Source organism: Polypterus senegalus, chromosome 13 (assembly GCF_016835505.1).
Source record: "Polypterus senegalus isolate Bchr_013 chromosome 13, ASM1683550v1, whole genome shotgun sequence".
In the NCBI taxonomy this organism is placed as follows: domain Eukaryota; kingdom Metazoa; phylum Chordata; class Cladistia; order Polypteriformes; family Polypteridae; genus Polypterus; species Polypterus senegalus.
In genome coordinates this window covers 109,517,611-109,589,699 of record NC_053166.1, presented here as the reverse complement: position 1 = coordinate 109,589,699, position 72,089 = coordinate 109,517,611, and the positions used below count along the sequence as shown (strand labels likewise).

The following is a 72,089-nucleotide window of genomic DNA, read 5'->3' as shown; positions in this document are numbered from 1 at the left end:
TTAAGGCTCTACCTTCAATTTTACTATATCACATTGAACCTTAGCATACAACCATAATAGCCTTTATAGCTAAACTGATGTATGATTATCAGCTGGACCTGAATGAGTTACAATTCCATACAAATTACACAAATGGAATGTTAGTTACATAAACAAAAAAATAAGTAAGTTAATACAAAAGACCTATTAAAGACTGAGCAGAAGCAGAACAAAGCCGTACAACAAAAATAACTGGACTACGTATGGATAACACCACCACAAATCTTTAACTGTTTGTTGACCCTGAGCTCTATGCTAAAAGTACAAACAATATATCATAAAATTCATATTTGCTCTCCATCAGTGCTGCTGTGAAACCAGGCAAAATATTTCACTTCTGTCAAGTCAAGCCTCTTATCGTCTCCCCATGTCTTGAGCGCTGGATCCTCAACTTAATGAAAAAGACCATGCTCACACTTTCCTCCCTTAAAAACGGCCCCAGTTAAATTTCTATATTTCAGTATTTAGCTGCGACGGGGATGTTAACACTGTGACCTTTCTAATAATATTTAGTAGTACCAGTTGACAATTTTTAAAAAATTCTGAAACTTATATAAAGTTATTTATAACTATAAAATTGAAAATGATGTAATATTATTGATAATTCTTAATAGCATTACATCATTCTCATTCTTATAGTAATAACAAACTAATGTAGTCAATTTCAGAACTTTACAATAGTCTGTTTAACTCTAATAGTGGGGATGATATACTGTAATAGAGAAGTGGCTGAGTCATTGTTTTGAGGCATGCATGTATATTTGGATAGACAAGTAAGATGCTGTCTGTTGAGTTTATCTTATGTAACACCATTACATTGTTTTTATGTGCATCAAAATCTTTTAATTTCTTTTGAGTAATTATTTCAGTATTTCCATACTTGACTGGGGTCTCATTAATTAGTCTACTTCCAGAGCTAATGTTGTATGTAGACTATATTTAGCTGGCATTTTCACCCATATGTGTGATCTCCCACTCTTTTATAGCCAGAGAAGTTTTACATTCTACATCCCAAGGGCCAGTGGTCATTGTTAAAGACAGGACCAAGGGTGAGCAATGTCGGTGCAGCAGTGGCTACATGTTTTCATTCCAATCCAACTGCTTAATTAGAATCCAATCATTGCCAGTCTTGCACCTTATTTAATTTAATGGCTTGTTAGTCTGCAATGTAAGGTTCTTATATAGATTTTTTCCTCTCCAAGGATATCATCCAAATGATTTGAAGCCTAAAACAGATAATTGTCAGACAGTCAGAACTGATAGTTTGTCACATTTTCTATTACAGGTACATGTTTTATTAAATCAAACAGTGCATGATGAACATACACAAAACTGATGGCTGCTTTGTCATTTACATTTTATTGCTATTAAGGAGCCATTGAAACAATGAATGCAGCTCTTTTAAGATTGAAATAAGCAATCGAGGGTGGGGAACCTAAACAAGCAAGACCAATTAAATGAAGCATCAAAATGTCACTTAAGCAATAAGTGTTTCAACAGCAATAATTGTTTTCTCATTAAGAAACTGGGTTGGAACAAACATCTTCAGCCACTGCGGCTCTCCAGGACCAACATTGCCATGTATTTACTGAATTTTTAGTTTGATTCTTACACTTTATTTTATTTCATTTTAACAGATTTTTCTTGATGTAGTGCTAGCACAGATCTATGTTACATACAGTACAGTTGCTCCACTGTGTCAAATGGCTTCAACTGTACCTCAAAGGTTATGTATTTTATGTGTAGAGGTCGGTAAACTATTTTACATGTTGATGTAATTATTCTGAAGTTTCTTCCATTTGCTTTATTGGTAATAACTGGACAAAAGAAAATTAATCTAAAGCAAGCATAAAATCCTTTGTTATGTTATGTTAATCTGTAAAATATCTACTCTCTATATATAAAATCCTCACCCTAAAATTGGAATGATTTTGTGCAACGATTTTATGTGACATTTTTATGCCACATTTTTTGTCAGCTTTAAATTGGGCTTATTTTAAAACCTACATATATATGTTTGGTATCATTCTTTTCAGAATGTTTCGAACTTTAATGTGATGTTGTTAGATTTTCATATTTATATTCTGTTTTTAAATTATAAACTAAAATATCAAGAACTCATGTCCCATGAGATGAGACTTTGTGCCAAGAGATTTAACCATGCTCAGGGCCGGAAATAAAAGCCAAAGAGTAGATGACAAACACAGCTATTGAACAGGCTTTTAAATGTCTGAAGCGCAGCGCAAGGTGCAGATCACGTGGCACAACAGCAGCAGCAAGCCAGCAGCTGATTGAACAAAGAGGAGGTAAAAAAAAAAAACTATTTGTTTCCCATTGTATCACCGTTTAAGAGGGGGTTTCGGAGGAGTCACTGCGTCTCCTTGGGGTGCGTTCAGCCCCTCTCTTCATTAATGCGAGTGGCAGAGACGTGAAGTGGCTGGCACATAGTGCAGGCCAGGGGGGTTGGCGAGTGAAGCGAGCAGTGGGTAAACCCCCTAGTATTATATATTTATACAGTCATTATTGTCATATGAACAAGTGCAGTGAAATTCTTACTAGCATTTGCTAATCAACATGTGATACTTCTCCACCATTGAATAACATGATTAATAAATCATAGTATTAAAATAGCATTGATTATGTATTCAGAACAATTGCATATATTACTTATGATGTGAACAAAGCTACCTTGATTTCACATAAACATACTGTACTTCTCCAGACAATCCCCTTGTGTCCCAGTTTCATTTTTCAAAATGTAACTGCACTCTGTAATGTGTTTATGTGGTGCAGCTTGAAAACTCATCATAGATAAATGTCTAGATATCAAAAATATATTATTATAAACATGTATTGGTCAGCATCAATACAAAGCACCTGAACACAAGTTGGGTCCAGTAATGCACACTTCTTTGATTAGAATATGAAGGAAAAGAAATAAAACTGAACACTGGCAAAAAAGCTGACTTTACTGATATATGCTTGTGTGCACAAGCTATAGTGATTGCTCAGACTACTGAAAAAAGACAGAAATCAGAGATGAATTACGTTGCACATAAATCAGAATCTTTTTTGTAGTGACAACAAACAAAAATATTATATTCTTGATGACAATGCAGAAAAATATTCGTAAGAGGGACGCCTCACACCTGGACAAACTAGTGAGGAAGGCAGGCTCTACTGTAGGCACGGAGCCTGACAGTTTGACATCCGTGGCAGAGAGACAGGCACTGAGCAGGCTCCTGTCAATCATGGAAAATCCACTGCATCCACTGAACTGTATCATCTCCAGACAGAGGAGCAGCTTCAGCAACAGACTGCAGTCACTGTCCTGCTCCAATGACAGACTGAGGAACTTGTTCCTCCCCCACACTATGCGACTCTTCAATTCCACACTTGGGTAAACGTTAACATTATACAAAGTTATTGTCTGTTATACCTGCATCTTTATCTCTTTAATTTAATATTTTTTTATGAGTATGCTGCTGCTGGAGTATGTGAATTTCCCCTTGGGATTAATAAAGTATCTATCTATCTATCTATCCTCTCAAATGTTAAATCACTCAACTGTTTGTCATATAAGCTATTACAGTGTGCCATTTTTACCTCTATATTGTTGATTGAGTGATTGTCGTTATTATAAAGAAGTAAATGCACAATATAAACACAGGATGACTATCATGGATAGACAGCAATATGCCCCCAAAAGTCTCTAACTCAATACACAATGCAAAGTTACAGATGGGAAAGAAAACACAAGGCATATACACTCACCTAAAGGATTTTATTAAGAACACCATACTAATACGGTGTTTGACCCCCTTTCGCCTTCAGAACTGCCTTAATTCTACGTGGCATTGATTCAACAAGGTGCTGAAAGCATTCTTTAGAAATGTTGGCCCCTATTGATAGGATAGCATCTTGCAGTTGATGGAGATTTGTGGGATGCACATCCAGGGCACGAAGCTCCCGTTCCACCACATCCCAAAGATGCTCTATTGGGTTGAGATCTGGTGACTGTGGTGGCCATTTTAGTACAGTGAACTCATTGTCATGTTCAAGAAACCAATTTGAAATGATTCGAGCTTTGTGACATGGTGCATTATCCTGCTGGAAGTAGCCATCAGAGGATGGGTACATGGTGGTCATGAAGGGATGGACATGGTCAGAAACAATGCTCAGGTAGCCCGTGGCATTTAAACAATGTCCAATTGGCACTAAGGGGCCTAAAGTGTGCCAAGAAAACATCCCCCACACCATTACACCACCACCACCAGCCTGCACAGTGGTAACAAGGCATTATGGATCCATGTTCTCATTCTGTTTACGCCAAATTCTGACTCTACCATTTGAATGTCTCAACAGAAATCGAGACTCATCAGACCAGGCAACATTTTTCCAGTCTTCAACTGTCCAATTTTGGTGAGCTTGTGCAAATTATAGCCTCTTTTTCCTATTTGTAGTGGAGATGAGTGGTACCCGGTGGGGTCTTCTGCTGTTGTAGCCCATCTGCCTCAAGGTTGTGCGTGTTGTGGCTTCACAAATGCTTTGCTGCATACCTCGGTTGTAACGAGTGGTTATTTCAGTCAAAATTGCTCTTCTATCAGCTTGAATCAGTCGGCCCATTCTCCACTGACCTCAAGCATCAACAAGGCATTTTTGCCCACAGGACTGCCGCATACTGGATGTTTTTCCCTTTTCACACCATTCTTTGTAAACCCTAGAAATGGTTGTGAGTGAAAATCCCAGTAACTGAGCAGATTGTGAAATACTCAGACCGGCCCGTCTGGCACCAACAACCATGCCACACTCAGAATTGCTTAAATCACCTTTCTTTCCCAATCTGACATTCAGTTTGGAGTTCAGGAGATTGTCTTGACCAGGACCACACCCCTAAATGCATTGAAGCAACTGCCATGTGATTGGTTGATTAGATAATTGTATTAATGAGAAATTGAACAGGTGTTCCTAATAATCCTTTAGGTGAGTGTATAACAAACAGCAAAGGACTGTATTTTCAATAGCTCTAACTTATATATGTTGCTATATACGACACAGCATTAAATCAGTATTCCATATAAGATGCATTATTAGTTTTTTAGTTCAAGGAGTTAGGTAACTTTCTTTCTTTCAACTAGTTAATCTATTTTTCTCAAAAGCAGTCAACAACAATCAGAATCCTTACAATCTTTTTCTAAAAAGCTTAGAGTAGACAGTGGACTTACCATTTTCATGGGTACTGATCATTGTAAAGTTATATCTAGAGATTCATCTCATGATTTTTTGTAAATGAATACTTCCGCATCTCACCTTTCAACTTTGTTACCCCAGCATGACATTTAGCAGTGTGTGTGGGAATTATAAACAGGTGGACCACATCTGTACAAAAAATAAATCAAAGTTCTTCATATTATTTTCCTCTAAACTTTCTATCATAAGGAGTGAGACATGAGACATTCATTAGCCAGTGTTACTATGCCATAATCTAATGATGCATTATGCTGGTACAGCACAGCCGTTTATTACTCTGGCATATTTTCTGGTTAAATTTCTGGGAAGGAGTGAATCTTGAAGCAACTGAGCAAAAATGCTTTTTGGACTGTGTTTTGTGTACATTCCTTTTGCATTCAAGGCACAGATGATGCTGGAAATAGTGTTAAAGCACATAAAGGATATCTTTCAATAATTTCTGTCTACACTCCATATCAATCCATTATCCCAAGCAAAACACACAAATGGTGCAGCTTCCACAAGTCACCTAAAACAACATCATTGTTTGTTGCACTTTGGAGCTCTGACTCATACCAACACAATCTTTATCAATTATATAACCACCTGATCACACAGGGGTTGGTCTATATTTGTCCAGAAATAACTGGACTTAAGGAAGAGATATCTGTAACCACCTGAATGTGAAGCTGAACCCTGAAACTCATAGATTCCACTACAAGTAAAAATGATTCAAGCAGTCTTATCTGAAATACTGGCTTTCTAATACATTTAACTCCATCCATCCATCCATCCTCTTCTGCTTATCCGAGGTCAGGTCGCGGGGGCAGCAGCTTGAGCAGAGATGCCCAGACTTCCCTCTCCCCGGCCACTTCTTCTAGCTCTTCAGGGGGAATCCCGAGGCATTACCAGGCCAGCCGGGAGACATAGTCCCTCCAGCGTGTCCTGGGTCTTCCCGGGGGCATCCTCCCGGTTGGACGTGCCCGGAACACCTCACCAGGGAGGTGTCCAGGAGGCATCCTGATCAGTTGCCTGAGCCACCTTATCTGACTCTTCTCGATGCGGAAGAGCAGCGGCTCTACTCTGAGCCCCTCTCGGATGACTGAGCTTCTCACCCTATCTTTAAGGGAAAACCCAGACACCCTGCGGAGGAAACACATTTTAGCCGTTTGTATTCGCGATCTCGTTCTTTCGGTCACTACCCATATCTCATGATCATAGGTGAGGGTAGGAACATAGATCGACTGGTAAATTGAGAGCTTTGCTTTATGGCTCAGCTTCTTTTTCACCACGACAGACCGATGCAGAGCCCGCATCACTGCGGACGCCGCACCAATCTGCCTGTCGAACTCACACTCCATTCTTCCCTCACTCGTGAACAAGACCCTGAGATACTTGAACTCCTCCATTTGGGGCAGGATCTCGCTCCCAACCCTGAGAGGGCAGTCCACCCTTTTTTGGCTGAAGACCATGGTCTCGGATATGGAGGTGCTGAATCTCATCCCAGCTGCTTCACACTCAGCTGCGAACCGACTCAGAGAGAGCTGAAGATCCAGACTGATGAAGCAAACAGGACAACATCATCTGCAAAAAGCAGTTACCCAGTCCTGAGTACACCAAACTGGACCCCCTCAACACCCTGGCTGCGCCTAGAAACTCTGTCCATAAAAGTTATGAACACAATCGGTGACAAAGGGCAGCCCTGGTGGAGTCCAACTCTCACTGTAAACGGGTTTGACTTACTGCCGGCAATGTGGACCAAGCTCTGACACCAGTTGTACAGGGATCGAACAGCCCTTATCAGGGGTTCCAGTACCCCATACTCCCAAAGCACCCCCCACAGGATTCCCCGAGGGTCATGGTCAAATGCCTTTTCCAAGTCCACAAAACACATGTAGACTGGTTGGGCAAACTACCATGCACCCTACAAGACCCTGCTAAGGGTGTAGAGCTGGTCCACTGTTCCTCCTGAATCCGAGGTTTAACTATCTGATGGATCCTCCTCTCCAGAACCCCCGAACAGACTTTTCCAGGGAGGCTGAGAAGTATGATCCCTGTGTAGTTGGAACACACCCTCCGGTCCCCCTTCTTAAAGAGGGGGACCACCACCCCGGTCTGCCAATCCAGAGGTACGGTCCCCGATGTCCATGTGATGTTGCAGAGACATGTCAACCAAGACAGTCCTGCAACATCCAGAGCCTTGAGGAACTCCGGGTATCTCTCATACACCCCTGGGGCCCTACCACCAAGGAGTTTTTTGACCACCTCCGTGACCTCAGTCCCAGAGATGGGGGAGCCCACCTCCGAGTCCCCAGGCACTGCTTCCTCATTGGAAGGCATGTTAGTGGGATTGAGGAGGTCTTCGAAGTACTCCCCCCACCGACCCACAACGTCCTGAGTCGAGATCAGCAGCGCACCATCGCCACTATATACAGTGTTGACACTGCACTGCTTCCCCCTCTTGAGATGCCAGACAGTGGACCAGAATCTCCTCGAAGCCGAGCAAAAGTCGTTCTCCATGGCCGCCCCAAACTCCTCCCACGCCCGAGTTTTTGCCTCAGCAACCACTGAAGGCGCATTCCACTTGGCCTGCCAGTACCTATTAGCTGCCTCTAGAGTCCCACAGGACAAAAGGGTCCAGTAGGACTCTTTCTTCAGCTTGACGGCTTCCCTCACCGCCGGTGTCCACCAACGGGTTCGGGGATTGCTGCCACGACAGGCACCGACCACCTTAAGGCCATAGCTCTGGTCAGCTGCCCCAACAACAGAGGCATAGAACATGGCCCATTCGGACTCGATGTCCCCCACCTACCTCGGGACGTGGTCGAAGTTCTGCCGGAGGTGTGAGTTGTAGCTACTTCTGACAGGGGACTCTGCTAGATGTTCCCAGCAGACCCTCACAATACGTTTGGGCCTACCAGGCCTGACCAGCATCCTCCCCCACCATCCAAGCCTACTCACCACCAGGTGGTGATCAGTTGACAGCTCCTCCACCTCTCTTCACCCGAGTGTCCAAGACATGTGGCCGCAAGTCTGACGACACAACCACAAAGTCGATCATCGAACTGAGGCCTAGGGTGTCCTGGTACCAAGTGCACATATGAACACCCCTATGCTTGAACATGGTGTTCGTTATGGACAACCTGTGAAGAGCACAGAAGTCCAATAATAATTTACGCCCTTCCAGGTCTCACTGTCATTGCCCACGTGAGCATTGAAGTCTCCCAGCAGTACGAGGGAGTCCCCAGAAGGTATGCCCTCTAACACCCCCTCCAGGGACTCCAAAAAGGGTGGGTACTCCAAGATGCTGTTTGACGCATACTCATAAACAACAGTTATGACCCGTCCCCCAACCCGAAGGCGGAGGGAGGCTACCCTCTCGTCCACCGGGGTAAACCCCAATGAATAGGCTCCAAGTCGGGGGGCAATAAGTATGCCCACACCCGCTAGGCGCCTTTCACCAGGGGCAACTCCGGAGTGGTAGAGAGTCCAGCCCCTCTCAAGGAGATTTGTTCCAGAGTCCAAGCTGTGCGTCAAGGTGAGGCCGACTATATCTAGCCGGAACCTCTCGACCTCGCGCACTAGATCAGGCTCCTTCCCTTTCAAAGAGGTGACATTCCAAGTCCCAAGAGCCAGCTTCTGTAGCCGAGGTTCGGACCGCCAAGGTCCCCGCCTTCATCCATCACCCAACTCACACTGCACCTGACCTCCTTGGCCCCTCCTACAGGTGGTGAGCCCATGGGAAGGGGGACCCATGTTGCCTCTTCGGGCTGTGCCCTGCCGAGTCCCATGGGTGCAGGCCTGGCCACCAGGCTCTCACCACTGAGCTCCAACTCCAGGCCTGGCTCCAGAGGGGGCCCCGGTGACCCGCGTCCGGGCGAGGGAAAATGTTGTCCAAGGTTTTTGTTCTTCATAGGAGGTTTGGTTAAACCGCTCTTTGTCACATTTAACAATGTTCAGTTATAAATTTATTGAACTCAAAAGCAAAATGAACTTGTTCCAACAGTTACAAAGTACATAGGTGTACACAGAGAACAAATAATAATCACAAAAATGAAAGTCAACACACACATACAAGGCATTAATATACATGTAAAATGCATAATAAGGGGAATAAGCTGGTGGAGAATAGCTCAAGATAATTCACCATAGAATGAATAAGCAGCACCAGTCATGATTGTATCTAATTTTTCTATCATCCTCTTATCTTCACCATTTTATCAGTTGTATGTAGTAGATGACTGTTTAAAATCAGATTTTATTTATCTCTTGTGCTGCTGTTACTCTCTCACTCGGGTCCAGCATAAAGCAGCACACTTGCCCATAAAAAGTAGTTTTTTCCACAAACAAATATCCAATTCTGGTCCTTGTCAACCACCAAGATGAAGCTACTATTCAGATGTGCCCTTAAATGTTTGTAGGACTACATTACCTACAGCTCATCCTCCATGCTGGTGAATGATGGTGAATGATGTCAGTAGCTCCTAGGCATATTGGGAGTGTAGTAACAACAATATTTTTATTGTAAGGAAAAGTGGAAAGGCTCTATTTATGCTCAACACTTCTCTTAGCCTAGTGTAAATTATCTTTGGGGGGAAATTGTTCCTCCTGGGATTATCACACTAAAAAATCACAAATTACTAATGAGACAATCTCTTCCATCCTGACTGGCTCTCCTACAGACATCAATTTTTCCTTTTTTTTCACCTGGGCATGCTCTGGCACACAGTGAGCATCATGGTAATAATGTGTAATGTGTTACTAGTCTATTATCTACTTAAGCCCTGCAATAAGAGAGGAGCAAGTAATTTTAACAACTACCTAAGACTTTTCCTAGGAGACATCTCTGGCTGTAGAAAACACTGTTTAAATCCTGTAATGTTGCTGACAGTTTGAGCCTGGGAGGAGGCAATACCAATGAGTCACCAGCAGTATAAGCTGACATTCCACCATTTAAATAAGAAGCTTCAGCACCATCTACAAAGGAGCTTATAAAAACATCAAGCCAGTCACATTAATTGCAGCTAGGGTGGCAACAGTGAATTGTCCCTTTAAAGAAACAAAGACCTTAAAGAGCAATGTAAAAAGAAAAAATCCATTGGGTTGGCACTGGCAAGCACTGGCACGGTGGTACAATACCATAAAAGGACTATCATCATCCTCTTTAATAAAACCCTTGTGTGCGTCCAGTGTCCGTGTGTGTGTGTCTTCTGGTGAAGTGCGCATGCGCGGGGCCACACAGCACGTGTTCAGTCTCTTCCTGTGCATTCCCTGTGCAGAGAGACACACACACAGCCGCGCACGAGTCACACACACACACACACAGCGCGCACGAGTCACGCACACACACAGGCGCGCACGCTTACGCACGCACACGCGCACACGCACACGCACACGCACACGCACACGCACACGCACACGCGCGACAGACCGACAGACACACACAGGCGAGAGACAGACACACACAGACACAGAGGCGTGCGCTTAAGAGACACACACAAAGGCGCGCAAGAGAGACACACACACAGGCACGCGCGTGCATTGTTGCAATGTTACTTTTCTTGGTTGTTTATTAAATTACAGATTTTTCAAATGTCCATTTTTTCCCCTGTGCTTAAAACTCATTAAAAAAAGAGTTTTTAGCGAGAGGGTCATAAGGCTATAGCGCAAATTCTTGCAGTGTTAGTTTTCTCTGTTGTTTAAGGTTTTCTTAGTGTTAGTCAATGTTTTTACATTTAGTTTACTATTACGCTGTGCTTTCTATGGTATAGTTAACTATATTTGTGCTTAAAAACTTAAAAAATATATATTTACATACAGTTCATACGGTCTGGAACGGATTATGGTCGTGAACCGAGGTTCCACTGTATTACTGTCATACAAAATTACAGGCATTTCACGGAAATACAAACCAGTATTACCGAGAGAGAAAATTAAAGGCACACAATACAGTGACACATATTACAGCCACATACAAGGTCCCTTGCCATTTAATATAGACTGTTCATACAAATGTTTATGCACTACTGTTCTAGCGCCTGTTATTTTAACGGGCTTAATGTCTAGTTCATATAATAATATCCTAAAAGCTAGGGTTCTAACAGAACTATTCCACCAAAAAGACAAGCCATAGTCTACTTACTTTATAATGTAATCATTTATTTTTAGCTAGCAGCACAATACATAACTTTGTATTCAGTGATCCTCACAACTTTCTGAATCCATTTGTGTTTCCTGAAATATTTTAGGATGTTTCACTTCTCAAGGAAAAAATAAATCCTCTATACTACAAATTAATGTTTTAGCATAACCAGGACACATTGTGGTCATGTTTTAAAATGAAAACTGAATATAACCAATGAGGGAAAAGATATGAAAAACAAGATTAAATATTTCATATCATACATACAAGAAATGCAGCAGCTCAATGCCTCGCTCTTGGGGAACAGTGGCTATATCAAAATGGATACACAATGCAGTTCCTTGACCTTCTGTATGCCTGTTTTCTTCTGCCAAAAAGCCTAAAGGATTAGACGTGAGAATGACAATACATTAAAATGGGCAGGCACATAATAAGACACGTAAAAAGGTGAACCAAGACTGCCAGCCACCTGTATGCAAGCACTATTAAGGCATGATCATCTTAACATATTTTTGTTCAGGTCCAAAAGGCAGTATCTAAAAAAGTTCAAAAACATTTGAGGAAAAAAAAACAAAATGAAATGTCATGCTCAACAAACACTTTAACAATGCTTTACTGCAAAACGCTCATAACACTAAAATATTACATGACATTCAGCCTGCTAGTTTCATTTATTTAGATAAATGTGTGGTATTGCCTTTTGTTTTGCAAACTACTAATATAGAAAGACATGGGACAATTTAAATGCAAATCTGAAAGCCTGATTAAACTGAGAAGAAATAGACTGAAATGAAAAAGAAGGCAGTAGCGTTAGAATACACAAATCAACTCATTCATACTGATGGTTATGATAGACTTTACGAAACCATTATATTTATAGCGTACTGAAGCCCACGTAAAGCGTTGCGCCCAACCCAACTATTACACCTCTATATATATATATATATATGTTGATTCATACTTCTCCACCCGTTGTATGTAATGGGTTCAGACGGAACAGCAGGTGAAATTAGCTCACAATCAGCCGTCACCGCTAATGAACTTCAGTCCTTATTTGGAATCGACTTTCGGTCAAGCCAGCTCAAGCCATCCTTTCCATACTGACAAAGTAAAATAATAATAAAAAAAGAAGAAAAAAAAAAACAACAACAAAACTCGGATAACATTCATTACACGTGCACGTGACGTCAGTTTAGTGCGCATGTTTTAAATATATTACTGTGCTTCTGTTAATTTTGTACCGCACACTTTGTGAGGCCTACGCACAGTAGCTCGAGGCGTGCTCGGCGTGTTGATGTCGAGATGGCGGCGGGAGTTGTGCAGTCGGTGAGTATAAACTTTTGAATTGAACCGCGGTGAAAAAGCAAGTGTCACGATAATTTGTAACTTGTGCTTCATTTAGGTTTTTTTTTTGTTTTTTTTGAATAAAGCACGCTTGTTCAACATTTTGTTGTATTGAAGCTAAACTTAAAAAAAAAAAAAAGTCCGTTCTGATGTAGTAGTGAGACAGAAACACAATTTTTATTTAAAGTATGGTGCGTGAGACGTGGCGTTGGATGACAGTCCATGTGATATTTCTGCACCTTTTCCCAAGATGTGGTAGTTAATGGTTTCAGTCATATTTATTTTATTTGGGGCTGTTTAAATGACCCCCGTTACCCTGTGTTCGGATTCAGTGGGTCGGAAGATGGATGTTTAAATGGCAGACAATGGTGCTGTCTTAGCCAGCTGAATAGCAGAATAGTTTAACTCCTATTTAGACAGAAAAAGCATAAACATAATATGCTAATAGTGAAGTGACAGTTTATTGGCTTTAGGTTTTCTTTTTGCTACCAGATATTAATGTTATTTAATTTGTACAAGCCTTTTTGGAAATGGAAAATGCCATTTTTATTGTGCTAACAACATGAGATCGTCTGATCAACATTTACTTTTTTTTTTTTTTATACTTAACCCGCGTTTCGTGTGATACTTGCATATTTTAGGTTATTTATTTCTCGTGTCAAAAGCACCATAATACAGAATTACAAAAATAATGATAAAACAACTTTGTAATGGTACATTTTTGCGGTCCATGTAGGATTTTCTATGGAGACTCCATTTTAAATCTTGAAAACTATTCTGGCGAATTGCAGACCCACTATAAGCTTGGTAGTGTTTAGGTTATCTCATATAAATAGTGTAAGCAAGTAATGAAGCTTGGGACGGTGTACAAGGTGCCAAAAAAAATAAAGCCTGATCAGGTAACAAAGAACTTCCCAGTCTCATTTTATAAGGGGCAATCCAATTGTTTGTTTTAGTCCAAATTGCAAGAAGCTAAAAGGCATGGAAGCAAACATAGTGGCCCACTTGTTTATCCATTGGGGACTTTTTTTTTTTCTTTTCCCAGTACAGGTCCCACAGATTCTCTAAAATTCTTGCAATTGCACACATTTTGCCGTGCTGCCCAAAACTTGCCATGATTACAATATGTACGGTGTACTTATTTTTTTTTTGTTGCATATTCATCTGTACTTATTGTACAATAAAGCTAAACTAAATTGATAATCCTTGATGAGGTTTGTAGAATATTTGATACTGAGCTGCACATATTCTGAAGTCTTCTGAAGCTGAATAAATATTAAGGTTTGCCTTTGTACATGGGTTGTTACTGTACACCAATGGTTCCCCAGAATAGTCTATGGGGGACACCTTTGGCTGCAGTCTTTTGACCCAACGCACCACTCCTCTCAATTGATCCCCTTATGTCAATTAACCAATTGATTTTGCAGTTTCCATGTTTTTTTTTCGCATTTATGAAGAAATTACTGACTTTATTGTAGATTTTTACTGAATGAATCTGGAATTTATTTTTATTAGATGGGCAAGAATTTACTGTTTATAATATTCTGCTTATTTAGAAAATGTATTTCCCAATAAACACAAAAGTAGGTAACACTGAAGTAATTGCTCCTTTCAGAGTCATTTGTGCTGGTGTCTCCTCTGCTTAATAATTTTCTGTATACAGATACAATTAAGAAAAAAAGTCCACAGAAAAAAATGAATTAAAAAGAAACAAAGTGTTTGATGGTACAGAAAAAATACATAGGAAAATAAGGTGTAGTTGTAAAATTGACATTAAGGTCAACTAATTAAACCATGAGGTCAATTAAAGATAAGTGATTGATTAATTGAGCAACTGGTTGGACTATAAACCTTCAGCCACAGTGATCCCCCCAGGACTAAACTTGAACATCTGCTGTATACAACTGACCTATAGTTGCCTCTGGGGAAAGAATCCAGGAATTCTAGGTTCAGGAACCTTGATGACTACTAGATTGGTCCCATTCACTTGATCCAATGGCAGAGGAGAACATTGCAAACAGCTTCACACCATATAGTCATAGTAAGATGTTTCATACTGCTGAAAGTAATGAACTCCGTCTAAGCATATTATATATTGTCGCATGTGTTGGAACTAGAAGTAACAACTGATAACATTCAGCATAATCTCTAATGGTATAATTGTTGCACCTCTCTTGACAAAACAAGCCATGTTTAGCCACAAGGATTCTTGAAAGTGCATCTGTTACCAAACAGATCAGTGATCATGAGTCCGTCCTTCTGACTGCATTGCGATGATCTATACACATGCTAAACCAACCGTATATAGAGAGAGAGATCTCTCCAAATCAACTCTTTCTGGAATACTATGTTGATAATAGGTTTACTTTGTAAAATGGGTAATGTATAAACATTAATCAAAAGGAACAGTGGCAGAAACCTGTGAGGTTTAGTTTAAAACATGCATTCTTGCTGAATTCTAAAAAGCTATGCACAATTTCTCCTTTTTTTCCCTGGTATAATGCCTCCGTTTCCCATTGAGCAATGGAGGGTGGATTAGGGTTCTTCCAGCTGAGCGAAAAAGATGAAACATGAGTAACACATGTTAGTCTTGCAAAATTTGATTCCATTTGGTGTTATTCTCCAATGCGTACTATTTAAAGAATTGGCATAATTGTGAGTTCTACACTATCTGGCAGATAAGAGTTTAAGTCAAATGTTTTTGAAGTTTCTTAAAGTTAATAAAGCACTTAATTTGGACACATAAATATGTTAACAAGTAGAAACTATTTGTTACATGTAGGACAAGGCGATGTTTATTATGTTGTTTCACCTGAACCAACATGCTGGTGGTTCCACTGATGGTGCAGTGGCAGATTTTACATTGTTTTCTTAGCTTTATAGTTATGAATTGTTAATCTTCGTGCCAGATACAGATAGAGGTAATTATGTGGCTGCACCTGGGTATATAGATACCTTTTACTACCATTCAAGCTTTGCCATAATGCAATTATCAAGTTGTATAGCTTGGCTGATGATTTTTTTTTAATCTTATGGTGTGATCTAGCTCATTATATGAAGTCCATTTATGTTATTGACATCAAATGCAGACTTACAAATTGTAATTCAATGATTATCATTGATAACCGTGGTGAATAAATGAAACAGTCTTTACATTTTAATGTCTTTAAACTTTTTATATTCTACAAACTGAGTCTACAGTCATTCAAGTAAGTTCTGTTTGTTGGTATTTTATGGTAAGTTGTTTTCTAGAGGAAAATTAATGACTGCTGTATTTAATACCGGGTCTTGGCAAGTTGTTTTCTAGAGCTGAATTACTTAGAATGTAAATATAACACTCTAAACGTAAATCTGCTGCTAAAATCTCCTTTTCACCCTAAAGAAATTAACTAAAATTTTGAAAAATGGTTGTTGTTTTTTTCAGCTAAGTTTGGAATCTTTGCAAGAAAAGCAAAAAGAAAAATCTGTTAGGTTGCATGGGAAAGAAATAGCTACATCCTTGGGAAATTACATAAAGCACCCCTTACAAAACAGGTAATTTTTTATTTTTAAAAGACAGGTATGTTACAGGTGTGTTTGGTTTTTTTTGTTTTTTTTTCTGTAGTTTTAGAACTTTTGTAGCAGTGCCATGATAGTGCAGTTCATGCTTCTGGGAAAGATCACATTGTCCTGGAAACCTTAACTGGAATAAGTGGGTAGAACTCGCTATGCAAAATGTAAGGTTAGTTTCTGTTTCAATGTCATTATTGCAGTTACTGTAGTTATTGAGCAAAACTCAGAATAAAGAAAATATAGGGGCAATTGTGGATTTACAATACTCCCACCAGGTTGTTTTTTTTTTTTTTTTTTTATTGTGGCATTTTTATTACCCTCCCACATTCTTCTGCAGTTTTTCATCTTAACTACTAAAATGCTATTTCAGAGGTGCTATTTGCCAGTAGATAATGCACCACTGCCAGTATTAGAACATAAAATACCTAATCCTTACTTGCAATTGTAATAAAACTGGGTTTAAGAAACATAACTTTTCTTAGAAAAGACTGCTTTTTTGTAAGGTGGTTTATATGACTGACCCTACCAGTATTTATCAATTTGATAAATGAGTTTTACATAAACATCACTGTTTACTTCCAGACTTCGATATTGCACTAGCAGTACATAACTTCAGCATCAAATAATAATCATTCATTGGTGACATGTGTTTTTTTGTTTCTATATTTAAAATTGAGAGCTTTCTAGTGCAATTTGTGGTAGCATTTGCTATACAAGGTTCAGTGGGAAAATGTGACTTGTGTCTTTGTGCCATGGAGTGATCTAATAAGTAAGAGATAGAGAAGGGACATGGAAGCATGCCTTGATGAATGTGTGTTCTATATTTTGTGAGGTTTCTGAACTCTTTTAGGATGCACAAAAACCAATGGGACAACATGCTGAAGCATGACTGCGGCGTCTGTGGAGGACTGCTTGTCCGTTGCCAAGACACCCACAGGTTCACAGTACAGTAGCATAGCGCCGCGGAAACAACTATGAGCCAGTAGGGATTGTTCTATATGCGCCTTTTGCCGATGGGTGATGCAAGGAACATTATAAATGCAGCAAGCCGTATAACTTGGCCACTGACCTGGCCCTGACTATGCCCATTTGCTGTGTCTTTGTATAGGAGAGTGCTCCCGCCGCAGTAAATAACCCTGCTGTTCCTGTTTCAAGTTCAATAAAGTTAGTTTTGGTAAAGTACTGATACTCAGCCTCTTGATTTGGAGGTGCCAGACAGTGACTCACAGGTCACAATTTGAAAGAAGATATTGAAATATGACCTATAGGGGCTACTATCATAATGACCCTGGGTAGGCCCTGGGTAGGTCGGCTGATTTGTAAAACCCTTGACTAACTTCCACTTGCCTTTCCCAACCATATGAGAACTGGATATGCACTGATCCCACATTAGTGTTAATATGCCGTTAAATACTCCAGGTAGTACGTGTCTCATAAATGGCTTAAATTCCAGACCTGTCTGCAATGCATCTCCTGCTGAAGTGTCCCTACAATCAAAAAGCCAAGTGTCGATAGGACTTGCAGATGTACAGGTATGGCACAGCTTCTTGTTGCTTTTTTCAGAATAGGATCCATAATAGTGCATAACTGCACCAGAGTTGGTCTGGGTAGTCTCAAATAACTAATCAACCACTCCTCACTCTCTGCCAACACATCCGCGCTATCCTGGAGTCTGCGCTCTTGGCCATGCCATGCAGTAGTTCGAGATCAGCCATTGTTGCGTTCGGTCAAATCAGGTTCAAATCAATGCCATTTTATAGGACCATACACTCAGTTAGGTACAGCTCTTTGTGATGTGTTTACTGAGAAACAAAACAAGACACTTGTGTTTTTGAATAATCCTCAATCTAGTAGCTAATTTGACAGATTTTGTTGATGGATGTGATATCTTGTAATTTTTATGATTTGCATGTTTGTACAGTGTTATGTGCAAATGACAATCGTGTATTTTTATTATTTATACACCTACTATGCTTGGTCCTGAGCACGTGTAAGATCCATTTGTTTTTACGAAGAGATGGTCTTTACTAAAACATTGCTAAATTCTGGATTTTCCCTCTATGAATGCTTTACAAACGCATTTGTTCTGCTCACATTTAATGAATGAAACCCAGTTGTTACAACTTCCTGAAAAGTGCAATTACTGTATTACTGCAATGTTCAGTATTGCCTAGTATCTCCATAAATATAATCTACCTTATCTTAAATATTTGCTACATGACCCAGACATACTTTTAAATATAGTTTAGCTTCTCTTTCGTTTAGTATGTTTTACTCTTGTCTATTCTTCCCAGAACTATAGCTAGGATTTAACCGACTATGACTTGTGCAACACGGAAAATGCATCCAGCTTCAGCACTACAGCTTGCGCTGGTTCTTGAGTGTGATGTCCACATTCTAGCTTTGAGTATGCAGATGATTCAGAGGACAGTTGATATAACGTAGACATTTTAAATGCATTTTCAAAGATCAAAGCATATGTACTTGCACTGTTAGGAAAAATTATATAACCCAATTTAGCAATGAATATAATGTCACAAAAAAATAGCTTGTTTTGCACCACATGCCAGAGATATGATAGAGGTTTCTTTTTCCAAGTGGTCTAGCAGTAATCTCTGTGATAATATTTCATAAGGTCTGGAAATGTTGCAAATATTCTTCTACTTACTGGTTAAAGTTTTCATTATGAGCACTGGTTGGTGTAATTCATCTGAAAATTGTTCCCCAGACACACCTCTGCAAATTAATATTGTCTTAAAGTCTATCTGGGATAGGGACGCCCTTAGGGGAAAAGGATTTTTGATTTTTTTTTCTTTCTTTTTATGTCAACCTAGTGTAGTATTCACGATCATTACAAATCCTTTTACAGAAGTGTTTGGAATCACTTTAGTTTAATACCAAATAGTCCAGGCTCATCTATTTTCTACACTATATTGTTGGTGCATTAACTAATTCTGCTCTTTGAAAGAACCTTATTACACTTTCTGTAACTCTGTTTGGAAAACTTTATTAGCTGGCATTCATCTGTTAAATTTGGTAAGACAGTGGGCCTCGGATATAGTGCCATCAGTTAACTGGGTGTATTAGAAGTACTATGTAACTAGTGAAGTGCTTTCTACATGCAGTGTTTTTTTTTTTTTAGTTTTTGTTTCTAACCAATATTATTGGCAGGTAGTGTGCTGTAATGTTTAAGGCTTTGGGCCTAGGACTTCAAATTCTGAGGTTGTGTGTTCAAATCCTGCTGCTATCACTGTATGACCATGAGCAATTCACTTCATCTGCCTGTTCTCCAGTTGGGGGGAAAAAAACAAAAGAAATTTAACTAATTGCATCTCAAATGTTAAATTTCCTTGGGGAAAGGGATCTATCAACTAATATTAGGTCACTGTAGCAGCTTTGCTCTTGAACATGTTATACATATACACATTTGCCCAAGAGTAAAATATTTGTGAGTCAGATCAATTCCTGCTTTTCCTAGTGACTTTCACTTTTGTTGTTAGTGCAAAATACAATTTTAAAGGTAAGTGCATTTATTCATTTTGAGATGAAATGGGTAATCTGTAGGAGTAATGTGAAATTTGAGTGTATTTATTACCATCGTTAATAGATGTTTACTATTTTTTTTTTTTGTTTTGTTGATGTCGCTTATAAGTGTTCTGTGCTTTTCATATTATATAAGTGGTCTCCCTTTATAGTCGGCAGTAGTAAATATGTATACAGTAGAGTCTCTCTTATCCTACCTCTGCTTATCCGACATTCCGTATTATCTGATGTCCCACTGCAAAAAAAAAAAAAATGCATCAATCAGCAACTAGAACTGCAAGTTGCGAGCGTCTATTTTTTTTATTGCTCTCGACTCTACCACAGCTAATTACAGTGGAACCTCGGTTTGCGAGCATAATTCATTCTGGAAACGTTCTCGCAGTTCAAAGCACTGGTACTGTATATCAAAGCGAATTTCCTCATAAGAAATAATGGAAACTCGGCTGATTCGTTCCACAACCCAAAAACTATTTATATAAAAATTATTTAATATAAAGTAAAAATACATAAAACAAATTAACCTGCACTTTACCTTTTGAAAAGAATCACGGCTGGTGTGAGTGAGTTTCTAAACTCTTGAGGGATTCCACCCAACGGGATGATGCGCCGCTGTAGCAGTTTGCCTTAAAAGCGAATCCGAAAAGATCGTGGACATGCTATAAGCGCCTGCCGTCGATGGGTGATACAAGGAACATTCTAAATGTGCAGGGCACAGTATTACTTGGCCACGACCCTCCCTGACTGCTGTGTCTGTGTATAGGAGAGTGGCAGATCCTGCTACAGTAAATAACCACGCTGTTTCAAGCTGAATAAAGCTGGTGTTGCTAAAGTACTGAGACTCTGCTTTGTGTTTTAGGGTGCAAGACGGGGACTCGCATGTCGCAGCACAGACGTCACAGCACAAACACACACACACGCACACACACACGCAGTCACAATGCTGTAGTAAACTGTATACGCTCGTACGGATGTTGAATATATAAATGATGGAGTTAAGGCTCTAGAAACTGCAATTAAATACAGTACATTGAGCAACAAGAAGCTACAGGAATCAAAATAATGATGCTGCAAAGACCACGAGACTTGGCAGTGATGAAACGGCACTCGTCAGTAAAGACAGACTATGATCAAAAATTTATTTAAATCATCACAGGACTGAACTTTAAGTACTGTTCATACAGAATTGTCTGAAGTTAAATACAGTAACTAAGTTAATTTTTTCAGTAAGTTTTTTTCTGTTTTGTTGTAAAACATGATTATTAGGTTCGTAATGTGTAAAATTATAACAGTTTGACGTTTTAATAGGCTTTTTCTTAACACCTCCCATTAATCTGACATTTTTGCTTATCCAGCATTCTGCCGGCCCGTTTTATGTTGGATAAGCGAGACTCTACTGTATAATTTTGTGTGTGTGTGTATGTATGTATGTGTGGAGAGCTGGTGGTAGGACATCCTTATTCAAAATAAGCAGACGTACAGTAAATGTAAACTATTTTTGAGGATAGGGATTGAGGCCCCCTTTCAGAGTCCATAGATACAAATGTATTTTCCTGTGGAGTAGCTTGTGGGAATCTATTAAGTTTAGACTGACACCATTGGCCCCAGCTTGTCTTGTATCTGAACATACCACTTCTGCCTTTTCTGCCTCTCTCCTTCCCATTTTTACTTCTAGGGAAGCAACACCTATGCTCACAGCCACAGTGTCGGGCACCCACACTGTGTCTTTACAGCCTGATTGCTAACCATTGAAATTTGCATTTTCTTTGAGTTTTGCTGACCTTCCTCCTTCCATTTCACACTTAACTATACAAACCAATTGTGATAGTCACTTATTTTTTGCTGGTATTACCATTTTTATTCATTTATATACTATATAGCTCACTTGCATCTCTGAAGGTATGTATACAATGAGTTATTTTAGGCTACAAAGTTGGTGCACTCTTAATGCATGAACTGTTGTAATATAGTATATTAATTAAATGAACACTTAAGTATGTCTAGTGGTTGTACAGTAATGTTTTACTAATTCTTCTGTAATGTAGTCCTTGACATTGTTCAGCATAACATTTCTGATTATACATTTGAAAAACTCAATTTTTGTTGCTGTAATTTTAATAATAAACAGTTTTTACTATATTTACTATGTTAAAAGCGACACATTAACTTGTGATTTTGTAGAAGCAACCCTTTCCTCTGCATTTAGGCAACTTTTGTCATATGTTATTCTTACTTAGTCTTCACTTTTTTGTACATTTGTTACTCCTATAAATATGTACAATTGTATAAATCATTTCTCAATGGTGTTTAATCAGTATAGCTTTGGTTAACATTTGCAAATTTGAGAATGCTAAGCATATACAGCAGTCTCCATTTTAAATCTCTTGTAGAATGATCCCATTTTCAATCATGTGTTTAATATTTTCCTTAAACCCCTGTCCCACCCCAATACTCTTTTTGTATTAATGTCCTCCTCAAATCCTAATGTTTCACAGCTTGCTGGTTAATATGTATTATGAAAATTTGTTTCCTAACATTTTTGAATGTTATGATCATGATATTGGTTTAGTTACAGGAAAAATACCTAGTGTTGGCTTGGAGTTGAAACCTACTGTACTAGGAACAACAGGATCAGACTTTGTTTTAAATTTTCTAGTCACAGCGTAATGTACTTCTATCTGTCTGTCTGTTAAAATGAGACTGTTAGTTGTCTGTGAGTGAAACATTTATTTATCTGCACACACTGATTTTAAAAAAATAAATAAATAAAAAAAATCCTGCTGATGCTTCTAGTTTTGTACCAAAACCAACTTGCAAAAATGACTGACATGACTAAGAAGTAACTTGAAGACCAGAATAAATTCACAATTTTTGTCATTCTGGGCCAACAATTTTAAGGCTCCTTTTAGATTTTGTGAAACTTTTTTCTTTTTCTAACACAACAGCCCGACCTCGCATAACAAAACTGTCCACGTTGTTCATTGGGGTCAAGATGGCTAGATGTGCCACATAACACTAAGTGTAATGTGATTTGCTTTTCATAGGTGGCAGCGATCATGAGCTTGAGTGGTATTGTACATTCCATGATATCCACGATGTGAGACAACGGAGTATAACACATCAAGCATCAAGTGATACAAGGAACATTATAAATGTGCAGGGCACAGTATTACTTGGCCACGACCCTCCCTGACTGCTGTGTCTGTGTATAGGAGAGTGGCAGATCCTGCTACAGTAAATAACCGCACTGTTGCTGTTTCAAGCTGAATAAAGCTGGTGTTGCTAAAGTACTGAGATTCGGCTCTGTGTTTTCGGGTGCACGACGGGGACTAGCATGTCGCAGCATGGACGTCACAGCACAAACACACACACACACACGCAGTCACAATGCTCACAATAGATGTGAGGCAACGGAGTATAACACATCAAGCAAAGTTTATGTGCCAGAGACCTATAAGATTTATCAAAAAAGCAATCCTTTGTTATTTGACCTTGTTTTAAAGGAAAATGGCATTGGTCTAGTCTGCCACAAAGATGTCTAACAGTCTGGAAGAAAAATGGTAAGAGGTTTTTCAGGATTTAGAAAATTTGAATTGATTATTTTGCTTGAAGCAATATTCATTTATTTTAATGAAAGTGCAGGAGAGTTTTAACAAGGTCTGGTTGAATAGAATCTCCTGTTCGGTGACAAATGTGATTTTAACATGTGGGTTAAATAAAGTTGAGGTTTTGTCAAGAAACTGCTGTATCTGTATTGCTTTGGTCCAGAGATCTTTTATGTCGAATAGTAAACGTTGTTAGTATTTCTATTTAAAACTGTTAAACAATGAGGAGTAAGAGAAATTCCATCAAAGTGTTCACAATGATAAATTCCAAGTGATGCACTAAACCATTTATTAATGATTTACTGTCATCCATTTTTATCTGACCAAGCCTTTCTTTATCTTTTTTTGTTGCTGTAAGGCACGTTTCATCTGATGTTCCTCTAACATAATTTTGCAAGTGTACTGCTCCTAGCTCCCTGTTACTAGTCTTGGGCTTGGTAGCTTAACTATGACATACTTATGCAGTACTGAACTTACATTTATCAGTAAATTCCTGTGTAATCCTGAAACGAGACCCCAAAGAAGGAGGGTGGGGGAAATCTGAAAGCATTTCAAAGGTAGGGCAATTTTTTGTAATAACCTCATTTTGCTGTGAGACCAATCCACTGCTGTTAATATAAGGTGAATTGATGTGTCCCATCCCCACTTAACTTTGGGTTCTGCACAAAATATACTTCTAATTTCCCTTGGTACAACTACAGAGAGCACTACAGGACGGAGAGATATACACACACCCACACACTTTTTTTAATATATCTTTCCATAATTGAAATGCTGTAACATTTCTTTAGTATTCAATGTAACTATGAACAACACAATCAAGCAAACCTTTTTTTTTTTTTTTTACTACACAAATCAATTTTCAAATAGTCCAAACTTGTTCTGGAAAAGCAGATGTATGTGTATATATAATAAAATATAATTTCTTTTTTTTTTTTTAGGTGGGCACTTTGGTTCTATAAGAATGACAAAAGTAAAACTTGGCAGGCTAACCTGCAGCTTATTACAAAGTTTGATACTGTTGAAGATTTCTGGGCGTAAGTATCAATTAAGGTTTTGTAAATTTACCTGAAATAATTCAAGGATAAGTGTTTTCATTTAACTAAACAGGACAAATCCATTCATAAACTGTACATTTTTCATAAAGAGGAGTTTCTGGTTATTTTTTTGGGACTATATTGCTTATGAAACACTGCCATCTGCTGGAAACAGAATTTTGTGCAATGAGAAAATGCATCCAAAAATATTTGCAAATAGTCAAGGTATCTTCATCATAGAATTGTATGACAACATTATAAACTGTTACTTAAATTACATTCTGAGTAATAAAAAAAACAAAAAAAAAAAACAAAATATTCTCTAACTGTAATGGAGACCAAATTATGTCATTTGGAAGTTCGTGCAGCAATTCATAATTAAAATCATTTTAATGTTTTTAATGTCTGCTTTATTTGATTAAAGTTGGATAATACAATGTTTAACTTGAGAGCCACTTGATGGGTACAGCATTTCTAGTGAGGTTGAGCTTCTTAAAATTGTCTTAATCTTTAAATTGCTGAAATAGTTTTTAAATTAAATTCTGTGTTCTTCATTTTTTGCATAAATCTAGTTATTTATTAGTGTAGGAGCACAAATAAATTGAAACTACAAAAAGTGGCTGTTAAAATGCACCTGTGCCTTCATGCTTAGCTGTGTTTCAGTTTCAATGCTCCACTTCTGCCAACGACAATTCCCATTGCTTGGAAGTGGTAACAGTTCTGTACCTTCCTAAACTGATCCAAGCCAGAATCCACACAAAGACTTATGGATTTTTTTTTTTTTTTTAAAAGAATGACTTAACAGAAAGCATAAAATACACCTTAAATCTAGGAATGTTTCATTTTTCATATCTCTCTATTATAAAAAAAAAAAAATCTTCTGATGAGACATAATCTGGAAGAGAGACAGAGTGACACTTCAGAGAGGCAGAGACACTTTCACTTCCCGCGACACGGTCAGATCACATCATACTGACATCCATTGGAAACATGTTCCTGTGAGACGGTGACCTAGACAAGGAGAGTAATAATCAGCACGGAACAAGTGGAATTGAAAACCTTGCACGTCCAAACGGGCTCAGGACACGCATCCAAACATGCACATGCAGAGCAGGTTACAGATTATGGCAGCAGTGGAATTGGAAAGGCTCAAAACAAACCTTGGCGCGATACACACACAGAGCAAGTTAAATATGACAGCACTACAATTCGATGGTGTCAGAAATATGTAGATATTGTAAGGCTTTAAAGTTTAAGTCGGAGACTTATAGAGCGTCTTCTTCATGTTGCCATCAGGGAAAAGTACTGCTGCTATTCAATGAAAAGGTGTTTCCGCAAGAATTAAGATTTGCTGTTTGAAAGTGAAATCAACCAACACTACAGGCAAAATAAGCATCTACAATAATCATTTCTTGTTCGCATCATTCAATGCACAAAACACTGATTTGCACAATAATGGACCATACACTATGAAAATCTGCATTCCCACAACAATTCCAGCTACAACAAGTTTCATTTCGAAAGAAAAACTCAATTTGCTCAGGTGTATATTTCTGATCATTAACAACATAAAATCAAAATAGTTAAATGATCCGACCGTAATAGATGATATACAGCCAGTAATGGATACAAATCGTACGTCCAAAAGTATCTCGCGAGGAAGCGAGCAGGGGGCAGAGCCCCCTAGTAAATAATAGAAATAGCACTACTGACGTTCTACTCAATTTTAGGTGAGAAATATATAATACAGATTTGTATCTAAAGTTTAGCTTTGCACAGAGAAATTATAATTATGGTAAGTTTATAAAACTATTTTTAGCTTCAAGTTTTTGTCATTTGTTTCTTAATTTCCTAAACCTGGTAAAATTAAGCTGCAGTGGTGGTGATTTTAATTCTTTCCTTCCATCTTCTTTTTTTACCCCAAAGACTCTACAACCACATTCAAGTGGCCAGCAAGCTATCCTCTGGATGTGATTATTCTCTTTTTAAGGTAATATCTTTGATCACAACAATCATTTATGGAAGATGTTGCCTCTGTTTAAGTCCATTTATGGTTGAAAAAAATATTTTCAAATCTCCAGTTGTGTTAACTTTCAGGATGGTGTAGAGCCAATGTGGGAGGACAGGAGGAACAAATGTGGTGGAAGATGGTTAATCACTCTGTCAAAACAGCAGCGGCACACTGAGCTTGACAAGTTTTGGCTGGAAACCGTAAGATATATTAAACATGTGTTCAAGTACATTTGAAGTTGGTTGCTTGGTACTAATAACAGTACTTGTTTAAAATTTCAGTATTCCTAAAATTTCACAATGTTTTGCATATTAACTGCATTTTTATTATGTTTTAATTGAAATTAATTCCATCAGAGCAGCACAACCCTACTGTGAAGAGCTTGGCAGATTTGAAGTTTGGCAACGGAATAAATTAATCTGTGTGTATTTTATGGCATAGTGTTTAGCACTGCTGCCCCCTGCTACACTGCCTGAGCACTATCAATGTGGAGCTTGCACATTCTTCACATGTCTATGTGTTGTTTTTTTTTTTGGTTTTTTTTTTTTATTATTTGTGTTAGTTGAAGATTCTAAATATGCCTAAGTTTTTGCAACTAATGCTGCCAGTATGGTATCTGACCTCTACAATCCTGGATTGGGTGATATGGGTACAAAAACATCTCTCTATCTCCATCTCTCTCTCTCTAAAGCGCGCCGGAAGGGGCATGGATACACTAAGCCGCCGACAAGTAAGACACCTATGGCGCACACAGGGAGGAGCCACCCCCACCAACTCTAAGACCATTGCATACGATGACAACTCGCAGAGCCACGCACACCTACTCGGACGCGACGACACAGAACAACAACAACAACATTTATTTATATAGCACATTTTCATAAAAAAAAAAATGTAACTCAAAGTGCTTTACAAAATGAAGAATAGAAAAATAGACACAAAATAAAAATAAGTCAACATTAATTAACATAGAATAAGTAAGGTCCGATGGCCAGGGTGGACAGAAAAAACAAAAAAAAAAAAACTCCAGAGGCTGGAGAAAAAAAATTTTAAAATCTGTAGGGATTCCAGACCAAGAGACTGCCCAGTCCCCTCTGCGTCATTTATATTCTTCTGTCGTAGAGGCCTCATGTACCTCCGAGCCACCTTGACTGTTCATATAGGCATGTTTCTCGCGGAGGCGAGTCGCCATATGCAGCGTGTAAAACGGTTTGCGAGAGGTATCCCATGCAATCCTTAAAACAATCCTTTACAACTGAGGTTAAAACACAATGAAGTAAGCAGTCTTTAAAAACCGAGTTTTCTTGTTATGACGCATGACCGCATGCACCATAGCAAACTGTTTTACATGCTACATACAGCAATTCGCATCCGCGACAAACATGTGCCGCCTTCACTCACGGACAATTATATGTTGCTCTCTACAGAGTTCCATCTTTTCATTCACTTTCTGTTGTATCCTCAAACCCTCCCTTTTTAGAAAACTGTGTCTTTCCAGAAGTGTTCAACCATCAATAAATATGCGGCATTTGTTATGCCGCGGGTTCACTATTGTGTTGTATTTTGCTCTCTTCAGAGTTCCATCTTTTCGTTCACTTACTGTTGTATTCTCACACCAACCCGTTTTAGCCAAATAATTATGCATGAGATTGAGCGTGTGTCTACCCGGTGCAGAGAGGCGTGGGTAAGCCATTGAACCCAATTCGGGCTGCAAACCGTGGAATTGCCACCAAGTGCGACTCCTACGCTCCCACTGGTTGCGTCCCTACCCTTTGTACACACCCCCCTCCCACCTCGCTACTACCGTGATCAGGTGTCTTGGTGGATTATATATAGAAAAGCAGCCAAAACCGCACAGATCAATGAAACATCTATGTGAGTCACAGGTGCATCTGGACTGTGTAAAGACGACGACTCCAGTGACGAGTTGGAGGTGGGCACATGAGCGGGCAGTGCCTACTGAACGAGAAATCGGCAGACTAGCATGACGGAGGGAGCTGAGTGGACGTCCTTCTCCTCTCCTGCCGTTCCACACTCCGCGCCTGAGCGCATTGCACTCGCATCCCTCCGTCTGGCAGGAGAAGGCGCGATGGGGATCCGCCAGTTTTCAGTCACGGACGATTGTGTGTTGGTTCGTTTCGTGCATTGTTACAATGTTGCTTTTCTTGCTGATTTATTACATTACCGATTGTTTCAAATGTTAGTTTTCTCCCTGTGCTTAAAAATCATTAAAAAACCGGCCTGATGGCTAGTATGGATATAATAGGAGACATTGGGTGTAGGTAAAACTGCATATGGTTCTAATTTCTGGACATACTACAATTCAAACTGCTATTCTCTTGTAAATAGTACAAGTTGTTGCAAACATTATCTTGAGGAAACGGAGCTGCTTTGAGGCAATTTGTGAAAGGGGCTTGTGATAACAGGGTTATGGCAGTACTATAAACAAGGTAATGTATGATTATAAGGAATAAGGACATTTTTCTTGGAGCTGTTTTGAACCTGAAAATATTGAATAGGTGGTTTCCAGGGTGATTCTGATTGATCTCCATTCAGGCCAATGATATCAGGTTTTGCTGAAGCCAGTAAATTGCTAAAGTATTCCTCTCGAATGATTACATCTTGCAAGATACCTGTAGCCGCCGATGTATAAGGCGAAGTCAGGCACGGGTAAGACGCGTGTCAAAGAAATCTCTTAGTCCAAAAGTTCGTTTTAAAAATATTTAGTGAAAGTTAAAGGCAAATAATCCATACAAGAATAAAAAGAAAAACGGTTACACACAAAGAATAAAGGTAAAAAAAAAAGGAAAAATTTATCTTCTATAAATTTAGTTTTTCTTATGAAGCTTTGGTTACTTCTGTACTTAAAGGTTATTTATTTCTTCTTCTGTATGCTTTAAACATACGGTTCAAAACTTAGATCTTTTAATTTACGAGTTACTTCACACTCAAAAGACCCTTAGGCCGTTGGCACTTAGATATGCGCCAGGCTCAGTGACATGCATAAGCACGAACACGAGCACAAAAAGAATTCTTTCAAGGACACGGTTAAAAAAACGTATGCCTCTGTACCTTACACAAGGCTAGGCTAAACACTTACTAAAGAACATTGTTTACTCAAAAACTGTTAAGAAATGACAGGAAAATACCAACTCAGTTCTATTCACTGGGGTTTTAGGAACCTCCCATATTTTATGCAATATCATCTAGTAAATATTCATACATTTTATAGAACTAGGAAAATGGCTCTTACAATACCCAACAGATTGGTAGAAAGTAAAGTTGGATGCAAGGTTATTATAGTGCTTTTTTATATTTTTATTTCTATTTTTTCTGACCTTTTGAATTTTTAGTTTAGTTTTCCTTCATCCTGTATTTTTAATTTAGTTTTTATTTCACAAACGCATTTCTGTTTTATTTTTTATATCTATTAATTTTAGTTTTTAGTAGTTAAGGTGTGATTAAAGAGCTACTATGGAGTTTAGTTTTGTAGGATTTGAATATAATGAGTTTAATGTTAATAGAAGTTTGCTACACTACATGGTTTAGTTTTGTTTTTGTCAGATTAAAAACAAGCATTATCAAAACCAGATACTGAATATGAACAATTTTCTATAATTTTATTATTCTTAAAATATTTGCGCTGAACAAATGTGCGTGGACTGTTGGTACTTTTCCTTTTATTGCCCAGAATGGACCAGATTCTAATGAAATTTAGGTGAATTTTAAGGTTTGAGGGTTTGTTGTTGTGTTTTGATGTGTGTGTGTGTTGTGTGGTTTTTTATTTATTTATTTTTTTTTATTTATTTTTTTTTTTAAATATATACTCTAAGTGTCTACAGCACACAACATATCTCTCCAAGATAATTTGCTTATAATGAATGCCTTCAATATTGCATTGAAATACCTCCCATACTGGGCTTTTTCTATCAGGCACATAACAATATAAGGACAGAATTTTACCACCTGTAGGCCTGAAAAGATATCAAAAAATTAGAAAATAAATTCTACTGTGTTCTGACAGCTGTGATCATGAAAATCATGAGGCATTAGGAAGAACAGGACTCTTAAGCTTGAATCAATGTGCAGATCCCACCTAGCTGTATTAAGGGGAACAAAACTTTTAGTGTCAAGGTTAGGGGCACTGAGACTTGAATAACCCATACATAAGAACAGTGGAGCCTACCCCAGCAGGTTTGGATGCGAGGCTGGAAAAATTCCTGGTGTGCAATATATATGATATGGCTAAAGTTAAGAGCAAAAAGAATATATTTAAACTATATTTTGAGAGAGAAAAAAATTGAAAAAAGGGGACATGTATTTTAAGACACAATTCTGCTACTGTATTTTTACAATACAGTGGAACCTCGGTTCACAACCATAATTCGGTTTAAAACTCTGGTCGTTAACCGATTTGGTCCTATCCCCTATAGGACTGTATGCAAGTACAATTAATCCGTTCCAGACCGTACAAACTGTATGTATTTTTTTATTTAAAACATTTTTAAGCACAAATATAGTTACACCATGGAATGCACATTGTACTAGTAAACTAAATGTAAAAACATTGAATAACGCTGAGAACCTTGAACAACAGAGAAAACTAACATTGCAAGTCTTCATGCTATTGCTGTAAACACTTTTTTTTATTTTTTTATGAGTTTTAAGCATTGGGGGGAGGAACATTTGAAAAATCCTTAATACAAAAACTAACCATAAACCACCAAGAAAACTAACCTTGCAGGAGTCGAGTTCTGGAATGAAGTGAGGAGAAACTGGGTGGAGAGTAGGTTACAGTGCTTAGAAGCCATGGTTAACTGCAAAAGCACATGAAATACTATAGAGCACAAAGAGTTCACAGGTAAAGCACTCATGTCTGTCTGAGAACAATGAACGGGGAGAGGCTGAACACATACTTAAATACAGTAATCGGCGCGTACGAACCGGAAGGGAAACTGGCTGGCTTGTTCGTATACAGAGTGTGTGGTCGTGAACCGAGGCAAAAGTTTCCCGAACTTTTTGGTCGTAAACCAAGTTTGTATGTGTACCGAGACGTTCGTGAACCGAGTTTCCAATGTATTTTGAGCTTTGAATATACACTTTAAAAAAAGATTCAAATATAGAATACAAAAACACATTATGTTTTAGTTTTTTACCAGTTGGCAGACTCTTCACCTACCTAACTGTAGTTCAGTAGAGACATTGGCAACTCAGGAATTTTATAAGGTTTGTATCACTTCGTTGTTAAATGACTTTTTTAAAGCAAAAGTGATTAGTCAGTAACAATATGCTAATCTAGTATGATGACCTAGTCAGTCACTCGATCAGTGCCATTTTATTTTCAAAAAGGATTTCTCCTGTGTGAAGTGGCAGGTAAATTTATTGTGAACAGAAAGCATGCACCTGAGAAATAAAGTGAAACATTACCCACTCATGATTTTTCTACCCATACATAAAGGTTTTGTTGACCACCAGATTCTGATTTCAGGTGTTTAAATTACATCTTGATCTACAACAAGCGCAAAGAAAGGAGGCACAGTAAATTGCTTTCTATCTCGCACACTTTACATGCCCATATTCCGCTTGCTCTGTCACCCCAAATGCTTTGTGAACGTCCGCCCTCCATCACCCGATGTTCACTGGATGAAATTTATGCGGGTGGCTCTTGGTGGATTACTTTCTGTTTTATAGTTATAAGGGTTAAAGACTAGCGGCAAGAATATTCATAAAAAAAAAAAACTTTGTTTTTTTTCCAGCTTCTTTAATTGTTTTTAGTTTTAATTTTTCATTTTGGTTTTGTTAATTATCTTATGTTAGTTAAAAAAAAAAAGTTTTTTTAGTAATAGATTCAGTTTTGATTTTAGTTTTTGTTAACTATAATAACCTTGATAGGATGCAATTTGAGCCAAGACATTTATCATCAGGATACATCCAAAATGGAATATTTTGCTACTAAATTATTTTAAAGAATTTACAATGTGGAAACAAAATACTGCTATGGCTTATTAAAGTGTCAGTCTTTTTTTTAAGACGATGAATTTAGGAAATAAGGATTGTGTTGAGGTAAAGGATAATTTCTGATGGCTTCACTTCAATGTGTTCAGTAGTAAGACTATTTTGAGGACCTCTATCTGAAACTGATATTATTAGTGTTGGGCAGTTACTGTGAGTAAATATCAATATTTTCATTCTGCATAATGTTCTTAAGCATCCAGTTAAAGTTTGAATATTTTTTTTTTCTTTTAATGTGTATTTTATTTGTAGTATGTTTAATTTACATGGAAACTTAGTATGCCGAGTTTCTAAAATCCTTTCTAATTATACACTCACCTAAAGGATTATTAGGAACACCTGTTCAATTTCTCATTAATGCAATATCTAATCAACCAATCACATGGCAGTTGCTTCAATGCATTTAGGGGTGTGGTCCTGGTCAAGACAATCTCCTGAACTCCAAACTGAATGTCAGAATGGGAAAGAGAGGTGATTTAAGCAGTTCTGAGCGTGGCATGGTTGTTGGTGCCAGACGGGCCCGCACAACCATTTCTAGGGTGTACAAAGAATGGTGTGAAAAGGGAAAAACATCCAGTCCTGTGGGCGAAAATGCCTTGTTGATGCTAGAGGTCAGTGGAGAATGGGCCGACTGATTCAAGCTGATAGAAGAGCAACTTTGACTGAAATGACCACTCTTTACAACCGAGGTATGCAGCAGAGCATTTGTGAAGCCACAACACGCACTACCTTGAGGCAGATGGGCTACAACAGCAGAAGACCCCACCGGGTACCACTCATCTCCATTACAAATAGGAAAAAAAGGCTACAATTTGAAAGAGCTCGCCAAAATTGGACAGTTGAAGACTGGAAAAATGTTGCCTGGTTTGATGAGTCTCGATTTCTGTTGAGACATTCAAATGGTAGAGTCAGAATTTGGCGTAAACAGAATGAGAACATGGATCCATAATGCCTTGTTACCACTGTGCAGGCTGGTGGTGGTGGTGTAATGGTGTGGGGGATGTTTTCTTGGCACACTTTAGGCCCCTTAGTGCCAATTGGGCATCGTTTAAATGCCACGGGCTACCTGAGCATTGTTTCTGACCATGTCCATCCCTTCATGACCACCATATACCCATCCTCTGATGGCTACTTCCAGCAGGATAATGCAACATGTCACAAAGCTCAAATCATTTCAAATTTGTTTTTTGTCTTGCTGGTGTTCAGGTGTAAGTGGTTTGAGTCAAAACCATTTAACAACGTCTTTGATTAGCTTCCTGTACTCCTCCTGATGCAGCCCACAATAGCAGTGTCATCAGCGAACTTTTGCATGTGGAAGTTCTCTGAATTGTATTGGAAGTCTGATGTATATAGGCTGAACAGGACCGGAGAAAGTAAAGTCCCCTGCGGCGCTCCTGTGTTGCTGACCACAATGTCAGACCTGCAATTCCCAAGACACACATACTGAGGTCTGCCTGTAAGATAGTCCACGATCCATGCCACCAGGGGGCCTCATGTATAACGCCGTGCGTAGAACTCTCACTATAACATGGCGTAAGCACAAAAGCCGAAATGTGTTTACGCACAGAAAAATCCAGATGCAGGAATCTGTGCGCACTCCAACTTCCACGCCTTCCATTACATAAATCCCGATCAGCGTGAAAACTAACGCTCGTGCACGCGCATTATGTAACGCCCCAAATCCTCCCAGAATTACGCCTATTTGAATATGCAAATCAATATAAATCGCCCTTAAGCGCAGCCTTCTGTGAAAAGACAATGGGAAAAGCACGGGGAAAATATAAGAATTTCAGCGAATACCAAGTGGAGGCAAAGGAAAAACATACTATTTGTTCAAATAAACCGTGGTATAATCAACAAAATGAAGTTGATCGAGTGACATAGCGTGTTGGAGAAACTTGAAAGCTCACATTCACAAAATCGCACAGTGCCGGAAATAAAAAAGAAGTCACATATCAAAGTTGCCGTGAAAAGAAGAGTTGTAAGCCCACTGTCTGAGTGTCATATGAAAGTTTATTAGGTACAGAGAAAAAAGGCACATGGTGGGGAAAAAGCACGAAATGTCAACTTTAATCTCGAATTTTCCACTTTAATCACGTAGTTTATTTTGTCATTTAGTAGAACATTATAAACTTCATCTTAAAATCGTTTGTTTAACCAGTTTCTCAAAATTACATCGTAATTAAAGTAGCACGTTAAATGCTTTGTTTTGTATTTGATCTTCTACTGTATGTGATCTATGTGTGTGAATCACTACTTGCTTCTTAAACTGGCTCTCTTCCTCCAACTGGACACAGAGTCCATTACATTTGTGATATTACAGCTCTCTGAATAACTAAAATACTGAGATGTATACATGATGTCATTTTCATGATGATAGGAGCTAAAGCACATTATTAAACATGTGTTTCATGAGCCTCGTGCTCATGACAAGCATTTATCTTTTGTCGAAATTTGTCGCTGTGTTTTAGCTGTGTTGTTATTTTCTCTTTCTGTTTTATATTCAATATATATTGGCATGGCCGCCCATGAGTCCTTGCTTTTCTTTCCCCAAGTAACCGATCACCATACAATCAGTTCTGTAATAGATGTTAAGCCATCTGTAAGCTTAGCGCCGATTCTTCAAAACGCTTAAAGAACATTGAAATATCTTCGTAGTACATGTTTAATTATTCTATCCTTCACGACACTCCCAGTGAAGAATATAGATTATTTAAATGAAGTTAAAGTTTTATGTGTATAATTTAACAAACATATTTTGCTGCATTTCACCTTAAAATGATATCGTCATCATATGTAAATACGCGCTTTATAAAGTGGCCCAGGTTGTGAGATTTAACTGTAGTGCAAGTTTACAGTGGGGTGATTGTACTTATAAGTACAAACCGTTCTACAAGGAGCAATTGATTGAGTGCATTTAAAGTTCTTGGGATTAAACTGTTTCTGAACCGCGAGGTCCGTACAGGAAAGGCTTTAAAACATTTTGCAGTGGCTGAGACAGCATGTCCTTAAAGCTGTATACCGATAATTCTCTTTCCGATCAGCTGCTGCTGTATTTCACACTCGGATACAGTGATATAAATACTCCGAGTCGTGCAGTGAGAGTAATGTGGAAAAAGATGATCCGCTGTGGCAACTCCTAACGGGAGGAGCTGAAAGAAGAAGTAGTGAGAGTAACAACGCTAAAGCAGTTATGGTATTTGGAATACTATGGCTGTTCCCTGGACCATTATATTGTTACGAGTTAATTACAATCGGATGCATTACACTAATAAACAATATGCGGTTAGTTTCTGTGTATTTATAAAGCCGCGTCATGAAAATAATGAGTAATCACACAGGAACAGTAGCACTGCTTTGACGCTGGGTGCCGCCAGTTTGCAAAACCGAGCGGAGAACTTGGGTACGACAAGGCATGAGGTACCGTGGAAAAGTGCTTTACGCCAAGTGTAGGTTTTATACATCGCGATTTGAACATGGAAAAGTTCTTACGCAACATTTCTGTGCCTACGCACCGTTTATACATGAGGCCCCAGGTATGAATCTACTCCCATCTCTGTTAGCTTGTCCCTAAGGAGCAGAGGTTGGATGGTGTTGAAGGCGCTAGAGAAGTCCAAAAACATCATTCTTACAGCACCACTGCTTCAGTCCAGGTGGGAGAGGGATCAGTGTAGCATATAGATGATGGCATCCTCCACTCCCACCTTCTGGTGTGCGAACTGCAGAGGGTCAAGGGCGTGGCGGACCTGTGGCCTCAGGTGGTAAAGCAGCAGCCGCTTCATGGTCTTCATCACATGTGACGTCATCAACAGGCCGGAAGTCATTCAGCTCACTAGGACGTGATACCTTTGGGACTGGGGGGGGGGCGATGCACCATCTGGAACCACTGCTTTGCTGGCACGAAGTCTCCTCAGCTCTCTGCTCACCTGTGCTGCTGTAATTGTGGGTGGGGATGTCTCACCTATGCTGGTATCAGCAGAAGGATGGTTGGAGGATGAAGTACTCCGAAGTGAGAGTAGGTAACGGTGGTCAAACCTGTTAAAGAAGTTGTTCATTTGGTTTGCTGTCTCCACTTCTCTCGATGGTGGCACCCCACTTCGAACTGCAGCCAGTGATGATCTTCATCCCATCCCAAACTTCCTTCATGCTGTTGTTCTGCAATTTCTGCTCCAGCTTTCTCCTGTACTGCTCCTTTGCCGCCCTGAGCTGGACTCGGAGTTCCTTCTGCACACGCTTGAGCTCATGCTGATCACCGTCATTAAAAGCCCTTTTCTTCTGGTTCAAAAGGCCCTTGATGTCACTTGTAATCCATGGCTGCTTGTTAGCATAGCAGCGTACTGTTCTTACTGGAACTACAATGTCCATACAGAAGTTGATGTAATCATTTGTGCAGTCAACAGCCTCTTCAATGTTCTCACTATGTGACCCCAGCAGTATATCCTAGTCTGTAGTTCCAAAGCAGTCTCTCAGAGCCTGCACTGCCTCAGGGGACCACTTCCTGAATGATCGTGTGGTTGTAGGTTGCGCCTTCACTTCTCTTTTGTAGTGCGGCTGAAGTAGAACCAGGTTATGATCTGCTTTCCCAAGCCCGGGCAGTGGGGTGGTATGGCAAGGGTGGCACTGTATGCGTCTTTAATGTTTGCATACAGTAGGTCAATCATCCCATTTCCCTGGGTGTTACAGTCCACATACTGGAAGAAGGCAGGTAATGTTTTATCCAGCATTACATGGTTAAAGTCTCCAGCAATTATCACAACCTCCGGGTGCTGCGTTTGTAACTTAGCAATTGCGGAATGGATGATGTCACTCGCTATCTCCGCGTTCGCTTGAGGGGGGGGGATGTAAATCATAACAATAATCACATGTCCAAACTCTCTTGGCAAGTAATATGTCCCTGCAGCAATTGGAGATTTTAACGTTTACAGTATATGTCCTGAGTTGCACCACTTTCTATTGACATAGAGAGCGACACCCCCTCCTTTGTTTTTTTTTTTTTTCCCCCGCTGGTATTTGCGTCTCTGTCCGCTCTAACTGTGCTAAGCCCAGATAGCTCCATGTTAGCATCTGGGATGGTAGTTGTTAGCCACGTATCACTAAAATTCGTCAAGCTGCATTCTCTGTAGGTTCTGACATTTTCACCAACACAGCCAGTTCGTCGATCTTATTTGGTAGGGAGTTCACATTTCCAAGGATCACAGAAGGCACCAACGGTTTATAACACCATTTTCTTGCAAGCTGCTGGGCTTTTATCTTATCTTTTACCTTTGCGCCAGCTCGGCTGACCCAATATCGTCGTCTTACCTCGTCAGGTAAATAGGGAACCACACCGGCGTGGGCATTTCTTCTCAGTGCTTTAAGTTGACTACTTGCATAGGTGAGTCTTAGAGTGTAAAAATCCATGTCACGTAGTAAAAATAGTAAAAAGTGTCCAGGGAGCGATTCCACATAAAGTGGTAGAAGTGATCAGTGAAATAGAGAAAAAAAGATAGTCGTACACGGAGCTGCTGGAATGGCTGTGACTCACGTGGCGTCAGAAATGATGAATATGACCTTTCTTTCCTAAATCGTACTGATTACTTTATCAATACTAATAAAAGGCAAAGCCCTCTCTGACTGACTGACTGACTGACTCATCACTAATTCTCCAACTTCCTATGTAGGCAGAAAGCTGAAATTTGGGAGGCTTATTCCTTACAGCTTACTTACAAAAGTTAAGCAGGTTTCATTTCGAAATTCTACACGTAACGGTCGACAATGTCCGCCATGTTGAACTTTCTTATTTATGGCCCCATCTTCTCGAAATTTGGTAGGCGGCTTTCCTGCACTAACCGAAACCAATGTACATACTTATTTCGGTGGTACGATGCCACTGTTGGCCGCCATATTGAAATTTTCAACAGTCTTTGTTACTTATGGGCCCATCTTCAAGAAATTTGGTACATGGGTTCCCAACGCTAACTGAATCCTACTTGCGTACATATATACATCCATAGCCTACAGCTCGGCCACCGTGTGAGGTGGCGTTGGGTACCCCATCCCAACGCCTCCCACGTTGTTGGCTGCCTGCTTATATAAGACCATCCGTCGCTCTGGTCTCTACATTCCCTTCCTTGCTTCGCCACGGGATTCACGTCTCCCTACTGATAACTACAGCCTTTTTGTTTAATCCACGGCTTCTCCGCTGTTTTAGTGTTTGTTTATTACAGTTATAGTTATTATATAGGTATTTTAGACTTACTTTACATTTCTCAGGTACCCATTTCCTTTATCATTCCAACCCCCATTACCATGTCTATCGAGGTGATCACTATCGATCAAAGAACTGTCACTTACCGAGTGGTTTCCATGCCCGGAGATGGCACCTACCTTTTCCATTCTCTTTGTTACATATTGCATGGCCATATCGGGCTCACTCTTGATATCCGGAGGAACATTGTGGCTTATGTATTGAATGACTGGGGCAGGTTCAAGGTGTGGACTGATGACGGTACAGGAGATAATTATACTGTACAGGAGATAATTATACTACACAGGAGCACTAGAAGAGTGAAATGCTTAAGCCCTTCACCTATGGTTCTGCATGTGAGCTGATAGCTGCCACTGAATTGTTCGGTTGTCACTTTCAAGTGTACCGAAATGGCCAGATATTTTACACCTTTCGACAACCGCCAATGCCTCTTAAACATCTTAGATTCACAGGTGACGATTTCAGTAGTGGACACTTTGATGTTTATGAATGTTTAAACTCTCAAAAGCTGGATGTGATATTATCGATGAAACCGGTTGTGTGCTTACAACGCTTGACAGATGCCGAATGTCACTTCAACACAACAAATCCTGCAAATACTGTCGTAATTGAAACAAACCATGAAACTGAAACCGATTAAAGAGTAAGCTTAGCGCACTGCTTGGTCATGTTACAACCGGAGGGCCGAACTGACAACATGGTATACAAAGATCCTTAACAAATAATTATTGGGATATTTTCCCTCAGTTTAAAAAGGTTTAATTTTCTTCTTAATAAAAAATTTGAATGCAGTACTTCGCCGCTGTGAAGCGCGGGTATTTTGCTAGTATAAAATAAAGTGGGGGAAATAAGTATTTGATCCCCTGCTGATTTGTAAGTTTGCTTACGAACAAAGAAATGATCATTATTTTTTTATGGTAGTTTTCATTTTAATGGAGAGAGACGGAATATTAACCAAAAATCCATAAAAACCGCATTACATAAAAAGTTATACATTTATTTACATGTCATTGAGAGAAATAATTATTTGAGCCCCTACAACCCAGTCAGAATTCTGGCTCCCACAGATTGGCTGTGTGCCCATGTGGCACACAGATTATAATCAATCAATTACAGATACTCCTGAGCTCAACTCGTTCTGTGTATAAAGCACACCTGTCCACAGAATCAATTTCTTCCATTCCAACTTCACCTCCATGGGCAAGACCAAACGGCTGTAAAAGGACATCGGGGACAAGATTGTAGACCTGCACAAGGCTGGAATGGACTACATGGCCATCAGCAAGAAGCTTGGCGAGAAGGTGACAACTGTTGTTGTGATTATTCGGAAATGGAAGAAATATAAAATGACCAACAGTCGCCCTCAGTCTGGAGCTTCATGCAGGATGTTGCCTCATGGGGTAAGGATGATCATGAGAAAGGTGAGGGATCAGCCCAAACCTACAAGGGAGGAGTTTGTTAATGATCTAAAGGCAGTTGGGACCACAGTCACCAAATGTTCAAAGATGGGCTTGTATATGTGCCTTCTTGAGCAGGGGGACCTTGTGTAGATTTCAATCCATTACGGCGTATCTTGCCTCCGCTTACCTAGTGATACCTGTTTATTCAACAGACGTTATCTACAGATTGCTAAGGAGTAACATTTGCAAGTTTTCTGAGTTGGATCAGAGCTACGTGTGATTTGGGGGGTAGCTGCTGATTGCCAGAGATATCACAGCCATGTGCTTTTCTCCCCACGCGTGAGGTGCTATTCAGTCAGAGCTGAAAATGAACACATACAGTGCCAACGTTTGACGTTCGAGTGTACCCACCTTCCGGTTGGCCAGATTTTTTTTTTTTTTTTAATTTATTACTGATTTGTAAAGTTTGTAAGTTTGTCCTGTTTCACTACTACGTGGGTGGGGGACAGCCAGTTAGGGGTAAAGTGAAGACCTTTAAAGAAATTTTACTAGCATTTAGTTTTGTTATAGCAAGTTGCCTTTAAGTGCAATTCTGTTTTGTTACTGGAGCTGCTGTTTAAACTTGTCTACTATACCAGGTAATTGTTTGAATGCTTGTCCTATTGCTATGTAGGTGCACACAAGATTTAAAAAAAAAAAAAAAAAGTAAAAATTTGTCATTTAACTAAACCTGAACATTTGTGCAAATTGCTTTGTATAGATTACATATTTACCAGGTAGTTCATACTAACTTCTGCATCTGGCTTTCCTGAAAAAATTTATCTTCAAGTTAAAGTTGAAAGCTGTTATAAACAAGCAACTTATCCTTTTTATTGTTGCTGTTGAAGACATTGTAAGGTAGTGGTAAAATATCCTCTTCTTGCAATACTTAAACTTTTTCCTTGCTAGAACGATATACATCATCAGCAGTTAAAAAAAAAATTTTTTTTTTGTACAAAGTAACCAATAGTGCATGTGAGGTAAACTCCATTTTTGAAGTTCTCTTAACTTAAACTTCAAAGCCTTACAATATTTACAAACTTCTGACATTTCACCAATGTCCATATGTTCGATCTCTATTCGCATTTTCGTTATTTCTCCAAGTAATAATTTCTCTTTCTTTGTGTTAATGCAATGTTTACTTTCTTTGTTTTGACACTGTCATTTTTTTTTTCTGCTTTCATATTCTTTATCTTGCTCTGCATGTGTTTTGTGCCTATGATTTTTTTTTTTTTTTTGGTCTTTTGAATATCCGTTTTCATTATCTTTAACCTGCTGTGCATGTGTTTGGCCCCCTTATGTTTTTTTTAACCTCTTTGACGTTTTACTTTGTTTTCTACTCTCCCTTTTATTTCTGACCTCGTTTTATCCTGCTTTTGTTTCAATGACACCTGGTCCGTGGTGATTACTTTCCCTTTTTCAAGTAATAATTTCCGTTTGTTTGCACTACTGCGACCTTACTTTTTTTTTTATACTTTACAATTTTTTTTTGAGCCTTTCGAATTACACTGCTTTCATACTCCCTAACATGCTCTGCATTTGTATAACGGCAACGTCTAGATTGGACTTCCTTTTTTTTTCAGTTCCACTTGTTCCGGGATGATGATTACTTTCCTTATTTTCTGAATTTGCACCAAGATTATTCTTTTTCTTTTTTGTCCCTCCAATGCTTTTGAGTCTCTTTTCATTTATAACATATTGTCCTTATCCGCTTTATATGCGTTGAGAGCCCTGGATCTGTGTGTGCTCAAAGCCAAAACACAACTGAGTGTGTTGCTGCCAGTGCTCTTATTTGGTTGTATGTAGGACAATTTCTTGCAAGAATCTCCTGTTCTATGACATCGTGAACAGTCCTGGGTTAATCTCTTGGCACAAAGTGTCATGTTTAAGGTCCCCGCGAGATCCTCCATGGCCAATCTCTTTAGTCTTGTGGGTCTTTTAAGTGTCTTCCGTGATCTTAACGTGAAGATCACGTCTCCTCACCCTACTATTTCTCTCCAGGATTTTATATAGATAGATAGATATATAAGAGATTATATATAATAGAGAGATATTGATGCTGGATCTGTGAGTGAGTGATTTCTGTGCAACTGTGTAAATTGGTAGTTGTACTAAAAGTTTGAAACAGATTTACTTACACACTTAGTTTCCCCCGTTCTAGACTGATGGTGTTCAGTAGCTCATTAACTTTACCTGCGAAAATGCATTCTTAAATCTGATTCCAATCTGCATTCAGTTTGGGGTTGCAAGAGACCATTGCCAAAGTTATCCTTTCAAATCCAGGGGTTCCCCAAGTTTGTGTTGCATCTAAGTTTTTTGTATTTACACTTTATTCTGTCTCCGGTCACTAGTATAATCATTGTTCTCTTAATTCTTTGTTAGAGTATTCTGTACTAGTGGCACTGTGGTGATAGGATGTATATGTAGAATGGATGAAAGCAGTTACTTTAACCAAGTGGACAGTTTTAGTAAATTGGTGTGGTAATAACTGTTTCTCAGAATTTCTTAACGCTTTGACAATCGGTTTGACGTTAAGTGGCAGAAATCTGTATGTTCACACTTCGTTGCTCCCCAGAGGAAGTAGAAATTCTGATTAATATAAATACTTACTCACTCCTCTAGATAATTTTAAAAATAGAATCAATTAGATTTTTGTATGAATGTTGAAAGTGTAATTGGTACTCATTTCTCCTCTGAAAACTCAAGCTATTTATAGTGAAGTGGACAGGGATCTTGCGCCTTTTATGTAGTGTGGTCTAGTCAGTCACTACTTTCAGCTTTATTGTTTGGTTACTTGTCTTATCAAACTCTCAATAGGTTAACAATCACACAGCCAACATTTTTGGAGCTGATAAGGATAATTTGGTAACTGTGTCAGAGAGTGATTGTTGTAGAAACTGAAAATCTGCATTATAATGGGCATCTGACTTCAATAAATGTGAACATTCTTTTAGTACATCTAGGAGAATACTCCCTTTTGAAGACCACTACAGAAATAACTTTCTTCCCAGTGCCATATGGCTTTTTAATTCTGAAGTGTAGTAAGTTTTAGGGGAATAGTGTGTTGTGTGTGTTTTTTTTTTTTTTTTTCTCTTCCATATGTATTTAATACAAGTAAAGACATCCTATTATAGAGCTTGGAAGCAATAAGTAAAGCGTTTTCAAATGATCTAAATATTTCAGAATTTCATTTTAACTTGTAGTCTCTCTCTCTCTCTCTCTCTCTCTCTCTCTCTCTCTCTCTCATATGTATTTATATAGATATACTGTGTTTGTATGATTATATAATTAGTGTTGTAGCTGCAGATTTTCATGTGTAACATGACTAAGTTTTTATGTACATTCACTGTAAGAGAGAAACAGTGGTGGGTTAGAATGGTAAGGATGTTGAATGACACATTGTCCTTGATCAGGCAAAATACTGTAAGTCTGTGCCAGTCCTTTAAAAGCTTTGAAAAAGCCAGTTGTAACTCTATAGCTAGTTGGGTGCAAGCATGTAGTCGTGGGGTGCATTGCCCTTTTAAGGGTGGTTGCTTGATCTAAAGCTTCCCAAGACATGACTCTGTAATGATTAAGAAAACAGTCTGTGATGCACCAGAAACCACTTGGGGAAGCACTTTGCTCATATTTTTAGATTGGTTAAAATGGTTGTAACGTCACACTTGATGGAATGAAAAGCTACCATGAGCCAGAGAGCTTACTTCACCCTAAACCAGCAATCATCAGAGAGAGAACGAACTTTGAAAGCAGACTAAATACATTAATTGTTAAATGAGTGGTAAACGGGCCCAAAGAGGCAACTGTTTCACTTTTTCTTTCTTGGTCTATTTATTCCTTAATACTTACCAAATTGTATACTTTTGGTCCCCTTGACCTTATTATGGGTGCAGCAGGACCGTGTGAATGCCCACTCCTTTAAGAATTACTCTGTTACCCACGCGGAGAAAGTAGTGTGTTAAAGAAGTAATGAAAAAGAAAAGGAAACATTTTGAAAATAACGTAACACGATTGTCAATGTAATTGTTTTGTCACTGTTGTGAGTGATGAGTGTTGCTGTCAGAATGAATATATATATATATATATATATATACACACACACACACACACACACTAATAAAAGGCAAAGCCCTTACTCATCACTAATTCTCCAAGTTCCCTTTTAGCTAGAAGGCTGAAATTTGGCAGGCTCATTCCTTACAGCTTACTTACAAAAGTTGGGTTGGGTTAAACCAAGTTTAAATTAAGTTCATAGACACGCTGCCGTTTGTCATGCCCACGGTTAATGCGGGATACAAGTTTAATGAGAGGACGCAGGATATACTGTAAACAAGAGTTTTGATCACTTTGTAACTAAGTTAAAATTGCAGGTGAAGGGCTGTGCTTATGCAAATTCCGAGAGACTGTGTTTGTGGGGGATTGACAGTTAAGGCGGGTGGGGGGAGTCGATCATCATCTCCCCTCCCATTCACCTCATTTCGCTCTGAGCTGAGCTCCGCAGCTAATGCAGTGTTACGGAAGAGACTTTGTGACACTGCCACCAAATACCCACAGAAAAATCCACAAGTTAATACACACGCTGTCTCTAGAGTTTCTCCACACTGAATCCTCCTTCTCCACACTGAATCCTCCTTCTCCACACTGAATCCTCCTTCTCCACACTGAATCCTCCAGGCACTACTTACAAAAGGTTACATTGGCAATCGTGTTACGTTATTTTTAAAATGTTTCCTTTTCTTAGCACAAGCACAGCTGAGAAGCTTCGATGCATGTGCTCCATAATGCGTTTAAAAATCAACGCATTTAATCACACTTTGCATTACAAACAAAGGGGAACTTCTGTCAATGCATGATTTCCTGGTACACCGATTACATTGATCAGCGCTTCCCGATTCATTTTACCCTCGAACCCCCTTGGTTTGAGAAGTATGAAAAAATATGAGGTTAACACAGAAAAATGGATCACCAGTTGAAGCTTTATGAATAATTGATTCGCCATCAGTGATTGTTTTGGTAAAGCCATACTCCGTGTAATCCTCCTTCCATTTTATAATTTTTCCGCCACTAGCCATGATTAAATGAACTGTAAAAAAGTAAGAGCGGGTTTAGGGTGACTTATTCAGGCAGGCAGGCGACAGCGCAATAGCTCAAATTTGGATATAAGTAGGTTCTATTTAGTCGCCAGAAATATCTTTGTTAGGAATGGAAGTTGAATTTAGTCTTTAAATTTCTATGGTAAAGAAAAAGTTATGCAATGATGACTAAATTGAACTATATAAAGTCAAAACTTGAATATATAAAGTCAGCGTCGGAATATACAAAGTCCGCGCTGGAATATCCATCCATTTCCCAACCCGTTGAAACCGACCACAGGGTCACAGGGGTCTGCTGGAGCCAATCCCAGCCAATACTAGGTGCAAGGCAGGAACCAATCCTGGGCAGGGCACATGCATCATTTTCAAAACATTAACCGAACAGTGTTTTTTTTAATTTATTTTTCTGAATAATGCTTTTGTTAACTTAGTTCAGAGTCGTTTCAATCAATAGATTTTGACTTTCACTTTATAAATTCAGTAGTGAGTTTATATACTCCGATGTTGACTTTATATAATCAGGAATGACTTTATAAATTCCAACGCTGACTTTATATATTCGGGAATGACTTTACATATTCAAGTTTTGACTTATTCTTTATATATTGACTTTTTTTTTTGACTTTATATATTCACAAAATCAGTGTATTTGCCTGTTTGGCATATATATAGTATATGTATATATATATATATATATATATATATGTATATATATATATATATATATATATATATATATATATATATATATATATATATATATATATATATATATATATATATATATATATATATATATATATATATATATATATATATATATATATATATATATATATATATATATATATATATATATATATATATATATATATATATATATATATATATATATATATATATATATATATATATGTATATATATATATATATATATATGTGTATATATATATATATATATATATATATGTATATATATATATATATATATATATATATATATATATGTGTATATATATATATATATATATATATATATATATATATATATATATATATATATATATATATGTATATATATATATATATATGTGTATATATATATATATATATATGTATATATATATATATATGTGTATATATATATGTATATGTATGTATGCCCAGAAGAATGTCACTTCCTGTCCCGACTCCCAGACTGATGTCAGAGAGACATCACTTCCGGTCAACCAACATCACTTCCTGTTAACATGTCACTTCCAGTTTGATCATTTAAATGCATGTACATATTGTAAAATGAAGCCACTCGACACACGTATAAAAGGTTTGGGGCAGCCACCCATATAAAGCCGCTTTTCCACTGCATAGTACAACACGGTTCAGTACAGCTCACTTTTGCGGGGCTTTCCACTGGGAACAGTACCTGGTACCTGGTCCTTTTTTTAGTACCACCTCAGCCGAGGTTCCAAGAGTGCCGAACCGTTACCAAAATGTGACGGGTAAACTCTGCTGGTCACTGATTGGCCGGAGAAAATTGTCATTACTGCGTCACTGGCTATTCTTTTCTTTAAAGGTACAGACACGCGGAAGTTTCGAAAGTTCTCCAGCCACTGAGTGTTTGTAAAACCGGGAACAATCACATCCTACCACTCTGAAGCACGGTTAAATGTCCAAACAGATGGTCTGTTGCGGCGACTTTTTGCAAAATGTGGAAGATCTGTAATATACAGAATCAGCATTTTAATGTTACACTGGCAGTTAAGTTCATTTTATGCTTTGCAACAGTGATAAAAGTTAGCTAGTGATGTGCTTTTTAGATGCTTAACCTTGGCGCTGCCGTCGAGCTAAAGTGTTGTCGCTTGTTCGCGTGTTGTTGTAAAAGTTCCACGGTGTCACGGCAGTAGAGGCGGCGCAACTATAACGACACGTGAATAATCCCACCCACTCTAAAGCGGTACTAAACTGCAGTCGAAACTGAGCCGCACCAAGGTGAGCCATACTGAATCGTGCTGTGCCGTACTATGCAGTGGAAAAGCGCCTTAATATTCCTAGCTGCAAAGGAGTCTTAAGTTTCAGCACTGATGTTATCAGTACGGAGTCCAAAACAGAACTGCGCAAGGGTTGAAAAGATGGCGGTTTTAAATGATCAAACAGGAAGTGACATGTTAACAGGAAGTGATGTTGGTTGAATGGAAGTGATGTCTCTCTGACATCAGTCTGGGAGTCGGGACAGGAAGTGACAATCTTCTGGGCGTCGGAACTGGAAGTGACATTCTTCTGGGCGCCGGAAGTGGAAGTGATGTTCCTGATTCAGATAGGCTTTCCTGCGGCTGGTCTGCAGAGATAGCAAGAGAAGGTTTATTGCACCCCGTCCTCCCCTGGCCTGGCGTGGAATTACCATTACTTGGTCCACACAACGCCGCCCTATTCACACGCAGTGTGACTATATATATATATATATATATATATATATGTATGTGTGTATATATATATATATATATATATATATGTATATGTATGTATGTATTATGTGTGTGTATATATATATGTGTGTATATATATATATATATATGTGTGTGTGTGTGTGTATATGTATACACACACACTTGCGCTTCACAGCGAAGAAGTAGTGTTTTAAAGAGGTTATGAAAAAGAAAAGGGAACATTTTAAAAATAACGTTACAGGATTGTCAATATGCAGTAATTGTTTAGTTGTTGTCATCAAGGATTTGATTATCATTATTTCTTTCAGTCAGGTTCGTATTTGTAGGATGTGTTGTGTTCAAGTCACATTCCGTGTTTGTCAATCGTTGTAAAGATAACGGGTTTCATTCATTGATTCGTTTCTTACTGCATCAATAAACTGCTGGTCTTCCTCTTTATCAGAGACGTGACACACTGCATGCACGGGGTTTTGTTTTTTTTTTTTTTATATACACTGTCCTCCTTTAGCGGGACATTGACGTTTTCCACCGTGTGCTTTGTTTCCGCAGTAGTTGCACTTATGAATATGCTTGTATGTGTCAGACGCTTCATATTTTTTTGCTGCCTTCTCAGTTGTGTAATTCGGTTTTTGTTCAGCACTCTTTGGAACTGTTTTTTGTCTGTGCACTGCGTCAGTTTTTCGTGAGCCGCTCGGTGTACATGCATCGAAGGTTCCCAGCTGTGCTGGTGCCATCTCATGCGATGTCCACGGCTGTATTTATTGTTAGCTAAGACCCAGCACTTAAAAGTTTCTCCTGCAGTTTCGCCAAGTTTGTGCCAAACACCACCCTGACCATCTCATCTTGCTCTGCATAAGCACAGTCCTTTACCCATGTTTCTATTGGATTGCCGCTGACGGACGGCTTTATATGGGCAGGCACTAAATTACGTGGGTGGCGGAGTTACCATCGAACAGACGTCCATTATAGTATATGGACGAAAATATAGGTTCCAGTTTTGACCATTACGCGCAGAATTTCGAAATGAAACCTGCCCAACTTTTGTAAGTAAGCTGTAAGGAATGAGCCTGCCAAATTTCAGCCTTCTACCTACACGGGAAGTTGGAGAATTAGTGATGAGTCAGTGAGTGAGTCAGTGAGGGCTTTGCCTTTTGTTAGTATAGATTAGCAGTTTATTGCCTGTATTTGGAATCCCTGCAGATTTTATTTTTTTTCTCCAACCGTCTGGAGTGTTTTTTTTTTTTCTGTTCACCCTGGCCATTGGACCTTACTTATTCTATGTTAATTAATGTTGACTTATTTTTATTTTTTGTGTCTTCTATTTTTCTATTCATTTTGTAAAGCACTTTGAGCTACATTTTTTTTTTTTTTTGTATGAAAATGTGCTATATAAATAAATGTTGATGTTTTGGTGTGTGGGTGTGTGTTTTTTCTTTTCTCAAACCTTCTTTTTATTGATAATTACAAAATTGGGGTTTGCTAGATTGTTTAGGAATCTCTTGATTGTATTAAATGTCTGCAAAATGTCAATCCCAGTTTGTATGGTCTTCCTGTCCCTGTTTGGGAATTTTACTATGGGGTATGCTTGTCATCTTCCATTATTGTAAACACCTCCTTTTTGGGAACTCTAGTTTGTTTTGTTATAAAGTTACAGTCATGTTGTTGTGTTAATAATTTTGCCCTGCAATGGAGTGGACTGATGCTGTGTGAAAATACAAGATTGTGGGATAGGCTCTGGACCCTGTAACCTCATAACTGTTTTAAGGATGTTCAAAACTTGATGGGGTTTTATAAGCATTGATCATTTTTGTATATTTTAGGTCATGTTCTGTCTGTTTTTGTATGTAAGGTATGTATGTATGCATGTTAGTTCCTTGTATATCTGCCTTTCCAACTTAAATTTTGACCTTTATTTGTCACTTTATTTTTTTAGGCATTAGCAGTAAAAAGTAGGTATATATTAAATTAAATATACAAACTTTGTTTCAATTTGAAATTTCATTGAATTATCCAAGTTTTTTAGGTTGACTTTGAATTTGAAATGTGCAAATTATTCCTTCATATTTATAGTTGTACATAATAGATTCATGGAGGTGTTTATGTGTTTAAGTACATAGTCTATTGAATTTACGTTAATAAGTTGCTTTGCTTTTTAGCTCTTGTGCATTATTGGAGAGGCTTTTGATGATCACAGTGATGATGTGTGTGGAGCTGTCATCAATGTCCGAGCCAAAGGTGATAAAATTGCTCTTTGGACTACCAATACTGAAAACCGAGAAGCAGTTACTTACATTGGGTAGGTCAACTTTTGAGAACAGTACTATTGATGATGTGCTTCATCAATGTGTGTACCCTTAAAGTATTCTACCACCTTTTATATTGTTTAGTAAAAATCATCCATGTAGAAGGAGGTAATGGATTTTGCCTTTTTTTTTTTTAAAAAAAGTATATAGTAATTTTACTAAAGATTCTAATTTTATGTTCTCTGATTTTGGGAGAATTGTGATAATGATGATGCTCCATCTTTGTATGTATTTTTTGTGCCTCTAATCCTCTTTCCTGCTACTCACTCGTGTGGCCTGCTCAAGCAAAATCTTCCATCTCACTAGCTTGTGCTCCTGCCAGCAGTGAGGGTCCCACAAACATAGCTCCCTGCTCACCATTCCTTGGTGTCCACAGGACTTTTTTTGGAGAGTCCACTTGTTCCACCTTTGGCCATCCCCTATCGCTTGCATGGCTCTGTGTTAACCCTGGTGCTACATTTCTTTTCCATTTAACCTTCGGACTCTTTCTCCTTTTTCAAACCATTAGGTTTCCATTTATACTTCCATAGCTGTGGCATCTTAATTGCTACCCATGGAATGCTAATGTGAAACAGCTGAGCTAATTGAGTATTCTGCTCACCTCCAAAATTGAACACCCTATGCCCACATCCACAGATCCTGAGATGCAGTTTTTATTTTAAAAATCTGCACACTGATACTACATGCAAAACCACAAGTAAATTAAGGTGACTTCACTAAAACGTAGCACTGGTGAAATATCCCAGCCAAATTTGCAAGCAAGATTATCGCTCTCAAAATAAAACCAGTGGGGAACAAACCTCAACTCCCTCTTTTTATGTAGTAAATAAGCAGAATGCTTAATTTGGTTATCATTTTTCATGAGCAATTCAAGCTTACATTAAACATTTTCAACAGTCTGATATTGCTTTAAGTCTAATTCTCAGAAAGAAACCGCAGGTACAATTTAGTATTGGATACAAATGTTTCCTGAATAGAACACTAAAATGGATGGATACAGGATACACAAAGCATTAAATAGAATAAAAGAGAATAAAGCAGAGTAAAATACTAAATTAAATATTAAAAGCCTAGCAGATAACCGCATCATTTGTGATAACGCACGCAAATTATACTGAGCATCTGGACAGAGAGTAACACTGAGAGGGCAGAATGTCAGGTCAAGTTAAACTCCTTCCTGAACAGATGAGTTTTTTTTTTTTTTATTTTATATCTATCTATCGATCTATCGTCGGGTCGCGGGGGCAGCAGCTTAAGCCGAGAGGCCCAGACTTCCCTCTCCCCAGCCACTTCTTCCAGCTCTTCCGAGAGAATCCCAAGGCGTTCCCAGGCCAGCCGGGAGACCTGGGGCCTCCTCCCAGTTGGACGTGCCCGGAACACCTCACCAGGGAGGCGTCCAGGAGGCATCCTGATCAGATGTCCGAGCCACCTCATCTGACTCCCCTCGATGCGGAGGAGCAGCGGCTCTACTCTGAGCCCCTCCCGGATGACTGAGCTTCTCACCCTATCTTTAAGGGAAAGCCCAGACACCCTGCGGAGGAAACTCATTTCAGCCGCTTATATTCGCGATCTCATTCTTTCGGTCACTACCCATAGCTCATGACCATAGGTGAGGGTAGGAGCGTAGATCAACTAGTAAATTGAGAGCTTTGCCTTACGGCTCAGCTCCTTTTTCACCATGACAGACCGATGCAGAGCCTGCATCACTGCGGATGCCGCACCGATCCGCCTGTCGATCTCGCGCTCCATTCTTCCCTCACTCGTGAACAAGACCCTGAGATACTTGAACTCCTCCACTTGGGGCAGGATCTCTCCCCCAACCCTGAGAGGGCACTCCACCCTTTTCCGGCTGAGGATTTGGAGGTGCTGATTCTCATCCCAGCCGCTTCACACTCAGCTGCGAACCGATCCAGAGAAAGCTGAAGATCACGGCCTGATGAAGCAAACAGGACAACATCATCTGCAAAAAGCAGTGACCCAATCCTGAGTCCACCAAACCGACCCCTTCAACACCCTGGCTGCGCCTAGAAATTCTGTCCATAAAAGTTATGAACAGAATCGGTGACAAAGGGCAGCCCTGGCGGAGTCCAACTCTCACTGGAAACGGGCTCGACTTACTGCCGCAATGCGGACCAAGCTCTGACACCAACAGCTCTTATCAGGGGTCCGTACCCCATACTCCCGAGCACCCCACAGGATTCCCGAGGGACATGGTCGAATGCCTTTTCCAAGTCCACAAAACACATGTAGACCGGTGGGCAAACTCCCATGCACCCTCCAGGACTCTGCTAAGGGTGAAGAGCTGGTCCACTGTTCCGCGACCAGGACGAAAACCACACTGTTCCTCCTGAATCCGAGGTTCGACTATCCGACGGACCCTCCTCTCCAGAACCCCCGAATAGACTTTTCCAGGGAGGCTGAGGAGTGTGATCCCTCTATAGTTGGAACACACCCTCCGTCCCCTTTTAAAGAGGGGACCACCACCCCGGTCTGCCAATCCAGAGGCACTGTCCCGATGTCCATGCGATGTTGCAGAGACGTGTCAACCAAGACAGTCCTACAACATCCAGAGCCTTAAGGAACTCTGGGCGTATCTCATCCACCCCCGGGGCCCTGCCACCAAGGAGTTTTTTGACCACCTCGGTGACTTCAGTTCCAGAGATGGGAGAGCCCACCTCAGAGTCCCCAGGCTCTGCTTCCTCATTGGAAGGCATGTTAGTGGGATTGAGGAGTACTCCTCCCACCATCCCCACCATATACTGTGTTGACACTGCACTGCTTCCCCCTCCTGAGACGCCGGACGGTGGACCAGAATCTCCTCGAAGCCGTCCAAAGTTGTTCTCCATGGCTCTCCAAACTCCTCCCATGCCCGAAGTTTTGCCTCAGCAACAACCGGCCGCTCCGCTTGGCCTGCCGGTACCTATCAGCTGCCTCCAGAGACCCACAGGACAAAAAGTCCTATAGGACTCTTCTTCAGCTTGACGGCATCCCTCACGCCGGTGTCCACCAACGGGTTCGGGATTGCCGCCACGACAGGCACCACCACCTTGCGCCACAGCCCGTCAGCCGCCTCAACAATAGAGGCACGGAACATGGCCCATTCGACTCAATGTCCCCACCTCCCTCGGACGGGTTGAAGTTCTGCCGGAGGTGGGAGTTGAAGCTACTTCTGACAGGGGACTCTGCCAGCCGCTCCCAGCAGACCCTCACAACACGCTTGGGCCTACCAGGTCTGACCGCATCTTCCCCACCATCGGCCAACTCACCACCAGGTGGTGATCAGTTGACAGCTCCGCCTCTCTTCACCCGAAAGTGTCCAAGACATATGGCCGCAAGTCCACATACACCACCACAAAGTCGATCATAGACCTGAGGCCTATGGTGTCCTGGTGCCAAGTGCACATATGAACACCCTTATGCTTGAACATGGTGTTCGTTATGGACAATCCATGACGAGCACAGAAGTCCAATAACAAAACCCCGCTCGGGTTCAGATCGGGGCCATTCCTCCCAATCACGCCCTTCCAGGTCTCACTGTCATTGCCCACGGAGCATTGAAGTCTCCCAGCAAAACGAGGGAATCCCCAGAAGGTATGCCCTCTAGCAACCCCTCCAGAGACTCCAAAATGGGTGGATACTCCAAACTGCTGTTCAGCGCATACGCACACAACAGTCAGGACCCTTCCCCACCCGGCGGAGGGAGGCCACCCTCGCCCACCGGGTAAACCCCAATGCACAGGCTCCGAGTCGGGGGGCAATAAGTATGCTCTCACCGGGGGCAACTCCAGAGTGGTAGAGAGTTCAGCCCCTCTCAAGGAGATTGGTTCCAGAGTCCAAGCTGTGCGTCGAGGTGAGTCCACTATATCTAGCCGAACCTCTCACCTGCACTAGCTCGGGCTCCTTCCCCTTCAGAGAGGTGACATTCCACGTCCCAAGAGCCAGTTTCTGTAGCCGAGGATCAGACCGCCAAGGTCCCGCCTCGCCACCACCCAACTCACACTGCACCCAACCTCCTTGGCCCCTCCCATAGGTGGTGAGCCCATGGGGAGGAGGACCCACGCTACCTCTTCGGGCTGTGCCCGCCAGCCCCATGGGTGCAGGCCCGCCACCAGGCGCCGCCATCAGCCCCACCTCCAGGCCTGGCTCCAGAGGGGGCCCGTGACCCCGTCCGGCAAGGGAAAACGTCGTCTAAGGTTTTATTCTTCATCAGAGGTTTATTGAACCGCTCTTTATCTCATCCCTCACCTAGGACCAGTTTGCCTTGGGTGGCCCTACCAGGGGCATCTAATTTTAGAAGGTCATTCCAAAGTCTGGGCGCCATACAGCTAAAGGTCCTGTCTCCTATAGAGTGCAGGTTAGTATGGGGCACAACAAGATTTCCACAATGGGGAGGACCTTAGTGGGTGAACAGGAGCATACTGATGGAAAAGGTCACTGTTGTAGTCCAGTACGAGGCCATTTAAAGTTTTGTTGGTATAAAATGTTATGTTCAATCCTGTAAGAAACAGGGAGCCAGTGGAGGTGAAGCAGGATGGGTGTTCTGTGCTTGCTGTTGCTGGTTTGTGTTTGGAGTCTTGCAGCAGAGTTTTGAATTACCTGGAGCCAGAATTACGATAATTTAATGCAGGATGTGATAAAAGCATGAACATGTTTCTCGGCATCAGAAAAGGAGAGAAATGCGTGAACATGGAAATGTATGGAGGTGAAAGTAAGAAAGTTTCTTAATGTGGTTTATGTGGGCAGAATAAGGGAGAGGAATCGAAACGGACATAGAGATTCCTTGCAACAGAAGAGGGTCTGATGAGATCATCCTCCAAAGTAACTGAGAAGGAGCTCCATTTTCTTAAGTTTGCAGGGGGATCAGTTTTGTTGCAATTTAATTTTTTAAATAGCTCTGCTCCATTCAGGTTTTAATTTCACTGAGGCAAGTTGTGAGCTGAGAACACACTGATGAAGTTTGAAGTTTCGCTGTCAACATTGAAATAGAGCTGGGGGGTATTTTCTGTACGTCGCTTAAATCATCGAGATCAGATGCATCATCTTGGATGAGTTAATGCCAGTGAAACTCATCTGAGATAAGTCGGTTTTTCAAATGCAGTCGTGTAGTAGATTAGTCTAGCTAGATCTAATCATCCGAGATGAATGCATGCGCCCACGCTGATTGAAAAGCCCATATATATTGAGTCTAGAAAACATGATCAGAAAGTTTTTGATAGGCTGCAACGAAAGGACGGGTGCATTTTTTTCACACAAGCTGAGCAGCAACTTTTACTTGAAGAATATGAAGAATTTCAAGATTTAATATGCACAAGGGGTAACACTGCAAAAGCAGCCCAAACCAGAAAAGACGGCTGGCAAAAAGTGGCCGACAAATTAAACTAAGTAGTGTGTGTTGAACTTCCTGAATGCAGGGTTTCATTTCCTATGTGTCACATTTAATAATTATTTAATATGTCATAATTCCAGATCAAACATGAGCACAAGGAGAACATGGGAACAGGTTAAAGTGAAGTACAAGAATATATTTCAAACTGGTAAATATTGGTATATAGCTAATTAAAGAATTGTCGACATAAAGAATCGCATTTAATATAAAAACATTAATTTTAAAGCTAATAAGGCAGACGAGCAAAAAACAGGTGGAGGTCCACGCGGTCCAGACCTAACCCCTGCAGAAGAGTTGGCTCTCCAGCAAAATGGCCATCGCCCTGTTTCTAAGGGCATTCCGGAGGGAAGCTCCTCCTCAGAACCAGTGGCAGGATGCAGTGGTCACTTCATTTCAGGTAAAGGATGGGCATTGTGTGTGTATATATATTATATTATATTATATTATATTATATTATATTATAATAAATATATATATAAAATTGTTCCATATAATTTTTTTTTTTTTTTGGTCAGTTGCAGGGATCATCATATTCCTAGAACTTGTTTGACCAACAAGATATTGACAAAGGTCAAATATTTGATTAAGACACTGTGTCTGATTATTCATCAGGCGGAGAGGTACATTTTCCAAATGTTTCGGCAAACTCCACTCTGATCAGTCCCATGTGCCCCAATAACATTTGGAAATCCTGGGTAATGAGAATGTTAGGCTGATTGTGAGATTCTTTATGGAACTGTGGGTGTTTTTTGCCTGTGTATTACCTACCTGCAATGGCATGAAATTACTCTTTTATTGTCTGCACACACAGGTGTCCAGGAAACACTATGAAAACCCGAAGGAAATATTTCAGAGCCAAACAGACTTTATGAATTGCCTAGCAAACTGCACTTTTAGATAGATAGATACACACACACACTGTAGGTGATGCAGAAAAATCTATCTATCTATTGATCGATCGCAGAGGACAGAGCCCTGAGGAACACCTTATGTGACTGGCACTGAGCTGGATCTACTGTTGCCAAGACTAACACTCTTGCCTGTTGGTCAGATAGTCCTTAAATTACTGGAGGGCAGTGCCAGAGGTTCTCGGCATATTCTCTGTTCTGGACAGTAGAATGTCATGTCTGACAGTGCTGAATGCTGTACCAAGATCTGTCAGAATTAATATACTGCTTTGTCCAGAGTCTGCTGTTATAAGCAAATTGTTTACCTGAAGCGGAGCAGTTTCACAGCTGTGCTGTGCCCTGAAAACAGTGAAAAGATTCTATTGAATTATTAGAAGTTATGCAATTGGAGAGTTGGGAGGTTAAAAAAACTCTCAAGAACTTTTGACAGAAAAGGTGAGAGATGGGCCAAAAGTTGTTAGACTGTATGTAACAAAATGAGGTGTTAAATTACAGTGAACTTGAGGTTTGAACAAAGACTGCCTCCTTTTGTGCCAGACTATAGTTACTCCAGTACCAAATATTGCACTTCCGCAAGAGGCGGAGCAGGCAAAGTCAGGGAGACCTTCCCCAGCAACAACCCTTCTTGACCCCTGTCAAGTGGGGGTTTACCAGAAAAACACTTTTACTTAGTCCGTTGGGGGACACTTTGCCTGACCCGTCCAGGTATGTACTCCAACAGATCTCTGAAGGTGTCTTGTAGTGTCTGGTACCTAGGGATTAGTATTTTTTATTTATTTATTTTATTTTTTTTAAATAATAATCATTTGTCAGAGTACAAATCTGCTGTTCTGTGCTTATACCAGCTCATTGGTGTGACATTGCCTTTATTTGTGTAAAATCTAAGTTACTAACTTCGTGTTACATCAAAATTTGAACAGTGAATCGGAGCAACCTGCAGTGGTAAAATTTAAATCTATGAATAAACCCACAGGTGACATTGACCCTAACTGGATGGAACAAAAAGAATTAACACACTTGTGCCTGTGCCGCACATGCTTTCCAGAGCTATGAAAAATGATTTTATTGCATACTACATTTATAAGGTATGTTTATAGAGCAGTATTTTCATTGTACCAGTCCATATCAATACCAGTGAAATTTTGTGGTACTCTATAATATATATATATATACAGTATACACACTCACACATGCATATCAGTCTTTTGTAATCCTTGTTTTGAATAAATTGCATTTATTTATTGCACCAAATGAATTTGGATTATTTGTTGAAAATTAGTCTGTTGCCATCTCCAAACTGCAACAAAGACAGTGAAAGTTATTTAATGTAGACTTTTTACCAATTTACGAACCTCATTCGTAACATCAGTCAATCAATGTCACATACTTTTTTTTACAACCGACAACTCTTGGATGAGTCCAGATGTTTCCAAATGTTTTCATTTGACAATTAATGAGGCCACTGTGTACCTGGGAACACTCCATACTTTAGAAATGGTTTTATACCATTGCCCTGATCTATACCAGATCATATCTTGCCTGAAGAAGAGGCCTGAGTTGCCTTGAAAGCTTGCATATTGTAATCTTTTTAGTTAGACCTTAAAAGGTGTCATTTTACTTGACTTCTCGCTGCTTCTTAGATAGGTGCTTATCCAGGTTTGAGGTCCTCCCTCATTTTGGTTTTTATTAGCCTGAGACAGTTTAGAGACTGTATTTTCAGAACCAACAGTATAACCGTGAGCATCTGCTTTGAAGTTTAAGCATTTACAGACCTGACCTTTGCTCATTGAATATGAGGGGCTATAGCGATCCTGGCTGCTATTCTCCCATTATATTCTGTTTTTTTTTTTTTATACATAGCCTCTGCATTTAGATTTGGGCCACTGGAGAGTAGTGTGGTCAGACCAATAGGCGTTCATAGTCCAAGTCTATACGGCCCTGATACTTGGAGGCCTTGTGTTTTTTTGTGGACTTTGGTTTGATATGGTCTGAAGAATGGCTTCTTATGACATCTCTTGCATAGGTTTTGCTCTGAGGTACAGTTAACTGTGTTCATAGTGCAACTTTTTTTTTTTATTTATTTATTTGTGCCAAAACAAACTTTTGAAGTTTGGACTCCTATTGGTTTCTAATCCAACAATAAAGAAGAGAACTTAAAGTTCTTTGCTAGTATCAAATAGGTAGTCATTAAGTACAAAGTATGAGCACTATGTGAATAAACATGGTTACTGTTTGTTGATAATTAAGTGATTTGCAGTGTCAATGTCAACTTTATTTATATAGCACATTTAAAACAACATAGGAATGATGTGACCAAAATGCTTTACAATAATAGAATTAAAGAAAAACATACAATTTAACTACCATCCATCCATTCATTATCCAGCTTGCTTTATCCTAACTACAGGGTCACGGGGGCTCTGTTGGAGCCAATCCCAGCCAACCCAGGGCACAAGGCAGGAAACAAAACCCAGGCAGGGCACCAGCCCACCGCAGCATACAATTAACATGAATAACATAAATAGAAATAAAATAAATGAACATAAATAAAATAAATAGAAGTAATGTTACATAATCACAATGAGGAAACCATCAGTATTACTGAAGATCACGGAATGCAAGTGAATAGAAATGAGTCTTTAATCTTGTTTTGAACAGTTCAATTGTAGACGACTCCTTTATGTGATGAGGTAAAGACTTCCACAGGCGAGGAGCAGCAGCTGCAAAAGCTCTGTCCCCCTTAGTTTTACACTTGGTACGAGGGACAACAAGATACAACTGACCAGAAGATCTAAGCACTCTGGATGGCTGGTGAAAAACACACAATTCAGATAAATAGGCAGGAGCAAGCCCATGTAAAGATTTAAAAACTAGCAACAAGATTTTAAAATTTGAAAACTGACAGGCAGCCAGTGTAAAGAAGCTATCATTGGATAGAGAGAGTCATACTTTCTTGTCCCAACCAGAAAGCGAGCGGCAGCATTCTGGACCAACTGTAACCTGTGTATCAGGGATTTGCTAATCCCAGAATACAGTGAGTTGCATTAATCAAGGTGATAAAAGCATGAGTAGCTTTCTCAAGATCCCTAGAAGATAAAAAAGGCTTGATCTTAACTAATAGACGAAGCTGGAAAAAGCAACTCTTGACTACAGAATTAACTTGTTTCTCAAAAGAGAGGTTACTGTTAAAGAGAACACCTATATTGCGGACATGAGGTTTGCAAAAGACACAGAAAGCCGAGAAGTCCAAGACCAATTTGGGCTTTAGCTGATGGACCCACTATAAGTGCCTCCATTTTTATTTTGATTCAGATCAAATTATTCGCCATCCAGGATCTTAGTTCAGAAAGACTGTTGTGCAGTTGATTTATTGCAGAGTTGCAGACGGAAATATAAACCTTTGTATCATCAGCATAGCAGTGAAAATAAATGTAAAATTTTTTAAAAATAGCTCCAATAGGGTGAAGTTTTATAGAGAATAAGATGGGACCCAAAATGGATCCCTGAGGAACACCACATTTAAGAAGAGCAGTAGACGAAAAAGAGGAATTTAAAGTCACTGAAAAGTGTCTACCAGTTAAATATGATCAGAACCAGTTAAGAGCAGCCCCGTTAAGCCCAACAAGATGTTCGAGCCGCAAGGTGGACAAGGACTGCAGCACCACCCGAGTCAGTAAAAATAGAGATGTCATTGAATACTTTTAGGAGGGCAGTCTCAACACCATGATTACGCCTAAAGCCAGATTGGTAGATCTCAAATAAATTATTGGAGTTAAGGTGATCAATCAATTAATTATAAATAATTTTTAATAAAATTTTAGCCAGAAATGGCAGTTGGGAAATCGGGCTTAAATTTGCTAAAATTCCAGGATCTAATTGTGCCTTTTTTAGACAGGGACACACTGCAGCATGTTTAAAAAATGAGGGCACAGATCCCTCACTAATAGAATCATTGATAATTGCGATGGATGATGGATCCAAAACATCAACTAAGAGGCGTGGTGGTACAATATCAAGAGGACTGGCAGCTGGTTTAAGGGTGTCAATAGTTTTTTAGCTGTGAAAGTAAGACAGGATCAAAAGATTCGAATACAATACCATGATTAACTGTGGGAAGTTCATAGTCAGTTGGAACAATACCACAGCAAATTTTATCAATTTTACTGACAAAGAATGAGAGAAAATTGATCACATGAAAGAACATCAAAGTGCTGATATAACTGTCTACCATCTGTATTTTTTTTTGTGCGCTTAGGACACCCCTACACATCTTATTTGAGTAACTATCTGAATATTAGTAAACCTCATAATAAATGTAATTATCTTTCACTCATCTTCATTTTATGATTCAGTTGCCTTTCATTAACCTTACACATCTATTAACCTTGTCTAATTAATGCTTAGATTATAAGCATCATTTATATCCTGATTTTTCTTTTAGATGTCTTAATACCCTCCTATTTTACATTTGTCTTAATTTATTAATTACTATGTTAAATTCTTGAAACATAATTCCATACACCTACTGAGCTAACATACTATTTATTACAAGCAACCTATATATATAATCCATCCAACCCGATGAACTTGAAACAAGGTTTGGGGTTGGGGGTCTGCTGGAGCCAATCCCAGCCAACACAGGGCACAAGGCAGGAACCAGGCAGGAATTTTTGCTACACACACACATATATATATATATATATATATATATATAATATATATATATATATATATATATATATATATATATATATATATATATATATATATATATTGCTATATACACATATATATATATAATATAAAATCTGGAGAGGAGGGCCTGTCGGATAGTCGAACCTCGGATTCAGGAGGAACAGTGTGGTTTCCGTCCTGGTCGCGGAACAGTGGACCAGCTCTTCACCCTTAGCAGAGTCCTGGAGGGTGCATGGGAGTTTGCCCCACCGGGTCTACATGTGTTTTGTGGACTTGGAAAAGGCATTCGACCGTGTTCCTCGGGGAATCCTGTGGGGGGTGCTCCGGGAGTATGGGGTACCGGACCCCCTGATAAGAGCTGTTCGGTCTCTGTACAACCGGTGTCAGAGCTTGGTCCGCATTGCCGCAGTAAGTCAAGCCCGCTTCCAGTGAGAGTTGGACTCCGCCAGGGCTGCCCTTTGTCACCGATTCTATTCATAACTTTTATGGACAGAATTTCTAGGCGCAGCCAGGGTGTTGAAGGGGTCCGGTTTGGTGGACTCGGGATTGGGTCACTGCTTTTTGCAGATGATGTTGTCCTGTTTGCTTCATCAGGCCGTGATCTTCAGCTCTCTCTGGATCGGTTCGCAGCTGAGTGTGAAGCTGCTGGGATGAGAATCAGCACCTCCAAATCCGAGAGCATGGTCCTCAGCCGGAAAAGGGTGGAGTGCCCTCTCAGGGTTGGGGGAGAGATCCTGCCCCAAGTGGAGGAGTTCAAGTATCTCAGGGTCTTGTTCACGAGTGAGGGAAGAATGGAGCGTGAGATCGACAGGCGGATTGGTGCGGCGTCCGCAGTGATGCGGGCTCTGCATCGGTCTGTCGTGGTGAACAAAGCTCTCAATTTATCAGTCGATCTACGCTCCTACCCTCACCTATGGTCATGAGCTATGGGTAGTGACCGAAAGAACGAGATCGCGAATACAAGCGGCTGAAATGAGTTTCCTCCGCAGGGTGTCTGGGCTTTCCCTTAAAGATAGGGTGAGAAGCTCAGTCATCCGGGAGGGGCTCAGAGTAGAGCCGCTGCTCCTCCGCATCGAGAGGAGTCAGATGAAGTGGCTCGGCATCTGATCAGGATGCCTCCTGACGCCTCCCTGGTGAGGTGTTCCGGCACGCCCAACCGGGAGGAGGCCCCGGGAAGACCCAGGACACGCTGGAGGGACTATGTCACCGGCTGGCCTGGGAACGCCTTTGGGATTCTCCCGGAAGAGCTGGAAGTGGCCGGGAGAGGGAAGTCTGGGCCTCTCTGCTTAAGCTGCTGCCCCCGCAACCCGACCTCGGATAAGCGGAAGAGGATGGATGGATGGATGGATATAAATATATATATAAATAAAATTAAAATGTGTGTGGAGCAAAAATCCAGTACATTGTATAAGATCATGGGGAAACAAAATCCAGATGCATGGGTGTAAAGGATATTTGGTTTACTAAGGAGAGAGGTCACAAATGGGGAAAATGATGAAAAAGAGGGATTTGTTTTTTTAGGTCTGTCAACGTATACAAAAATTTTGTGATTTGAATACTCTTATTAAAAAAAGTAAATGCTCAAATGTACAAACCGGATTCCAAAAAAGGGACACTAAACAAATTGTGAATAAAAACTGAATGCAATGATGTGGAGATGGCAAATGTCAATATTTTATTTGTAATAGAACGTAGATGACAGATCAAACGTTTAATCCGAGTAAATGTATCATTTTAAAGGAAAAATATGTTGATTCAAAATTTCACGGTGTCGACAAATCCCAAAAAAGTTGTGACAAGTAGCAATAAGAGGCTGGAAAAAGTAAATTTGAGCATAACGAAGAGCTGGAAGACCAATAAACACTAATTAGGTCAATTGGCAACATGATTGGGTATAAAAAGAGCTTCTCAGAGTGGCAGTGTCTCTCAGAAGCCAAGATGGGTAGAGGATCACCAATTCCCACAATGTTGCGCAGAAAGATAGTGGAGCAATATCAGAAAGGTGTTACCCAGCAAAAATTGCAAAGACTTTGCATCTATCATCATCAACTGTGCATAACATCATCCGAAGATTCAGAGAATCTGGAACAATCTCTGTGCGTAAGGGTCAAGACCGTAAAACCATACTGGATGCCCGTGATCACCGGGCCCTTAAACGACACTGCACCACAAACAGGAATGCTACTGTAAAGGAAATCACAGAATGGGCTCAGGAATACTTCCAGAAACCATTGTCAGTGAACACAATCCACCGTGCCATCCGCTGCCAGCTGAAACTCTACAGTGCAAAGAAGAAGCCATTTCTAAGCAAGATCCACAAGCTCAGGCGTTGTCACTGGGCCAGGGATCATTTAAAATGGAGTGTGGCAAAATGGAAGACTGTTCTGTGGTCAGACGAGTCACGATTCAAGTTCTTTTGGAAATCTGGGACGCCATGTCATCCGGACCAAAGAGGACAAGGACAACCCAAGTTGTTATCAACGCTCAGTTCAGAAGCCTGCATCTCTGATGGTATGGGGTTGCATTAGTGCGTGTGGCATGGGCAGCTTGCATGTGTGGAAAGGCACCATCACTGCAGAAAAATATATTTAGGTTCTAGAACAACATATGCTCCCATCCAGACGTCATCTCTTTCAGGGAAGACCCTGCATTTTTCAACAAGATAATGCCAGACCACATTCTGCATCAATCACAACATCATGGCTGCGTAGGAGAAGGATCCGGGTACTGAAATGGCCAGTCTGTAATCCAGATCTTTCACCTATAGAGAACATTTGGCGCATCATAAAGAGGAAGGTGCGACAAAGAAGGCCCAAGACGATTGAACAGTTAGAGGCCTGTATTAGACAAGAATGGGAGAGCATTCCTATTTCTAAACTTGAGAAACTGGTCTCCTCGGTCCCCAGACGTCTGTTGAGTGTTGTAAGAAGAAGGGGAGATGCCACACAGTGGTGAAAATGGCCTTGTCCCAACTTTTTTGGGATTTGCTGACACCATGAAATTCTGAATCAACATATTTTTCCCTTAAAATTATACATTTTCTCAGGTTAAACTTTTGTTCCATGATTTATGTTCTATTCTGAATAAAATATTAGAAGTTGGCACCTCTATATCATTGCATTTAGTGTTTATTCACGATTTGTATAGTGTCCCAACTTTTTTGGAATCCGGTTTGTAGGTTTAAAGTTCTAATTGCTACTACATGTACATTACACTTAATGAAGCATAGAAAGGCATATTATGAATCTTTTCAAATTTTTGCGCATGTCCAAAAGACATGTAGTGCTTATTACTTGTTCATTGATGCAGCATTCTCTTGAAAACATGGCCCTTCAGAGAAAAGAAAAGCCCTGCAGGCTTCTGCGTGATGCCTCTTTAACAGCGAGGTGATCGTACCTTTGAAGATACAGCATGAAGAGACCTGATTGTCTAATGCAGCATAGTATTTCTCATTTGGTTTTATGCTATCCTCGTTGGTAAATCAAGTCGTCCTTGGTCCCCCCTTTAGTCGTTATTGTGCACAGATACTCGATTGCTGTGTTTAATCTTATTGATAAAAGGCCCCTTTCTGTCATAAGCCCCTGGACGTACACTCAGAATTCTCTGATGGTATATTCACCCTTGCTTAAACACATTAAAAGCATGCGTCATTTTAGTCCCCACAACCTGCCTCCTCCTCCAGTCCTCTGCTCTTCTGTGTGTCTTTTCTTGTGGAGAATAACATACAGAATTGAACTAAACTGGGTTATTTTTCCCCCCTTAACAGATGCATCAAAAATTGAACACATGTAACTTTAATACTTATTTTTCATTTTGCCTCAAAGACATGTTTTGGGTGAGGTAGCCAAGTGTGCTTTCCTGAGACTGAACATGTTCTTTAACGTGTTCATTTGATTGCCGAAAAATAACTGCCATATTTCTGGTTTTTCTTTTTATTTACCATAGTATAATGAGAAAAGATAAACAGACTTTTGCTTGCTGCAATGAATATGTAACAGTTTTAATATAAAACGGCAAACCAAGTATCTCGGGTTGAAGAGTAAAACGGAACAGGAGCAAAAAGATAATATTAGGGTGCTTGACAAGTGCTTAAAATCTGTCATTGGTACACCTATTAACTAAAAGGGATAGCAGGGCTTTAGAAAAATCTGTTTTATAAATAATACAAACTAACAATTAAAAATTACAAAAACGTTGATCGTGGGTGATGTGAAACTCATGAAAAATGCAGCAGTTTTGCAGAATAGTGTTTTTGGAGTAAGCCTATGTCAAAATTATTGAAAGATTCATTTTTAAACTTTTTTTTTAACAATTGAATATAAGATTGTTTCTCAAATTTTCTCATTTTGTCATATACTGTAGATTCAAGTTATATTTGAATAGTGGTGTTCATTCTGACTGAACTAATTTCTAACACAGTGACCCAGAAAAGGCAAGAGAGAAAGCTGAAGTATATAAAAGCTATATAATCTTGTCTGTGGCTGAAGCCATCAAAGTTCATAGTAAATCTGTAATTAATGTGATTTTTGAAGCTCCATTTTTTTTCAAATGCTATAAATTATTTTCATTGGAGGCATTTATACATGCATTTAACAGATGATGATTTGTCCTAAATCTGTCTCAGAGTATACCCAAACAATCTTTTTATGTAAACCTTATTTGTATCTTGTGCCCATGGCCTAATAACTGTTCTATTACTGACGTCATTTAAAATACAGTGGAACCTCGGGTCATTAACTTCTCGGAACACAGTTAGCCAAACTTTTCACAACCACACACTCGGCTTACGAACAAGCCAGTTTCCCTTCAGGTTTATACGCGCTGATTTCCACACGTGTTCAGTCTCTCCCTGTACATTGTTCTCTGTCAGACGTGCATGCAACCTATATATAATAAGAAATTATTGAAAAGTATGAGCGTGGCGTTCGTGTTACTGATCTTGCCGCCGAGTACAAGAAGTCAAAATCTACTAATTTGACTGTTCCAAAGCAGAAAGAGGCCATTAAAGCAGCTGATGTTGCAAAAGGACTTATTGTTAACCAAGCAGAGGCATCAAGTGTTGGAAGAGGTGGAAAAACAGTTGCTAGTGTGGTTGAACAAGAAGCAACTTGCAGGGATAGTGTAAGTGAGGCAGTGTTCTGCGAGAAAGCAAAGAAGATTCATGGCGATTTGCTGCAAGGTTAGTTTTATTGGTTGTTTATGGTTAGTTTTTGTATAAATTTAAGGATTTTTCAAATTTTCATTTTTTTTTACCTCTGCTTAAAACTCATTTAAAAAAGCGAGCGGTTTGTAAGGCTGTAGCATGAATTTTCTCTGTTGTTCAAGGTTTTTTACAGTGGTTCATAAGACTGTAGCGTGAACTCTTGCAATGTTTTCTCTGTTCAAGGTTTTCTCAGTGTTATTCAGTGTTTTTACATTAAGTTTACTATTACACTGTGCATTCTATGGTGTAAACTATTTTGTGCTTAAAAATCTTTGACCTGGAATGGATTAATTGTATTTCCATACAATCCTATGGGGGAAATTAGTTTGGGTCACAAGCAAATCAGGTTGTGGAGTTTTGGAACGAATTACGGTCGTGACCCGAGGTTCCACTGTAACTGTTTTGTTCTCAAGAATAAATCACATACACCTCAACTTTGGACTTAACAGATTATTCCCATCTTATTGAAAATGTTAGTCTTTGAATTAACCAAAAGTGTCTTCATCTAAGAATAAGCTGTGTTAACTTCTTCATTCACAATTAGATTCAATCATAATTTCTACAATACAGATATATATATAAAATGAAATGGCATAACTTGTCAAAAATATAAATACAGCTTTCAGTAAAAATGTTGTACATAAAAGTTGTCTACATTTTCTTTGCAAAAGTAAATAAATAATAATAAAAAAAAATTGTCTGTTGTACTCCAGTAAGGCGGAGACCACCTTGACTGTTTGGGCACAAGGCAGGGGACAGCTATAAATGGAGCATTTGTCCATTGCACGGTACATTTATTCATACAGAGCACATTGTAATTCTGCCAGTAAACTCTACAATCTATACTGACAAGCCACAACATTAAAACCACTTTCCTGATATTGTCAAAGTACCCCTTGTACTGCCGTAACAGCTCTTGCACTTTGAGGCATTCCCTCCACAAGATGTCTGAAGGTGTACTGTGGTATCTGACGCTGAAACATTAGCCGCAAATCCTTTTAAGTCCTGTGAGATGTAAGGTGGAGCCTTCATGGATTAGACTATTTTTTTTTTCAGCATATCCCACAGTTTAACCAAATTGAGATCTGGAAAATTTTAGAGGCCAGGTCAACACCGTGTATGCAAAAAAAAAAAAATTCCTCAACAATTTTTGCTGTGTGGTAGAGTATTTTCCTGCTGCAAGAGGCCTCTACCATCAGGGAACACCATTGCCATGAAGGGGTGTACATGGCCTACAACAACCTTTAGGCAAGTGGTACATGTCAAAGTAACGTCCACATGAATGCCAGGACCCAAGGTTTTCCAGCAGAACATTGCCCATACCATCACGCTGCCTCTGCTAGCTTTCTGCCTTCCCATAGTCTTCCCTGCCGCCATCTCTTTCCCAAGTTAAATGATACATGTGCACCCAGCTATCCACATTATTTAACAGAAAATATCCATGAGATGAGATCACCTTCTTCCATTGCTCTGTGGTCCAGTTCTGAAAGGGCACATTGTAGGTGGTTCGGTGATGGACTGTGGCCAACATGAGTATTCTGACTGGTCTGTGGCTAAGCCCTATATGCAGCAAGCTGCTATGCATAGTATGTTAGGACCCCTTTTTCTCATGGCCATCATTACGGTTTTGAGCAATATGTGTTATAGTATCTCTTCTTTGGGATTAGACCAGACAGGCTAACCCACCCTCCCAACATGCATCAGAAGTCCTTGGGCACCCATGACCCTGTCGCTTGTTTATCATAATTCCTTCCTTGGACTGTTTTCGGTAGTACTAACTCCTACATACCAGGAACACCTCTTAAGACCTGCTGTTTTAGAGATGCTGAAACCCCCTCTTCTAGTAATCACAAATATGCACTTGTCAAAGTCCATCAGATCCTTACTCCTGCACATTTTTCTACTTCTAACTTCTTTCCGTTAAGAACTGGCTCTTCACTTTCAGCCTAGTAAATCCCACTCCTGTACAAAACATTAAAATAACTAAAATTTATTTAATTTTGAATAATGTCTTGTGTATTTCTACATTAAAAACACAATAGTTTAATTAAAGCTTAGTTCTGTATCATTCATAAATAGCCATGTGTTCTTTAAAAAATTTCATCTTGCTTTAACTTCTGAATGTTGTCTGCACAGAAATCCTACTACTCTCACAGTTGAGAGTAAACCTTTCAAAACACTGGGTTTAAAAAGTAAACTGTAATTCCAGTTTCACTGAAATTGTGCATGTATAGCCCTGTGATCTCTTGGATCATCTGGGGGCTTAAGTCAAGTGAAGTTTTGCTGTAATTTACCACAGTTTATTGTTGTGTTGAGGCAACTCCAACATCATGTAAACTTGTAAGTATTGTACTAGATAAAACATTTTGAAATTTTAACTTTATCAAAATTCAAAAGTGGATGGCCATTTAAATGGAAAGATACTGTATCAAAAACTTCTATCCGGTATGAAATGGTTATTCAGATTAAGAACAAGCAATATCAGCATTCTAAATTTTGATATTGAAAGAGGGATTAAATGCTAAAAAGGCCCACCATAGTTTAAACACTGATTCAACTTCAGTCCTGCCCATATTACAACCCATGCTGCAAAGACATTATGTTTAGTCTTCTGAGACTTCCTTGACAACATTAGCAAGCAATTTGCCAGTCAGGTTCTGGTTAAATTAACACCTTTTCCAGAAACAATTGTATAGATAAATATTAATGATTTGCTAAAATGTTGGTATACATACCACCTACAATATTGCACTATAGCTTAAAAGTAGCGATTGGAATGCAGCAACCTGGTGTGGGGTGGCTTGTAGGATACATTTAAAGAGACTTTTAGGCCTGTATCAGTCCTGTTTCTGCTGCTAGGAGGGTAGGGTTTTTTTGTTGGTTTTTTTTTCTTCCCCTGCCCCAGTAATCCAGTGTTATCTAGAACCAGCCAACACTACCTAATAGGAATAATAAGAATTTATTCCTCAAAGTTGTGTAACAGTTTGAAATTTTATAGATGTCTTGTAATAAAGTTGTTCATGCAAACAGAACATAAGTAATAAAGCAGAAAGTAGGCTTCCTCAGAGGTTTGTGGCTGTTGAGCAAATACTCATGTCTTTCTGTTAACCATTGTTTTTAAGTTTCTTTCTAGGTTGCTAATTGTTATTACTAACAATCCTAGTAAAAGTTGCTCAGTTTTAAGTTTAAAACTCAAAGCTATAAGTGCATTGTTAAAGAGGTCAGTAATTTACAGCAGTCAATATAATTATTCTGTCTGTTCTCATCTTGTAGGCGCAAGTTCAAGGAGTGGTTAGGTCTGCCTGCAAAGTTGGTAATTGGCTATCAAGCACATGCTGATACAGCAACAAAGAGCAACTCCATTACAAAAAACAAGTTTATTGTCTAAAGGAGAACATGAAACTTTGGAAGTAGAATGTTGGCTCAGGAAATCTCATCTTCAGTGACTTTCACAGCTGAGTTGGTTTCTATATAGAATCTTATTTGGTTTAATCTTAGAATTATAAAATAATGGTATACCTATAAATTATGTATGTGAGAGTAATTTAAACTAAACTATAATCTTGGTTTAACTTTTCATGGCCTTGATATAGCAACACAGAATATTTTAATTAATGAAAAGTTTATTTCCTCACCACTCTATTGCATTGTGGCCTTTGTAAAATGTGATGTTGTGTTCCTTTGCCCAAGCTAGATGTGTTTAATACATATTTATAGTAAACACTGCGAAAAGGGGCTAAAACTTGGTAGTGTGTTTGTGTATATATATATATATATATATATATATATATATATATATATATATATATATATATATATATATATATATATATATATATATATATATATATACCCCTATTGAGACTTAGATGTAAAAAATAAGGTAGCTTCTGCTTGTTGGATTATTTTTAGAGCTGTGGAGAAAGTAATTTATTTTTCTGTCAAGTGTTACATTTTTGACTTTCAAGTTCTAGCCAAATTTTGTTTTATTTAAAGAATTTCTGTATTGATAATCTAAATTTGGTTGTATTCCAGTTTCTTTCTATGGCTTGTTAGATTTTCAAAGAAAAATAATAAACAAATGTTAACGAACAATAAAGTTTATATTTGACTGATTTTGTCAGAAGAAAAATTAACATTTCCACCATGCATGATCAACTATCTGTAAAGCAACCCTTTTTTCACTTATAAGTTTGATTGGCTACAGAAAGTTTTTGTGTTTAAAAAAAATTGTTTTAAACATTGCCAGTCTTCAGTTTCCTGATACATTACATATCATGCTGAATTGTAAAAGGCTTCTCTAATATAATTGTTTTTTTGCTCTCACACTTGGACTAGAACCTGTTTTAATTATATAGACTTCATATAGGTTATCCTGTGGTACAACTACTAGTTTATAAATAAATGTAACAAAACAGTTGTGATTTTTTTTATTTTTTATTTTTTTTTTTTTTTAAATGTATGTGCAATTTTTACACAGTACCTTTAGCTATACTGCATTTGACCCGGAGTATATTTACTTAACTTCCCCAACTTAAGATGCCCTTCTTGAGTAGTCTGTATGGTTATTTGTAAAACCCTAAAAATATATCTTGCAACACAATGGTTTATTGGTTATCTTTCTATCTTCTAAAGCTGTAGATACATTTCCAGGCTTCTTATCAAATTAGGTAGAAAAAAAATATTTTTCTTGGTGGTCTGATGTACTATATACGAGGTGTGGCAGAAAAGTAATGAGACTGATGTTTTATTTACCAAAGGTTTTTATTTTTTTTCAAACATAAATATTATTCCCTTTAAAGTAGTTCCCTTGGGCAACCGGTATGGTCTTCAGCATGTCCGTTACACTCTTTTGGATGTTTTCTAAAGTCCCAAAATGACGTCTTTTGAGGACATTTTTCAGTTAAGGAAAAAGTCACACGGACTGAGGTCAGGTGAATAAGGGGGCTGGGGAACCACAGGAATGCCTTTTGAGGTCAAAAATTCTGTTATGGAGAGGGCAGTTTTTCGGCACCATTTTGGCACAGACCTTTTGCATGTGCAAATGTTCAGTCAAAATTTGATGAACGGTAAATCTGTTCAAATTTAATTGTTCACTCAACATTCTTAATGTTAAACGACGGTCTGATCTCACAAGAGTGTTCACATGTTCGATGTTTTTATTGGTTTTCGAAGTTGAAGTCCTCCCTGAATGGTGTTCATCTTCAACGTGTTTTCTGCCTTCCAAAAATGATTTGTGCCAGCGAAAAACTTGAGCTTGGGATAAAGAATGTTCCCCATAGGCCCATTTTAACTTTTCAAACGTCACACTTGCCATTTAATGGCACAACGTTGCTCCAAATTCTGCTGTTCCATTTTGCTTGACGCACAACCAAAAACACAACTTTGCTAATAGCAGTCACAAAAATCACATAGTTAACGAAAGGAGTTAAAACTCGCACTGAGCTATGGGATGGTACTGATACACGTGCTCTATCAAGGACAACAGCGCAGCATTGCCAGATCGCTTGCAGTGTTGCCAGTCTCATTACTTTTCTGCCACACACACACACATATATACATATATATATATATATATATATATATATATATATATATATATATATATATATATATATATATATATATATATATACATAGTGGTGTGAAAAACTATTTGCCCCTTCCTGATTTCTTATTCTTTTGCATGTTTGTCACACAAAATGTTGCTGATCATCAAACACATTTAACCATTAGTCAAATATAACACAAGTAAACACAAAATGTAGTTTTTAAATGATGGTTTTTATTAAAAATGATGGTTGTTAAATCCAAACCTACATGGCCCTGTGTGAAAAAGTAATTGCCCCCTTGTTAAAAAATA

The 72,089-nt window shown here is 39.2% G+C and overlaps 1 protein-coding gene across 1 annotated transcript; it reads left to right on the top strand.

The window, feature by feature from the left end:
- Positions 1–12,397: 12,397 nt before the first annotated feature.
- On the top strand, positions 12,398–69,980 carry LOC120542457 (eukaryotic translation initiation factor 4E-like). The gene is made up of 7 exons (XM_039774952.1): positions 12,398–12,736; positions 16,179–16,288; positions 24,393–24,488; positions 26,415–26,478; positions 26,586–26,699; positions 49,888–50,027; positions 69,500–69,980. Exons 1-7 carry the CDS (start codon positions 12,713–12,715, stop codon positions 69,612–69,614), a joined length of 663 nt encoding a protein of 220 aa, XP_039630886.1. The 5' UTR covers positions 12,398–12,712; the 3' UTR covers positions 69,615–69,980.
- Positions 69,981–72,089: the final 2,109 nt, after the last annotated feature.

Bases quoted from the DNA above. Each gene is read 5' to 3' on its own strand.
- LOC120542457 (XM_039774952.1), top strand. From the start codon at position 12,713: ATGGCGGCGGGAGTTGTGCAGTCG. The intron at 26,479-26,585 runs GTAATATCTTTG...GTTAACTTTCAG, and splicing joins GTGATTATTCTCTTTTTAAG to GATGGTGTAGAGCCAATGTG. The intron at 50,028-69,499 runs GTAGGTCAACTT...CTCATCTTGTAG, and splicing joins GAAGCAGTTACTTACATTGG to GCGCAAGTTCAAGGAGTGGT.